This window comes from Fundulus heteroclitus, chromosome 10 (assembly GCF_011125445.2).
Source record: "Fundulus heteroclitus isolate FHET01 chromosome 10, MU-UCD_Fhet_4.1, whole genome shotgun sequence".
NCBI lineage: Eukaryota > Metazoa > Chordata > Actinopteri > Cyprinodontiformes > Fundulidae > Fundulus > Fundulus heteroclitus.
In genome coordinates, this window is record NC_046370.1 from 12,953,332 (window position 1) to 13,025,420 (window position 72,089).

The 72,089-nt window shown below is 38.8% G+C and overlaps 4 protein-coding genes across 11 annotated transcripts in view; 1 reads left to right on the forward strand and 3 right to left on the reverse strand.

Moving 5' to 3' along the window:
• Positions 1-17,985: 17,985 nt before the first annotated feature.
• Positions 17,986-21,023, forward strand: LOC105926434 (galanin receptor 2a). The gene is made up of 2 exons (XM_012862745.3): positions 17,986-18,326; positions 20,354-21,023. Exons 1-2 carry the CDS (start codon positions 17,986-17,988, stop codon positions 21,021-21,023), a joined length of 1,011 nt encoding a protein of 336 aa, XP_012718199.2.
• A 13,005-nt stretch (positions 21,024-34,028) lies between these two features.
• exoc7 (exocyst complex component 7) lies at positions 34,029-57,034 on the reverse strand. Of its 7 annotated transcripts, XM_012862789.3 has the most exons (22): positions 56,810-57,034; positions 56,586-56,651; positions 53,017-53,201; positions 52,832-52,937; positions 51,995-52,217; positions 49,533-49,700; positions 49,260-49,271; positions 46,189-46,281; positions 44,508-44,576; positions 43,151-43,296; positions 41,272-41,424; positions 41,084-41,182; positions 40,927-40,989; positions 40,582-40,648; positions 37,713-37,751; positions 37,505-37,567; positions 37,312-37,432; positions 37,082-37,177; positions 36,936-36,999; positions 35,350-35,391; positions 35,133-35,266; positions 34,029-34,301 (listed from the first exon to the last, which is right to left on the reverse strand). In XM_012862789.3, the coding sequence occupies exons 1-22, from the start codon at positions 56,885-56,887 to the stop codon at positions 34,199-34,201; spliced, it is 2,190 nt and encodes a 729-aa protein (XP_012718243.2). In that variant the 5' UTR covers positions 56,888-57,034; the 3' UTR covers positions 34,029-34,198. The 7 variants fall into 7 exon arrangements, with proteins under 7 accessions (XP_012718243.2, XP_035997935.1, XP_012718236.2 ...); XM_036142042.1 differs by lacking the exon at positions 49,260-49,271; XM_012862782.3 differs by lacking the exon at positions 44,508-44,576.
• Positions 57,035-59,169: 2,135 nt separating this feature from the next.
• On the reverse strand, positions 59,170-64,978 carry tvp23b (trans-golgi network vesicle protein 23 homolog B (S. cerevisiae)). The gene is made up of 7 exons (XM_012862835.3): positions 64,865-64,978; positions 63,560-63,633; positions 62,328-62,472; positions 61,133-61,222; positions 60,819-60,944; positions 59,739-59,867; positions 59,170-59,659 (listed from the first exon to the last, which is right to left on the reverse strand). The coding sequence occupies exons 1-7, from the start codon at positions 64,874-64,876 to the stop codon at positions 59,633-59,635; spliced, it is 603 nt and encodes a 200-aa protein (XP_012718289.2). The 5' UTR covers positions 64,877-64,978; the 3' UTR covers positions 59,170-59,632.
• A 4,405-nt stretch (positions 64,979-69,383) lies between these two features.
• Positions 69,384-72,089, reverse strand: part of trim16 (tripartite motif containing 16) — a 12,086-nt gene continuing 9,380 nt past the window's right edge. For both annotated transcript variants that reach the window (XM_036142043.1, XM_021316550.2), the window contains exons 6-7: positions 72,035-72,089; positions 69,384-70,203 (exon numbers count right to left, since the gene is read on the reverse strand). The exon at positions 72,035-72,089 is cut by the window's right edge and continues 41 nt beyond it. In XM_036142043.1, the coding sequence (XP_035997936.1) occupies positions 69,584-70,203; positions 72,035-72,089 (675 nt within the window). In that variant the 3' untranslated portion in view covers positions 69,384-69,583. The remainder of the gene's footprint in view (positions 70,204-72,034) is intronic.

The window sequence follows — 72,089 nt, forward strand, 5'->3', positions numbered from 1 at the left end:
ATTTATGCCATTTGAGTCAAATGACAACACTTCGTATCATTGAAAATGATGTAATTTGGTCTTCTAAGATTGAGGTGATTGGTTATAATGGCCATCGTTACATTTAGAAGGAAAAGGAAGAAAGCTTGCAAGCCTGAGAAAAACAATCCCAACTGTGAAAAGACTCACGAGTGGCCGCATCTTGATGTGAAGGTGTTTTGCTGCAGGGAGACATTGGTGCACTTTACTTAATAGATGACATCATCATTAGAACAGAACATGTGGAAATAGTGAAAATCAGGGCGTCCAAGTGAATATAAAGTAGCTTAAAGACAGAAAAGTCTGTATTTTGGAGTGGACATCAAAAAGCCCCGATCTGTATCCTATGGACATTTTTTGCGGCCAGTTCAGAAAGGGTAATAAAGAGGAAGGTCGACTCCAATCTGTCTCATTTACACCAGTTCTCATGGAAGGAATGGGTCAAAATTTTAGTAAACTATTATGAGAAATGTGTAAAAGATTTCCAACATTTCATTTAGGTTTTACATTTTAAAAGCTAAAACTAAGAAAAATATATGAACTTTTAAATCTGAAGAAAGGCCTTAAGAAATTAAGAATAATTTTGGTAATCCTAACCTACATAAAACAGTTTATGCAAATATCTTCTTTCTACTGTATTTGCTACTGTTGTCAAAATCAGAAATTGTTCACTGGGAAATAATGTAGATTATCTGCATTTTCTTTTTCTGGAACAAGTGGCACTGAGAGACGCAGCTACTCAAGTTACATTAAGCCATGCAAGCTAATTTTCTGCTTATTTAATGCAATGACACCCACCTCTAACCCAGACTGACCTAATTACTCCGATGTGGCTTTTTTCTGCTTCTATTTTTTTTTTTTTTAGCTTTTTTTGGTCTTTTTTTATGTTACTCTCTGACTTTCTGTGATTTCAAAGTGAATTTATCTGTATAATATGATTGAACTTGACTTTGTAAAGTGCCTTGAGATGACATGTTTCATGATTTGGCGCTATATAAATAAAATTGAATTGAATTGAATTGAATTGAATTCTAAAAAGGAAGAGACAAAAATGATAGACAAGATGAAAAAGAAATGCGCTCAGCTGCTCACATATGTTGTCTTTTGACACTGACATGCATGTTTAATCTTCAATGAGGGGAAACTGGCCACCTCACTTTAGGAATGTCATTCTGAAAAACAGGAAAAGGCAAAAGGACAGCACAGGGTCAGACTGAAACAGGTGTATTACTGAGTTGTTTGGTAAACAGCGTGATCCAATCTGGTCTCCCCTCCCGTCCCGCGCACTGTTTGAGGGTAAATACCACCATGTGGCTCTGCCGAATGGAGCAAGCACTACTGCTATAACAATCTAAAATAAGACGTCTGATTGGTCGATGGTCATCATACATCACACTAACTCTGTCATCACAGCTCATTGTGTAGAAATCCAAACAGTTGAGCTCCCAGTGTTTTGGTGTTTTTACACCACCAGTCCTGGACTTGCAGATGTGTGAGCTGTGAGCGCCGGCTTGCATGCAAAATGACATAACATTGACGACACACACTCTTATGTCCCACTCCAGTGTTTAGGAGTACTTTTCACTGAAGTAGATTACCCCCATTTTCCATGCTGCTCATCCTGTGATGTATTACCCTCCTAATTCAACTTGTTTAATGTATTTAATCACTGACTTAAGTCTGATTCCACTTTGCATTTTTTAGGGCAACTTGGGCTTGAAATCGGCTTTGAACTTGGGTTGTTTTTCTTTCCTGAAAGCACCTTGCAGAACTGGGACACATCGCAAAACAAATGATTTGCTGCACCCATTATTGTCATTTGGGTACAATTAGTCACTGCACTACTTTTAAATGAAGTCTGATTTGTGTTGATTTTGGTTTAAGATGCTGGATTTCCTTTTTTTTTTTTTCTTAAAGACCGACACAAAGTCTCTAGGAGGATAAAAATGAAGTCCACCATGATGTTCCTCCCTTTTGAAATAATTACTCTTGAAGAGGAATGTGTATAAACATGGAAAAATCTTGCATACAAACAGAAATATGTTTTCTCGATCAATTACTGTGTTTGGACTTTATTTAAAGGGAATTTTTGACTGACTTTCTTTAAATGCCAATGCTTCTGAAACATGCTTTTTTGAGATTCCCATGAAAAGCTCTTTGATTTATCCATCTGGAGAGCACTGAGTTCACCTCAACACCCGGTTTTCATCACTTCTGTGGTGTTGAAACATAAGAACACAACTTTGGTTCAACATCAACTTATCTCTTAAGCTAAAATCTGTATGGCTAGTTGGAAATAGTGTCAGTCACTGCCACCATATTGATTATAGGAAAAACATACACGCCCAATGGCAATCTCTGTGTTTTTTCCAACATCTTCAGGATGTTTTTCCAAAGGATTTAATTATTTGACCATTCTTTTTTTCCCTCAAATTTGGAGGTTTAGTATTTGGTACAATTGCCCTTTACCACATATGACTAGAGGGAAATATTTTAGATTGTGAGAGAGGAGAAAGATATGCAGCAAAGGTCCACCGAATCAAACCTGGGACTGACATGGGTCGCCTGCTCCACCCTTGCACCACCACCACACAGCCACCTTGCCCCATTTTGTAACTATTTTGGCTATAATATTTGAATTGTCCATTTGAAAGATCCATTTGTTGACAAGTTGAACTTCTTGGTTAATTTCTTAAGATGTTGGTTCAGTATATTAGCATATTGTGTTTAGTTAAGTCCACCAGTCTTTCCTGCAGTAAACTCTTCATGTTCTTCATCGTTTGAGAGTGTTTGACGTATCTACCAATACTATGGTCATTTTTTTTTACAGAGCAACCATAGAGTCTGTACCAATGTATGGCATCACCAGCTGATTTGCCAATTTGACTGTTAGAACAAAGATCCGGATTTTAAACTTAGTAAACAAAGCAGGCAAAATTGTGAAAATGGCTCCTTTTTTGTCTCCACAAAAACTTTTTGAGCAATCTATCCTCAAACAGACAGACATAATTTTATCCTACATGAATGTAGGTAGCTACATCCATTGTTCCTAGTGAACTACAGCAGTGAATTGCCAACAATAAAATATTGTATTATTATTACTGGTACATTTATTGCCAATTGAGATGTGGTATAGTGCAGCTGATCCTTGTATCCAAGGAAACTTTCTCCCTAGGGAGGCTAATAAAGATACCTTGCATTTAAATTTGACTTTGGAAACTGCACCCAAGGATGACCCAGACTTGTGGAGGTCCACGATTCTCTTCCTGATAACTTGGCTGTTTTGGTTAGATTTTTCCATGATGTCACATAACACAACGGCGTGCTTGGGGTGTTGTCTTGCAATGCACACACAACTGTGCTTCCTCTAAACTCAGTCGCTTACAAACCCATAACATCATAATTTTCTTTGACCGCACAGTCATCTTAACATTTTCATTTGCATGCTTCTGACTTTGACAGAAGTGAAAAAAGGTGTCTAAATAAAATCTCTCACTCATTACTCGGGCATTTTATAGAAATAATTTTGGTAATAGTAACTGGCCTAAAATAGGAAAGGTTTAATGTGATCTGATGTCAGACTGAAAAGAAAAGTGGCTACACAGTGTAGCTTCAACTGTATAAAAAAATTATACTAATGGGTTCTCATTGTCTAATTTTAATTTATAATTTATTTACCATTTTTCCTGTTTTTTATGTGAATCCATTGAGAAGATCAGGACAAGCGGCGGTAAGCAGCACACCGATAGACTAAGCACAATTAGGGGGCTTGCATTCCTTTCATTTTTCTATAAATACTCTGCACATTTCCGCTCTGCAATTCTCATTAAACCAGTGGAAAATCTGCCCACTTTGTGTGGAACTGAGGGCCCCTTGTCCCCACCCGGGCCTCTGCCAGGGCACAAACTGGGTGGTAGCATTGGTGGGACATTAAAAACAAAACAAAGATTAAAAAATAAATGCAGCTAATAAAGATTCAGGTAACTATGCCACTCTGATGAAAAAAAATTGTACTTCTGAAGAGTTTAATCTCTGAGTTTATGGGAATTTTAAATCATTGCTTTAAAATAAGATGCAACTACTACTACTGACAGGCATGTATTATGACCGGTATTTTTAACCTTTTTGTTGTTATTGTTTTTTAGACCCCCTTACATTTTCCCTTTTATTCCTTTTTCTTCTTGTTCTTTATGTACCAACAAATCTTTTCAGAACATTTTGTGTCCATAAAAAGAGTTGCCTTCGTCTCTCGTGTCTTTGAAAAGAAATGAGTTGTCAGGAAGTCCTTGGCATCAAGATGAATGTGTTTGTTTTTTTTTCCATTTTAAAGGGTTGCTGGACTCTCCAACTAATACAGTCACAGGAAAATAAATAAATAGGACACCCCAACAAATATTCAGTCCAGTATTAAGAAATGTTAGCAAATCTGACTGTTGTTTTGTTTTAGTCTGACTGTTGTTTTAGTGATTTAGTTTCACTTAAACATTAAGAATCAACCTTGTTTTATTCAATTAAGGGGTTTTTCAGGGAATCACACACATCATATTGCATCCTGGCAGAAAAATTTGGTCTCATCTGACTAGACTGCCTTCTTAAACATGTTTGCATGGTTTTCTTCTTACCACTCATATTAACTTCTACTCTTGATGGTTGCACCTTTTGCCAGTGAATGCTGAAATGTGAATCAAAAGGTTAAAATAATTGCATACTAATGCAACATTGTTGTTTAACCTGATTTTGTTTTGTTTTGTTCTGTTTTTTTAGTTGTTTTTTTTATTCTAAGAGATTGTTTTATTTATTGAATTATGTTTGCATTTAAAGTAAAATGTTTGAAGATTAACATAAAGTTGGAAAATGTTTTGAAGAGCATAATCATAGTTCTTTTTTTTTTTACGTTCAATCTGGCATTTAAACTTTTAGATGTAAACGCGTCTCGTTTCAACCACATGAAATGATGAATCTGCTTGTGTGTTAACAAGCTTCTGAAATCCTGGGTTGCAGAGTTCAACATCTTCAACCAATGCCCACCTGAGATCAACAAAAAGCATCCAATAAAGAAAATAAAGATGCTTTCAGCATGTATTCATACATATAGACTTACAATCATAATAACGATCAAATTTAATTGAAACAATAAAATTGTTCTCACTGGCTAACACATGATAGATCCCTTTGCTGTCGTGGGAGGAAGTTCAGATAATGTGAGTGTGAGAGAGTTCTGGTAAAACATTATGGTTTGTGTCATTTTTTTTTTTTCAACCAAAAGGTATTTGCAAGCTGGAAGTGTTTTTATGGTCCAGGCAGCAGAGAAGTTTGACTCTGGTCAGTCTGTTTCCTGAATCTGGAGCCATATGGACACAATAACAGATGCACACAACAAACAGCTGATAGCACATCATCAAGCCATCAAGCTAGAGAGCATGATGAACCCGTGGATATGAGATGGTAATAATGCGAAGAGGAGACTGATGGATCCGCCCCGGTGATGTGAAGTTCAGCGCATGCTTTTCTGACATCAATGTAGAACGGGCGCTGCTTCTCGGCAGGTCTTGTGGTTTCTGTGTTTGAGGGAGACGGTGCAGAGTCCACACGAAATCCTGTCTGAGGAAAACTCTTTCCCGCTTCCTCACTTCTGGCTGTCCTCTGTGTGGCTGTAGTGAACTTTCTTTAAACTTCATCCCATGAGAAGAGTTTTGTAACAGTTACATTCTCTCAGCTATGATGTGAACTGGTTGTTTATGATGATGATAAAGAAAAATAATGCTAAATATTGAATTTTAAAAAGCTGTTGAGGACTGGCAGAGATGCAGTGTAACAGTACTTTATGATGGGAACAAAAGGCTGTCTTTGAAGAGAAGTTTTACTTTTGATACATCTTGCAGAAGAATCTATACCATTGTTAAAGTTGAGGGAAATGGATCATGTTTTAAAGCAAATAAAACTCTAAAAAGGTTTGCCATGCATTTCCGTTCAACAGCCATGACTCTGATGCCTCTAAATAAAGTTTAGTGCAACAAATTCCCTTTAGAAGTCACCTATTTAATAAGTAGAGTCCGCCTGTGACAGGATTGTCTGGTACTGAGCTAAACTGGTTCAGATGTTATGTCCTGGGACTACTCAGTGTCATTTCGTAATCATGAATCAGGGCAAACAAAGGTTATATGTGGGGTACCTCAAGGCTCCATTCTTGGGCTGCTTTCATTTAACATCTATACAATCCTACTAGCTTAGATAATGGAGTACTAAAACATTTATGTTAATGACAAACAACGATACATTTCCGTGTCACCACTTGGCCACATCCCAAAGTCCGAAACAAGCATGGGTGGATGGGTCAGAATTACCTCAAGCTTAATGCAGAAAAGACAAAAGTCAATGTTTTGAACCCAAACATGCATCACCACTTATTTTGACACAAGACTAAAAGCCACTGAACAAAAATAAACTTAGGTGGTATCATGGACTCAGGCCTGAATTTTCACAACTAAGTAACGTATATCAGTAAATCAGCCTATTAGCACTTTTTAGAAGACTTGCCTATAACAGAACACATAAAAAACCGGTGGATGTTTTTATTTTCAGTAGGTTACATTATTGTAATATTCTCTACAGCTACAACTCATCCAAAATGCTGCTGCCAGAGATCTGACCAGCACCAGGAAAATACATTATATTTGGAGTGAAGAGGTCTCTGAAGGGTCCATTTTCCCAAAAGCAGAACTAAAAAAAACCTAAAAGCAAAATTTAGTTTATATGCTCCGAAGTTCTGGATCAAATTCAAACCAGAGATATATAGGAAATGTTGTTCTTGTTTTTTTTTTTTTTTAAACAGGACTTCAAACATGTTTATTGTAGTTTTCCCATAAAGGCCATAAATGTGTCATCATTGCTATTAAGTGTTAGCTTTTAAACTTTTAAGGTTTCTTCCATTTTATAGGAGGATGCCTCGTGCTTCTATGTGCTCTATGTATATATTTTGGGTTTTTTTATGTTGTTTTTTTTATTGACGTTCCTTTTTCCTGCAAAACACTTTGAATTATATCGGATATAAATGCCGCTATACAAGTTTACTTCACTATCCTTACCTGTGTTTATTTATTTTCTCAGTAGAAGTCCAGTTGTTTTATGATACCTTTAGAAATTTGTTTAGGATACATCAGTGGCCAAACATCATCATGAGGACCACAGAACACACCAGGTTGGTCAGAAAAAAAACATTTTGAAGAAATTTAAAGTAGGGATAGGTTATGAAACAATATCCCAAGCTTTGAAGATCTCACAGAGCATCATTCAGTCCATCCTCTGACAATAGCAAACCCAGCGAAACATGGCTGTCCACCTAAACAATTCAGGCGAGAGAATCTCTTCAGAAGACAACTATCTGTCATGAACCTCACCAAGCTGGCCTTTAAAAGATAAATATGAGTTATGAATTAATTTACAAACAAGTTAAATGCCTTCTCAATAATACATAATCCAGTTTATCCAGTTGTTTATACAATGGTGCAGGAGTTAGGGAGCTTGTAGTGCAATTGGTGGGTTGCTGGTTTGATCGTCTGCTCTGACCATCTAAGTGGTCGTGTCCTTGGGTAAGACACTTCTCCTAAGTTGCCTGCTGGTGGTGGTCAGAGGGCCTGGTGGCGCCAATGTATGGCAGCCTCTCTTCTCTCGTAGCATAGCTCACCACCGTCAGATTGCGAATGACTGATTGTAGAGTAAAGTACTTTGGGGTTGTCAGACTACTTAAAGTGCTATACAAGTAGAAGCCGTTTACCACTTAAAATTCTGTTTTACAATCCAAATCTACAGCTGGCAAATTTAGATTGGGATTCAGTCGCATGCAGTCCGATATAATATAATATAATACAGTACATTGACATTCATTAAATGATCAATTTGCAGTGAGTGAAAAGCTATCCAAAGGAAGCGTGGAAACTAGCTGCACACACTTCCTCTATGAGACGATCTTGGTCATTAGGCCTCAATTTGTGCTTAATCTATCCTCTGCTCGAGGATTTCAGTGAGGTCACAGTGTTTCATCAGCTTTGTTTTCACCTGTTCCCCTACTTACCAAACCATCCTGATTGGATGAAACTACATAACAAGTGATTCCTGAGTATGACAACACTGCTGACCCATTACACAATGTTCCAAAACAGTTTTAGTGTTCTTGTTTTTACTTAGAAAAAAATTACCCCATAGATGTACACGGGCCTTTAGACTTAACTAAAAGGTGTCTAATGTTGTAATTGCTCCAGAATAGAAGCAGTGTAATTACGTTCTGCCCTCAGGCTCTGTGGCTGTAGCAGGGGCGAAGAAAGAAGTGACATAATGTAGGGAAATGGGTGTGTGTTTCTTTTTTTTCTGGTTCTGAGGGAGAAATGCGTGTGAAGTAGCAGGGAGGCCCTGGGGTCTGCTGATTTAAGAAGCATTCCACATTACAGCACTGTGGGCTCACGTCTATACAGTTAATCCCAAAACTATTCAGAAATAGCTTCAAAGTAGTCTTTTGATTTTACCACAATGTTTCTTCTGACTGTAAATTGTGTAAATGTTTTTTGGAGTGGCCAATTTCAGCTCAAATCTGACAGAGAATCTATGGAGGGAGCCATTGATTAGGGTGATGGCAAAGGGGCCCTCCAACCTCAGATACTTGGAGCTCATGACCAAAGATCAAAATATGAGTGACAATAGGCAAAATAGTGGTCGTCTGTAAAGATTGCTGTAAGGCCAATAAAGATTGGACCAGTGGTATTTCAGAAGGCTATCAAAGGTTTTTGACAAGTTTTATTTTTTATTGATTTAAATAAAAAAACTTTTCAAAATTGCTTCTTCTCTGATATTGTTTTACAATGATTTAAGTCGTGTTAATTATTTAATGAAAGAAATAAACTTCTTGGCTGAATAAAAATAGCTTTGAATGTAAACTTTCCATGGTATGAATATTTTTTGAGCTTTACTGCACATTCACACTGATGCCCGTAAGGAAGGAAAGTAGTTGGAGACCTGGACAGAACCATTCACAAACATTTGTCCCTTCCAGCTCAATACTTCACATTTGGAAAAAGGTTTCCCCCGAACGCTTCTTTTGCTTTAATCGCAAACATGCCCCCTGTTTTCTGTCCAAATAATTAAGTTCTAGACTCCAGTGAACATTATTCCAGAAGTTGTTCTTTCTCACTAATGTTAGTCTGGCCTTAATATTTTTTTTCTTTGTTGTAGAGCAAAGAGCTCCTGATTGCACACCTTCTCTAAAAACTTGAAGTTGTGCATATTTTTTTTTTGATCCAGGAAGACACGTTCAGCTCAGCAGTAGAAGAGCCTTGATGGCATGATTACATTTTAGGGATTTTGGAGACTTCTTCTAACATCGTGCTCTTTGTTTTCAAGTTGAACTTATGTCAGCACTTTTTTAATGTCACGTGTAGACCGTTTTACATACTGTCAGTAGTTAAGTTTGCAAGTACAAAATTCCATGATCGGATTGAAATGCATTCGGATTGAAAAATGAAAAATAAACCAAATACATTGTTTATATGGGCACACAATCAATTAATCTGATTTATGTTTACATGCTCCAGACTTTATTAGTACAAGCACTGTGACATGAGCAGATTCCTCAAATTTCCCTAAAAAAACACAGAAAAAGTGTTATTTACATCTATGCCAAAGAAAAATCAATTTATTTATTTTTATCTTTGAAAACTTTATTGAACAAAGATATACAAACAAACACAGTAAACAAACAAAAAAAACACAAAAGTGTGTTCGTTCTGAGTCTTCTGAGTGCCCTGAATGAACCTGTGCCATGTTCTAAGAACGGTATCGATGTTATTGCATTCGTTATTAAAGCTACTGGCTTAGCAATACATGCTGTTGGTCTTACAGGATACCAGACATAGGGCACACATGGGCAGTCAGGTCAATTTGCTCCCATCCGAATGACATGATCCCGGTAAATGTTTGGATGAATACTGCAGCATTAATCATCAGTCTCAGTCAGAATACAATTTTATTCTGATTTAGCTTAATCAGATCACAGTAAACCAATTGATTGGCCCTATTTTCTGATGATTTATGTCCATGTAAACATAGTTAATCACCGATTTGAAATCCTTTCTGGAGTCTTTTGTTGTAAAAATCATCTTCATCTTTAGATGACAACATTGTGTTGACTCACTTCATCAGACGGAAGCGCCAAGCTAAATGTCAAGAGGCTTATAAAACTTGTTAAATTAAATGTTAATTCTGTTTTTAGCATGTGACACTGATGCGATGGATCAGTCTGTAATTCTAACCATTTTAGGTGGAAGTAAAGGTGGGGGTGTCCTCATTTATACCATTTTTTTAAACAGATTTTTTAGAAATTTTCGGAAGGTAGTTTTTTCATCTTTCATTGTATATTTATATAACATACATTTCTCAGTATGATTAAAGTTCACATTATATAGCCAAGTACACACCGGACGTCCTAATATGTCAGCATGACTCTAGGATATCAGAGTGGAAACTTGTAAGTATTTGGTGAAAGGTCAGCTTTCTGGTGGTTAACCATGAGGCCATCTGCATGTTCTCTTGCTAACTTACAATACAAACTACCTTTTTAAGCCGGTTTGACTTAGTCGTTCACACCAAATCCTAACAAGAAGCTGTGCGAACACTTCTGCAAAGACCTGTATATATTTATCATACTTCCAACCTGTTTCATCAGTTTTCAGTAGAGTTCCGTGTGAAATCTGAATTTTCAGTTCCTTTGTCTCCCTGCACTGATGTACGAGCTGTGACGGTGATGCAGATCGTGCCAGTTGTGTTTTCAGTCCAGCTGCTGAGCGCTGACACCAGACTGCCCGTCCAGACGGAGTCGGCTGGCGGCCGAGGCAGCTACCGCTTGTTTTTATGAGACTGCTGCTGTTCAGCTCCAGTCTGCTAGAATCATTTGGGTGTATCGTTACCAATAGTGTGCATGTGCTGTGCATGTCTCGGCTGTTACGTTCAAGTAGCAAAAAAAAAGAAAAGGAAAGGTCTCCAAGGCCTTTTAGATTACAGTTTGTAATGGGATGACATCTGGCTGACTCCGAGTGCTGCGGGACTCGGAAGTTTGAATCGTTGAAATCATATCTGAATGATTTCTTCATTAAGTATGGCACCGTGATTGATTTTGGTTATTTTCCACCGAGGTTGTTTGTGATCAGTTCAGTTGATGTGATCTGTGTTTGTGATCCCAGAGACGTTCGAAATGAGAGGAAAATGTGACATCATGAGGCACACCATAACTCAGTTTGCGGTGGGACTTGTTTTGCAGTGGTCACAGAAGCCGAAGTCGCGTGCGCCGGCCTCCTTCGTGAATCATCGGTGTCCGTTTTCGGGTTTGACGGTTTCCGTTATCGTAGATGAATTTTTAGCTTCTTCTGTTCTTTTTTTCTTGTGTTCTGTCTTGTTTCTGCTCGCGCCAAATTCTGTGGTTGTCTCGTGACAAACGTCCACACCGTGCGGCCTTTTCCGGAACGGGGGCGAACCCACTTGGCCACCGCCGTGTCCTTGAGTTTCCACCGCATAACAACAATGTTTCAATTTGTCTAATCGCAGGTATTTAGGCTAAGTAAACTATCACTCTTCAGGATTTCATCTGCAGCCACAGCCCAGTCATGCAGACCTCTTATTCAAACCATTTGTGTGCGGTCGAGAGTGGGAGTGGGGAGATGACAGGGGGATTGGATAACTCAGGGAGAAAGTCTGGGATGCAGAGAGTGAGAGGTCGTGGCAAGAAGCTGCAAACCACACACAGCTTGCGTGATTGTGTGTTTTTTCTTTTCTGCCTTTCCCTCCTAATGTCCTCTCCCAGATCAGTGAAGCACCTGCAGGTTTTGCCTTTCTGACCTCAGAGCTCTGCCGCAGACACTCTCATCTTCTGATGTGATTTTATCTGAGCAGACAAGTTTGACCTGTGAGCAGCTGTGTGGAGATAGCCATTTTTTCCCCCCAAGATCTTAATGAAAAAGTTAAGGAGTTTAGACTTTAAGGCTCCTTAATAGTTCCCAACACATTGTTGTCTAAATGTTATGTTTTTTGCAGATTTCTTTCCCAGTTTTTTGGCCCATTTTTAATGTGTAAACATAACAATTCACTGTCAACTGTGAAGATGTTTCTACAGTGAGATTAAAAAAACAGAGATAGGAATGGATGGATGGATGGATGGATGGATGGATGGATGGATGGATGGATGGATGGATGGATGGATGGATGGATGGATGGATGGATGGATGGATGGATGGATGGATGGATGGATGGATGGATGGATGTTTTTCTTATAGAAATCAATACTGTGTTGGAACCTCATTGACAACTGTAGTTATTCTGGTGAAAATAAAAAAAAAACCACCAAGGCTTCAGTTCTGCCGATATTTAAACATTTTTAGATGTTCTACTGGAATAGCCAGACAATGGTGCAGATTTTGTGGGAATAAAAGATTTATAGTTTGCCATTTTTGTTCATGGTTTCCTAAATTTCCTAAATTTTATGCTTCCATTTCTCTTTGCTGTCTTTTACCCTTTTAATCCAACAGATTTTTTTTCCCCCTTATTTTTTAAGTATTAAAACATTACTGCGATGTCATCTCTCATTCAGTGTAACAAAATCAGCTCCATCCCCGGCAGTACATTTTTTTATTCCTGGGGTCATGGCAAGGCTCACCAAGCCCAAATTCTCCACCTCGGTTTCCTGCATCGATTTAGGATCATAGCCGGCCTCATTAAAGTTTGAGAGGGAACGCGAGAGCCAACAGCCGGTCTCAGCCAGCAAGTTTTAATGGTACGAGTTCATAATGAAACACTCCTCTCCCAAAGCGCTGACGTTATGCAGTAGACACACACTCATTTTAAAAGCTATTTATAAAGTGCGTGTGTCAGCGAGATGAGGCAGTATGTGTGTGAGAGAGATCACAGGAGGTTTATCAGCAGTTTTTGCACTCTGAATTTTTATTTTTATTTTTTTTAGCCACTCAGGCCCCAGATGATTTGAGGTCACAACATCTCGACCCGCCTCCTTGGAAGCATCTTTACTTGTGGTTTGGAGTTGTCCTTGATAAGGGAGTCATGAAGTGTGAGCTGTAGGAAACACACACCAAACACCGTCACTGTTCATGTCCTCATGCTTTGATGATTATTTCTCAGCTCCCTTGCAAGTAAGCCTTTGTCTTTTTTTTCTGCTGCGCAGTGGTGGCAATTTCCACGTCCCAGGAGAAGCTGCAGGTAATGGTGCATTCAGTCCGTCCGTGATGTTAATTCCTGGTCAGAGCCCATTGCCTCCACCTGCTGCTCCATGCACGCTAATGATTTGTTCAGATGAAGGTTCAAATACTCCCACATGTGGTCATTTCCAGTCGGCAGCGTCTGCACCACAGTCTCACCCAGCAGGCTGCTTTCAGCATTCCTAAACTGCCGGGCCAATCAGCACGCAGCGATGATGTAATTTCCTTCTCTGAGGGGTCCTTCTGGTAGTAGTCACGGGAGGTAACATGACTCAGGTTAGATCTCATTCCCCTGCAGGGATTTTACATCCTGCAGGAGCAGAAGAATAAAGAAAGCCTTTTAGTGGTTCTAAAAATCACACAAATTATGCAATTCACGCATGTTTTGCAACATCTACGAACCGGCCCAGGTTTTTATCCGGTATAATTTCTTTGCGTTCCCTCGACCCCAACTGAACACAGTAACTTTATTTACGCTGCAGGCCGGACACATTAACTTACCCAACGACTTAATGCGTCTCAGATGGCTGCTGATGCTGGGGATGTTGTGTGGTCTGAGGATGCTGAGATCGGAGCGAGCTTGGAGCAGCATCCTCTCCGATGACGCGCACCCAAACACCTGGCCGAAGGAGCAGCTGGGGCCTCGCAGTCCGAGCTGCTGCTGTCACCTGCTGGTCACCAGCGGAATAACAGTTAAGCTCTTTAGGATTGAATCATTTGCTGTTTTTTTTTTTTTGTTTTTTTTTTTTTTTTGTTTTGTTTTTTTTATATATGGACAGGTCGGATGTTCAGGGAACAAAAACGTGCAGGCTTTTGCTTTTAATGCATCATTAATTATTTTATCCCTCACTGAGTCAGAAGTCAATCTAATGACGCTAATTTAATAATAATAAAAAAACTTACATCAAGAATGCTATAAAAGGGTGTTTGCCCCCCTCCTCAAGGATTTCCTAATACATATTAAAAGAGGTAGTATATGCTACCTGGTAGAGACCAACTTCTGTGTTGACTGTTTCATGTTTTTCAGTGGCTTTAGAAGCTCTGTGTAGGTTCAGGTTACAGAACGATTCCTAATAGGCTGGAAGTACAGTTGGTGTGATTTGTTAAAAACTAAAAAATCAGTCAGAATCATACATAAATCCAGGCAGATGAATTAAGTCATGAATTTACCAATACTAACAGTCTTCACTCATTGTTGGTTTCCGAAGCTTTAGTCCAATATTGACATCATTTTCAAAGCTCCTTACATCATGAAATCACTGCCTTAATCTTATTTTCTCTATTGCTCACTTAAATGTGAATTTAATTGTATTATTTCCATCCATCCATTTTCCAAACCACTTAATCCCTCATGGGGTCGCGAGGTTGCTGGTGCCTATCTCCAGGATTCACTGGGCGAGAGGCGGGGTACACCCTGAACAGGTTAATTGTATTATTTATTAATTAAATTTTTAAAAATGGGGAAAAAAAACAGTTAAAGATTGACAGATGAGTTGATCTGATTGTCAACAGTTCGCTGTTCTGTCATCAGTAGCCACTCCTCGGCAGCTGGGTGGTTGTTTCCACCCAAATAAACTCACTGTGACCCATTTTTATTAAAAAACACACACACACACACCAACAGATGAGGACATGATAACCCAAACAGCTGCAGAAATGGAAACAACCTGGTCTAAAATTATCCGGTCGCTATTTTTTTTTTTTTTTTTTTTTTTACACATCCAGGAGGAAGCATCTGCCTCAATCCCTCTGTTTCCTCCTCTGGGAGTCTGAATTAGTCTGATGGAACATCCTGGAAGTCCCATTAAAGAGCCAGGATGATGTTAGCAAATTAAAACTCTGCTCAACAACATTAGAAGCTCTTCACAATTCACTAATCACATTTTTATTTCACAGGAAAATGGTTCACTATTTTTACAACTATGAAAAACATGCAAAGTTAAGCAGAAAAACAGAATCTGGGTTGCTTGTAATGCTTCAGCTCTGATATGATCATCAATTAATTCAGTTTGTATTATTAATCTGACCAAATTAGAACTAAATTTCAGGTTAGGTCAATTTATAAAAAAATAAAGGACATAATAGAAATATGTCCAATCAACCAGATCATCCATAGCCATTCAAATAACAAATAGCAAATATCGTTTATGTTTTATTTTGTTTTGGGTTATTATGTTTTCCTCATTTCACTGCTTCTGGGTGTTTTAAAGCATTAATTAAAATTAATAATTAGTCTGACAGCTTTACTGAATGCTTTCTGCTTCAATATACGACATTCAGACAGCTCCATTAGGTTCCCTGACATAAAAACATTAAAATAATAATAATAATAATAATAATAATAATAATAATAATAATAATAATAATAATAATAATAATAATAATAATAATAATAATACCGAATTTCTACAAAGAATGTTAACCTCAGTTAATGAAGCATTTGGCTAAATTGCTGATTGCTGAGGTCAGATGAATTATGTTACCCTAAGGAGATTTTGCAATAAAGAAATAATGATATTATTATTATTATTTGTATTATTATTATTATTAGCATAAACCTTGGGGACCTTTAAAACATGCAAATCTCCTTTTAATGAGACATGTCAACCTGTTTGTTCATCCAAAAGATGAGAAGGATTTAAAACATCTACATAAGTGTTTTTGAAAAGTCTGGTGATTTACAGTAAATAGGTATTGTTTTATGCGAGGGACTGACGTGGAGTGCGGTAAAAAGTATTTGTCCATTTCCAAATAGTTTCTGTTTTTGCTTTTCTTCTGCCACAGATGTCAACTGTTTCACGTTGCCAAACAGATGTTAATTTTAAAGTTAACATGAGTAATAACTGAATCCAGAATTCAAAAGAAAGAAAGGCTACCCAAAACACCCTGGCCTTTAGAGGAAAAAGTAATAATGATAATGATACATTTGTGACGCACTTTACATGATCAGAATCTCAAAGTGCTTACAGGATTTTAAACAGTGATTAGAATAGAAAAACAAGTTAAAATAGTAACCAACTGCAAAAGACTGAAATGCTTTATTAAAAATAAATAAACTAGCGCCATCTAATGGTTACAATTCCAACCATTAGGTGACAGTGAGGGATGTGTGGAATATGCATCAACAGACATTGGCACGAACAGTATTCATCAACGCTGTCTGTTATCATATCTGTCAATGTTTACATTAGAAGCCCTACTGCCATCTAGTGGTCAGAGTTGGGACCACATAAGCCGGATTTTTCTAATTTTGCAATCTGAACGTCTACATTATATTCACTGCATACATGCACTGTATTCCAATGAGCAATGTCTAAAACACAAATCATCTGTTTTTATATTTGGATATGAATTGAGACAGTAAGAGGTTAATTAAAAAGGAAGCTGTTTCAGCAGGTCCATTTACACCGCCCCCCCCCCCCCCCCCCCCCAATTTCTAACAATTTAAGCATGAAATTGTTACTGTAACTGTATCAAAATTTTAAATATAAAATTCAAAAGCATTGCATGTACAGCATATTCATTTAAAGGTATGGCATAATGAGTACTGATATTCGAATTTACTTAAAATACTTCGAGAAATGTATTAAAATCTTGGGTCTCATTTTGAAACCTGGCTAAAAGCGGTTGGTGTGTACGGTAGGGAACATCTGGGCAGCAGCCTAATCAGAAACTCAAGGCCTCAGTTCTGCACACTGGATGGTGACCCTAAAACTCTTTAACCTTGAATACTAAAGATGACCACCTGTGTCGCTTGAGGAGAACATAAAAAGGTTAAAAATAACACACGTTTAAGAGTAACATGCATTAAAACTGTAATTTTGTCATCCATTCTTAGGGTCCTTAAATATTCTCTTTATCATGGATCACTGATCTGATGTTTCAGAAGTTTTTTTTTTTTTAACTCAGCAAAATGTGAACACTATTAAGTTATTAATAACTTTTCTCCTTTTCTAATTCAAAGTTTGTGCATTTCAGTTTATGTTTCCCATGCTTTACATAACTGCTTTGTTTTGCATTTTTGTAAAGAAACCCCCCTTAAAGAACATGTTCTCTGCTCCCGTCTTCCATCTCATTGTTTGTTTTATTATGTCACTTATTTGTAGATCATTTTATTTTCCTTCTTTTGAATTGTTTGGATTTTAGTTACTTGTCGTTCTGCCATTCCTCCAATTGGCTGTATTCACGACTCAGAACGTTTGAAGAGATTTAAAGCTTTTATCACTTTACCAAACAACGTCTCTGCGATGATTCTGTCTGGCCTCAAGGGGGCGGACTGATGCTGATCAAATTTCTTCACTGCCGCTAATTTACCAGTTTTCTTGCATCAACCGCCCATTGTAGGTAGTTCCTTTGATGAACTAATCTACAATATCCCTAGTTGTATCTTATTCTGTGTGTTTTCGTAATATTTTAGGCGGGTTTGTGTTTTGAAAAAAACAAAACAAAAAAAAAAAACAGATTTTTAATACATAAAACTTCCCAGGTTTTGCGTTGACATGTTCTAAGTAGCTAAACGTGACTTTATTAATTAGCTGTAACTGTTCAAACAACCTGTGACCTTCAGCTAATGAGAGCCTCTCTCTCTGCAGCATATGGTGTATCGCGGTCCGGATCTGCGGTGTGGGCGCAGTGCGTAATGAGCTGTGCGTCTCCAGGAGCCGCGCATTATCGCCGCTGCGCGCAAATCAAACCACCAAAACCAAACTCATAGATAACCATGAACTTGTCCTGTACGAACTCCTCTGCGTGGAAAGCAGAGTCCGTGCTGATTTCCGTGGGCTTTTCCCTCATCTTTCTGCTCGGCATCGCGGGGAACTCTCTGGTCCTGGCAGTTCTGTGTCGCAACGGCCAGATGAGCACCAAGACCACCAACATGTTCATCTTCAGCCTGGGGGTGGCCGATCTCTGCTTCATTGTGTTCTGCGTGCCGTTCCAAGCGACCATCTACACCCTGGATCAGTGGGTGTTTGGTCCGGTGCTCTGCAGAGCCGTGCACTTCATCATCTTCCTCACCATGTACGCCAGCATCTTCACACTGACCGCCGTTTCCCTGGACAGGTGCGCAACTCTTAAAAACAAAAAAACGAGCATTTATTACACTTATTTGTTGAGTTTTCAGGAGCTGGTGCAGTGTTTGAGTTAACACAAGTCAGATACGTTTAAATCAGATTGAGAAACTAAGTGGTATGCATGACATTGCTGCAAAGTTAAATAACAGGTGAAATTGAAGTAAAATGCAATGAAAATGTGATTTTGAACGTGCTGCTGCCAACACAAACCCCGTCATGCTCCGTTTGCATGCCGGTATTCAGCTCAGCACACCCACAATATCAGATAACCTTCACTTCCTGCCTGGAAGCAGGCATCAAAGAGGAAAATGTTCAAAGTCTCCTTCAGGTCAGATAGAACTGGGCTGGAGAAGCAGGGCATCAGAGGAGCCGCCTGCAAAATCACAAGCACTAAATGCAGTCTTCCGAAATTAAGAAATTAAACTTTACTGTTGTTAATTAATTGTAAAATCGCGATTTACAACGAGTGAAACATTAGAGTTAATTAACAAAAATTCCCATAGCCTTGAGGGAGCCTGCCGCTTGGTGCTTAGCCAATACCAGCTCAGGTTAAAAAAATCAAATGAGTGCTCAACTGCATCCAAAGGCAATCTGTGTTGTTCTTCTGAGCCATGGCTAGTTTTCAAACAACTTTGGCTTTACAAAGCCAAACTTTTCAAAAGCTTATCTGTGAGCAGTATTTTTGAAAGCCCAACACAATTCATTTTTCATCAGTTTTTCAGATTAATTGGAGTCACAGTCCACTGTTTGGATCATAAAACTAGTAAAATGTAAAAGGCAGCCCATCCATAAAGTTTTCGCCCATGCAAATGTCCGGTCTGGTATTATAGGTAATGTGGAATTTCTGTTATAAATAATATTTTCTCTTAAGGTTTTTTTTATTTTGAAATGCCTTAATCCCTGTTTTATTACTGCTTGACTTCTATTATCAATGTGGAACCTCCCTTTGCAAAAGCTTACTCTAGAAAATTGAAAAGAATGGGTTTAGGCTTTAGTTTTAAAGACCAGCAAAAGCGCTTTTTTATTTATTCAATCAGAAATTAGGAATATATTTTAGCAATAATCTTTCATGTAAAACATTGGGGATTTCATAAGGCATAAGCAATTTATTACATTTTATTTTGAAAGACCAACATTATATATTTTGTATGACATTCACAGGCGTAATCTACTTAAGAAATTATTTGTTCTATAAGTTTTTCTATTTACTGTTTTCAGATGATATTTATAGTGAATTACTCAAACTGAACAAATTTGGATTAAAGTCTATTTTGAGAGTCCTAATCAACTTTCTTAAAATGTGGAACTGGCTCATTAGGACTTGTAAAAATCTAACATTTATAAAACCGAGTCTCTTATGTTGATGCCCGTTTGTTACATTTGGTCTTACAGTTGAAATTATTATTTTATCCGATTAAACCTGTGAATTTTAATCGTTGTAATATCTTTAAAATGACAGAACTCTTATCTTGATGAGTACCTTGGAGTTTTACAGTGAAAGTCGCCTTTTAATCTTCTCCTTTCCTTCTGTACATTTAGGGACCATAATAATTTCCACCTCTTTTGGGCAACAGTGAGACAGCAGGTCATAATTTCCAAAATCACACAAGTCTGAACAAATCAATGCCGTTTGAAAACCACAAAAAATAGCAACAAGGTCTGGTGCTCATTCATGGTGATTTTTCATATTTCTACTTTTTTTTTTTTTTTTTTGTAGTTGCTGTTTTTTTTGTGTGTGGAACGTTCGACCATGTATATAAACCTTTTAAATCCAGGTTTCTGAACAACATAGTCTTCATCAAATCAACTTTTATGTCTCTTAATGAGACACACTTCAGTTTCACAAGAAATATTGTGCCATTCTAATATTTCCCCCCATAACTGGTCTCATTCCAGCAGCTTGTTTTCTTTTCACCAGGCTTCATGGTTTCTCAGAACAACACTAACTTTCTCCTCTGAAATCTTACAGACCTCTGATCGTTCCTCAGTTTGAACAGTTTCATTCTGTTTCTACAGGTATTTTGCCATTTGTTACCCGCTCCGCTCCAGGCAGATGAGGACTCCAAAGAACGCCCTTATCTCCATCGGCTTGGTTTGGTCTTTGGCTTTGGTTTTCTCTGTACCGTACCTCAGCTACTTCTCTCAGATGGACATTGATGGCATTGTGCTGTGCATCCCGACATGGGAGCCCAGAGCTCGGTTCATAATGGACCTGTGCACCTTCATCTTTGGTTACCTAGTCCCGGTACTGGTGCTCAGCCTCACATACGCTCGCACTATCCGCTACCTGTGGACCAGCGTGGACCCCATTAAAGACAAGTCAGAGTCAAGGCGTTCCAAGCGCAAAGTCACCAAAATGATCCTGATTGTGGCTGCACTCTTCTGTCTCTGCTGGCTCCCTCACCACCTCATCATCCTCTGCATGTGGTTTGGACGTTTCCAGCTCAACCACACAACCTACGCTCTGCGGATCCTCTCCCACTTGGTAGCATACGCCAACTCCTGCCTCAATCCCATTGTCTACGCACTCGTCTCCAAGCATTTCCGCAAAGGTTTCCAAAAGGTTTTCAGCTGCTCAGGGAACAGGAGGGAGGAGAACAGGGTGCACGCCATTCAGGCAGTGAACACAGTCAGCAACCTTGAGACAAGACCCTCAGATGAAGAAGCAGCTTCCACTGCAACCTGACAGAAAAACTAAAAGGTCTGAGAACCATCTTTCAAAGTGATAAATTCTGTAAACATTACTGATGTTGCTGCTATTAACATCTGATAAAAAAAGAAGTCAAGATAAAAGATGACATCAGATTTATGTTATGTTTGTGATTGCCTCGAACTGACTTTATTTATTATTATTATTATTGTCATATTTATTTACTGTGTTGGAAAACTTTAGGTGTTTATAGTTCACTGAAGACAAATGTATTTAATTTGACTGCAATTTTGTCATGTTTAAAATTTCTTAAACATTTCTTAAGTCAGGGGTCACCAACATGGTGCCCGCAGGCACCAAGTAGCCACCCTGAGGACCACATGTGGTGCCCATGAGCCTGTTCTAAAAAAAAAAAAAGCACAATCCGCCAGTGAGCTGCATCTAAAACTTTATTTTATTCTGTTGCTTTTTGTTTAATCACACTTGCATTTATATGAATTTAAAAATGACAATATATATAACGAAGAATGGAAATTCTATTATTTTGCATAAAGTTAAGGTGAACTCTTCTAGTTCAAAGGGCAGTACTGGTAGCCCTTGGTATGACACAACACCAATGAAGTAGCTCTCAGTTTCAAAAAGGTTGGTGACCCCTGATCTAAGTGCTTCTGTAGAAGGTAAGTGAACTTCCTTTCTTGCTTCTCGAATGGTAAATGGACTGAATTTATATAGCACTTTTCTAGTCATATTGACCACTCAAAGCACTTTACACTAGAGCCAAATTCACCCAAACACACTCACTAACTTGTACACATTCATACGCCCATACGCAGATCAGTGGGCAAGTTAAAGTTAAGTGCCTTGTCCAGGGGCATATTGACATGTGACAGGAAAAAGTTGGAATCAAACTCACAACCTTAGGATTTTAAGGCAACTCTTCCCACTGAGCTACGGTCACCCTCTCATCCAGCTTCAGAACTGACAAAGTCTTTAGGTGATATATCTTCAAGAAAAAAGAAAAGAGTCCATTTGCTTTCTGCTTAAGCACTTGGGATTAGCATGTCCTGGTGACTGAGAATTTACACCAGTGTGAGCCTGGTTTATGTTTTAATAGATTTTTTTGGTAAAAATTAATTTTTTGTCTTATGTTAAATTTTTGAAACCGTGAAGGATGAATTGGCACAACATTAGAAAAAGATAAGTTGGTTGTTAACGAGCTGTGGTGGTGTGTTGGTGCACTTTAATGTTTCACTTTGGGTCCTTTGTATTTAGACTTTTCCAATGTTTTAAACCAAATGTAGCATGTCCAATGATATGCTGATGATACTGTTATATGTCTGTAAACAAGCAGCTGGTTGCAGAAAAGCTTTAAGAGCCAGGATCTCGGATTGGTTCTGTAACTTGTGTTTACAACATAAATTTTGTAAACCTGCATGAATGTCCTTTTCACAATTTGTAAATACAGGTGTGATGTAAGGTGTACAACCCATTGAGAATAGCTGTTAATATAATTTAAGTGAACCTGGTTAAATTTTAGCCGTGCAAGAAACATATTTCTGTTTAGGCTTCACAGCTGTAAATGAATGCCTCATTTATCTCACATTTAAGTTACTGTCCAACCAGTTCTCAGTTATTAGTTATCACCTTATTCTTAAGTCATGGCGACAGCAAACAGGTTTAAACCGGAGGCAACTGGACTTTCTCTCAGTATTTCTGAAAATGTTTCAACACCTACCCAGGAGTCTGTGTCAGCTCTGGCAGCTCCCACTTGAACAACCTGTAGACGGACCAACGCTGTTTTTAAGCATCTGGAGGCCCATCCTCCTAGGCCCATCCTAAATCAGATACAAATCAGTGCCCACCCGTCACTGTCCTGGGTCGTTAGAAGCTATTGCTTGGTGTGAGTGGAGTACTTGGTTACCTGAATCATGACGAGATGCTGATGTAATCTCTTTGGAATAAGTTGGAGGACTGAGCTGTACACATGGGGGAGTTGGAGGCGCAATCCTCCCCTTCTGTTCAGTGTTGGCTTTTCTCTTTTGACAAAGATGGCTTCTTCCACCCCTCTTTCAAACCATCTGTGCTCTCTGTCCAAAATCATTGTTGTCAAAAGTGTGTCCTTTGTTCTTGAAGTGCAAGTGGACTGCTGAATCTGGACCCCAGCTGACAGACTCCTAGATAGGTGTTGTTCAGAAAAACTGAGAGAAAACCTGGTGTCGTCCGATTTAAGCCTGTTTGCCGTAATCAGTTGGATATAAACATGAATAAGAAGATTATATAAACAAATCTTTAGAAATGAATAAAAACTCAAATTCTCGAGATATTGGAGAATTTAGCTCAAATATTCAGTAACTTCATTTGTTTGTAGGATTTTTGTATAATTCCAATAACAAAATCAACAGACAAGCAACTGCAGTGGAACCTGTAGAGATTGTGAAATGACAGGCAGAAAAAGTGCCTAAACTCACAGAATTGTGACATGTCACAAACAATTCTCCAAATCTGTAAATTCATGGTTCCTTCCTAAAAATTATTTCTCATCATACTAAGATTAGTGGCTTTTCCATTGTTGTTTTTTATCATGAGATTTGTATTAAATTGTGTGTTGTTCTGTTTTTAATCTATGTATCAGTGGCAGCTCTACTTAGTGCAGAGTGTTTTACTTCATTTACATCCCAACAAGAGCCTGACATATTCTACCAAACAGGATTTGATGCATTCAGTGTCCTCCACACTTGTTTGCACTTAAAAATGTGTAAAAAATCCTCAGAATTTAACATTTACAAACATTTTAACTTTAATTTGACTATGAATAAAAATGTTGAAATAAATGCAACTGAAGGATTTTAAAGTGTTTTATTGTACTTTGATTGATCAGAGCTTCTGGGAACTTCTTATTTTTATTATGGAACTACTTGTCTCCCTAGGGTATAATTATGCTGAGACCCATTTCGTTTGGCCACTCATCACTACACTGGTGAAGGACCCATATTGATCTTTTCACAGTAAGGAAAATGGTTAAGGGAGGTAATTAGGTAATTAATATATATATATATATATATATATATATATATATATATATATATATATATATATATATGTTGGTGCAGACCTTTTCAGCTCTACCCAGAATGGTTTTAAATGGGAATGAGATTAGGGTAAATTCAAAATATTAACTTTGTTGTCCTTTACCTACTTTGTAACTAATAAGTATAAATAATCCATGGTCCATTTAGAAGACTAACCTTCAACTTCCCCAGTAAAATCCCGAAGCAGCTTTAAAATTTGCTCATTATATTTTTTCTTCATAATCTATTTCGTAAGGCACACCTTTCCTTTTTGCAGCAAAAAGACTACTGCTTTACATTTGGAAAGATGATCCCAGTTTTACAAGATGGTCCCTTCTTCCTTTAAATGTAACAATGGTCATTCTGGCTTCTTCCTCTCTGAGTGGCCTTTTAGTCCATGTCGGTGCAGAACTTGCTTCACTGTGGATAATGTCACTTCTTCTTACCAGCTTCAGCCAGCATCTTAAGGCCTTTTGCTTTCATGTTGTTTTACTATGGTTCTATGCACATTAGGACATAGAACCCATGTGTTCTCAAATTTGAACAAATGAACGTGGTACGCATGATGGTCCACAATGCTCTTCCTGATATCTTGGCTAATTTCTGTAGATTTTTTTCACACACGGGGAAGCAGCATGTCTGATGTATAGCCGTAAAATAGGCCAACAGGCATAGTGACCATAGTGTATGTACATTTCTGAATTTGAAAATAGTAACAAAAGATATTTTTTTGATCATTCTTAAATTTAGCAAATGAAGGTTAGTGTTATTGCCCCAACTGATCTAAAACTGGAACATCTTGGCATGAATAATACAACTTTTAATATAATTCAGTACAATCCAGTGTATTTATATAGCCCCAACTGACAACTTATGTCATTTCAAGGCACTTTACAAAGATTTTGGACAATTTTTATATAAAAAAGGGTACTAAAAGTGGCACAAGGCATTGTATAATATACAGTTGAAATAAGCAGCCACATTTTCAGACCTCTTTGGTGTGCAACCAGGGGTCACCCCCTGCTGGCAGTGGAGTGCAGATTTAATGGTAATTTGTTTTGTGACATCATTTTCTCAGACCCTGAAATATCTGTAAAATACTTTAGTTAAAAGAAAAAAGTGATTATGGTGACACATTTCACTGTGACATAAATATAGAAAATTACATCTCTTGAATCACGTTATGAGTCATGACTGTGCGGAAAAACAAAACTCTACAGGGCTGGGATTGAAAATTAGAGTGCACATCAGCCTTTAGATATTATTTCCTTCACATACAGTTGGGATCTGAATGGCTGTGATCCCAGCGTTCAAGCTCAGTCTCACTGTGAGTCATGTGTTCAGTTGGTCAATGCCACAAGCAGGATACCCAGAAGGCTGGGAGTAAGTAACTGTTGTGAAGTATCAGCTTTTAACATGCAATTTTTAAAAAACATGAAAAAAACGAATAATTGATCAAATCCATGGTTCCGTTATCTTTTGAGAGACACCTGTCTCAATTCCAAACAGAAACCAGTTTCTCAAATGAACTAAATCAATTTTAAGTTGAAATTTTAATAATTTTTTTATGTGTACTCTTTAACAAATTAATAAATTTAATTTAACAATGTTGGGCTTAACTGTAAGTGAATGAGAAATTTCAGACTGAGACAGGATCAAACAAAATGACATGGGTTTTGAGGTTTTGGGACTTCAAGTACTCAAATATGTTTCTTCTAGCATTAAAAATGTGCTATTTACTGAATATTATTTCCAAATATTTTCTATTGATGGCACTTTGTTTTACATACCCTTTTCTTTTATTTTGCATTTAGGTTTTTTTTTTACAGAGAATGATCTGCTTTTCTTGATGTATCAGCAGAGAACTCAGATGAGTTTGACACCAGGAGGGTCGACGGAGGACGCGCAGCATGGGACTGTTACCAGAATGTCATGTAATGAACAGATTTCTTCGCATCTTCAAATCTGAACGTCTGCTATGATCCGTCTGTTGTACCGACTCGACAAGTTGTCTGATTTTAAAATGTCTATATGAGAGTTTATTGCTGTTGTCTGGGTTCTTATGCAGAATAAATGCTCTGGCACAGTATTTGAAACTTAACAAAATATCAGCAAAGTAATTTCAAAGGAAGAAATACTTCTTTAATGGGTTGATCATCTACTTAATGCCAGGTTTTTGGCTAACACTTATTTAGGAATCACCTTCTTGAAGCTAAAATTGTATTTCGGGTTTGTTAACCGGTGCTATCATTCTAATTTTTCAATGTTTCAGCTGAATGAATAGGAAAGATCCTAAAAATCTACATAGAGTTTAAATCATGAAAGCCTGACTAATACAGTAAATGTTCACTCTAAAACAATAAAACGCCACAAAGGACGAGAAACTGTAATCTTGAGCAGCGGTGGGTTCACTAGAGAGCACCAATGGATAAAATGAGAATCAAATTACGTTATGTGAAAATGCGTTTTCATTTCAGACTTGTGCCCATTAATTAGTTCCTGTTTGGAGGAGAAGAGACTCAGAATGAGATTTCATTGCTGCTTAGATGTTTAACTTCCAGTTTAGCTTGGGGTCACTCCAAACTTGTCATGTTTTTTCCAAGAAAACCCACATTTTACTAAACAAATGAGCTGCAAAATGAATATAAAATATAGTCAAGACATTGACAAGGTTAGAAAAGAGGATTTTTTTTAAATTGAAATAATAATTCTGTCCTCACATTAAAGGTCTGCAAGGCTGTAATTGCTGAAAATGGAGAATTCTTTAATGTAAGACTTAGACTTTATTGAACTCAGTACATACAAAAAGACAATAAAGTTTGTCTAACTCTAAGCCTAAAGTTTAAGTCTTACATTAAAGAATTCTCCATTTTCAGCGATTACAGCCTTGTAGACCTTTACATTTCTAGCTGTCAGCTGGTTGAGATAATCTTAGGAAGTTTTCCCCTCGCTTACTGAAGCTTGGGTTGACTTGATGGGCACTTCTTACATACAGCTGCCCCCACTACAACTCCATTGGGTTGAAATATAGTGTCTGAGCTGGCCACTCGACTATAGACAGAATACATCATTGAAAATGTCTGGACTGCATATCTAAGTTTATTTAATGTTATTTTATTTGAAGAAAATTTGTATTTTCCATTGAAAATATAATCTAAGTGACCCCAAACTTTTTAGCAGTAGTGTATTCTTCAACTTGTTGAACTACAAATCGAAATCATACAGCTGGGATCAGTACAACAGTGTGGGTTATATTCCTCTGCATGGAAGGTACACCTGGTCCAGTGTTTCTGTGTTTACCTGTGAAACCTTCCTGGAGTGGTCCATAAATCGTAAATCTGGGCCTACCTTTCTTGTCAATAAAGCAATTGAATGAACTACTGCTGCCACTAACTGTGTTCTTTTTTTATATTCTGTGGATAGTAATACTGGGTCAGAGCTAATTTTATTCAATTCAATTCAATTCAATTTTATTTATATAGCGCCAAATCATGAAACATGTCATCTCAAGGCACTTTACAAAGTCAAGTTCAATCATATTATACAGATTGGGTCAGATTATACAGATTGGTCAAAAATGTCCTATATAAGGAAACCAGTTGATTGCATCAAAGTCCCGACAAGCAGCATTCACTCCTGGGGAACCGTAGAGCCACAGGGAGAGTCGTCTGCATTGTACATGGCTTTGCTGCAATCCCTCATACTGAGCAAGCATGAAGCGACAGTGGGAAGAAAAACCACCCATTAACGGGAAGGAAAAACCTCCGGCAGAACCGGGCTCAGTATGAACGGTCATCTGCCTCGACCGACTGGGGTTACAGAAGACAGAACAGAGACACAACAAGACAGACAAACAAGCACAGAAGCACACATTGATCTAGTAATCTGTTCTACATTAGATGGTAGTAGCGGGTGAGCCGTCTTCTCTGGATGATGTCACAGTTAACAGAACGCCAGACCAGGTGTACCTACTATGAAGAAAAAGAGAGAGAGCAAAAAGTTAAAAGCTGAAATGACGACAGTCATTTCAATGTAATACAATGCAAAACTGGAGAACAGTAGACTGAAGAACAGTAGAAATCAGTAGAGTGAGAAAATTAGACCCTGATGTCCTCCAGCAGCCTAGGCCTATCACAGCACAACTATAGAGATAGCTCAGGGTATGAGCCACTCTAACTATAAGCTTTGTCAAAAAGGAAAGTTTTAACATTAGTCTTAAAAATAGATAGGGTGTCTGCCTCACGGACCAAAACTGGGAGTTGGTTCCACAGGAGAGGAGCCTGATAGCTAAAGGATCTGCCTCCCATTCTACTTTTAGAGACTCTAGGAACCAGCAGCAGACCTGCAGTCTGAGAGCGAAGTGCTCTGTTAGGAACATACGGGGTAATCAGAGCTCTGATATATGGTGGAGCTTGATTATTAAGGGCTTTATACGTTAGAAGGAGAATTTTAAATTCTATTCTTTTCTATTCTTCTATTTTATATTTTATTTAACCGTTACAGATATTCTCAATGGGATCCAATATCTCCTTTTCAATAGAGACATGTTAAACAGCTAAACCTAATTGATTAAGTGTTATTTTCTTCTGGATGAAACCACCAACAGAGCTACTTCTGTTATTAAGTTTGTTTGTTTTTTTTTTTAGAAAGAAAGTACTCCTGGATGCAGCGCTTCCTGTCTTCTCACATCCCAGAGGACTGCTCCTGTCCATAGTTGCCACAAGCCTGCTCATTATGACAGATTGCTGAGACGTGAATGACTCAATGCAGTTAGCTGGACTTCCTTAGAGAGATACCCTAATGACCAGTTGGCAAAATGAACCAAACTTGAATGCATTTTGTTGCCTTGGATTTAAATGAATGTGCTGGAATCTGTCTGCACAACCATATTGATTGGATTATGCCTTTTTGTACATAAATTTGTCTCGTAAAAAAAAAAAAAAAAAAAAAAAAAAAAAAAAAGGCTTTGAGATGAAGGCCTTGTCTCTGGTTGCGCTATAAGAAGAAACTGAAATAACCTGTTTACAAAAAGGAGTGAGGCTAAAATAAAATCCTAAATTTTTCATTTCCATACATGCAAATCTGTTGGGAATTGCGTAAATTTTGTATTGTGTTCAGTCCAGATCAACCTATATTATTCCACTTTTCAGAGGAATACCCTATAACCAGCATCCACAACACCTGTTATTCTATATAAGGGAATCAATGATCTCACTCATCGAACTGTATTCTATTATTAATTTGAAAACACACACTATAATCATTGGTCTGAATATATATGACAGTTTATAAGTCATAATAACTACTAAAAGGACACTAGACCCCTGGGTAAGCAAGAGTTTGGTGCCTTTTCCTAGAGGTATATATTCATGGTGGAAGGGAATTGAACCAACACAATTCTGTTTGCAAGCCAGCTACTCTTCCCATTGAGTCTGTTTATCCAAACGATTCAGTTACACAGAATCAGCAGCATGCACCCCATGCCTGTTAAGTCTGCTGTTTTTCAATCACTGTTCTACACCTATTACTGAATTATTTACCATTTTGAATATAGAGTTTCCACCCAGAAACAGTGACTTATCTGATTATAGAGGTTAGTCTGCTATTATTTCAAACCCAACTGCAATCTTTGGGTATTTTTTTTTTATCTGTTTGATTTTCTGCCTTTCAGTTTTTCTTCAAGGTTAACAAAACTTCAAAGGGGTAGTTTAGTTTAGTGTGGTTCTACTGGGAGCTTATGATTAGTTGGGATTTTTAACTGTAGCTTATCCAATTTTTAATGTCCTAGTTTTGAATAATCAGATTCATTTAGTCAGAGCACGGCTGAGACAAAGGTCAATTTGAATCTTAAAATTAATGGCAATCTAAAAAAAAATTTCAACAGTTCACACAAGAACAATTTCTAAGCCTTTAAAGAGTTGTTTAAAACCATGATTGTTGAAAGTACTGATTATTTTCCTCTGCAATCTGTATTAGAAACTTTCCTTATATAAGTTTTGTAAAAGAGAATGTCTCTGACACAAAAATAATGCGGTTTAGGAAACAAAATTTGTATTGATAGTTCAGGTGAATGCTATTTGATTGATATTTATGATATGCTTAGTCTTTCGTGTGATAACTGTCCAGCATAAACGTGTTGGCCTTTTGAAGTCTTTTGAAAGAATAAGCATTCAAATATGTCTGTGACATGTTTGTGGTTGGAGTTGTTTCAAAATGACAGAAATCTTCTTTATAGCTTAAAGCTAATCAATTTCTCCAGTGCAAGGTTGTTTAGAAACTGGCTGCTCATGATCTGTTATGTAAACCTTGTCTTAAAAAGAAATAAAATAGCATTTCTAAACTACCCACTGCCTTTTTAAAACAACTCATCTTGAGAAATGTACAACAATGAAACAACAAAAACTCTCCAACTAGTCAAAAGTTCTGACCCATTCCTGATAGTTTTTTTCTGTTTTCCTTCTAAACTTCCAGACTTTGTAAAATTTCTAAGCAATATTGATCTAAATTGTTTGATGTATTCTGCAGGGTATTATTTAAAGTTCTACTTTACACTTTGGTCCCATTCCCTCTGTAGACTGCTTTAAAACATTAGAAGAAACTTTGACTGCTTAGATGTAAAGTGTGTAGAAAGAAACGGGGGCTAAATCAGGAAAGAAGGGTCTGGCAGCTCAAAGACAGATCTGCTGCAGTCATCTGTTGTGTCCTCCTGTTCTGAGAACGTTCTGATCTGCTTAAACTGCTTTTGTTGCACAGGGCAGTGTACGTGTAAGACAGACCTTTGTGTTATTTTCATCCAGACTCAGCAGGGGTTTTCACCTAGGAACTCTCCCATTAATGCCAGTTTTCCACAGTATCTTTCTCATTGTTACACCTTGGGCACTATCCTTAACTAAAGTAAGGTCTGTAGGACTTTAGCTGTTCTGGGGTCTTTTGTGACCTCAATCCAGGATGGTTCTTTTACGCACTCCTGGAGTGGTTTTGATTGACCAGCCACTCCTGGGAAGGTTCATCAGTTCTATGTTTTCTCCGTTTGTGGATGTGGGATCTGTTGGCCTTCTTCATTCCTCTGTATGTTTTCTTTTCTTATGTTCTGTTCATTTACGACATTTTGAATTGTCTTCTTACTAAAAGGTACTATACAAATAAACTTGCCTTTTCTTACTTCATGTAATCAGACCTCGGTGCAGCTAATGAAACTGGAAAAATAAAAGTGTTAATCAGAGTTTATTTATGACTTAATGACACATAGGGCCAAGTAGGCTTGGGCATGTTTTTTATTGTAGCTAACAATGTAAAATCATTTGAAAACTGCTGTTTGTATTTTCTCAGATTATCTTCATCTTTGAATAAAATTTGTTTGATAATCTAAAATAGTTCGGTGTGACAAAAAAATCAAAACGAAGAAGCACGTAAGGGGACAATTACTTTTTCACAGCACCGTATTTAATGGTATAATGGCAGAAGGTCAGTAAAGTGTGTCCATACTGACTGTAGCCCATTACTGTTTCCCAGCTGAAGGCAACAAAGGGACATTCAGACAAACTGATGTCATTTAGAGAAAAGAAAAAAAAAAACCCTGATCTTTTGTTCCATCGTCCTTCCCTTTAAAAAAAGACCCTGGCAGAAAACAACCAAACATCCAGGATCGATCAGCATCGCTTTGTCACCATGGAAACCGGAAGATTCAGAGGTGGTTTGGTTGTCGTGGCAATAAAAGGCAACATCTTCACCTCTGCACTGTGACTCACAAGACGATTTAAGCACAAGAGAAAGACGCAAACACAGAAGAGTTCAGCTGGTTTTTAAAGCTCCAGGGCTGCTTCTGTGTCTTCCTCATCTGGAGGAAATATTCAGCAAACAGCTCACCTCATTATTAAGTGATGATCATTAGGAGCCAAATGTGTGACGCTTCATTTATAGCCTCATATTACTCCAAGCTTTGAGCATTTTTTTTGTCTTCCATTTTTTAAGCTTGAAACCATCTAATTATTTTCAAATTACTGTAAAGAAAATTATGTTCAGGAAAAGAAATTTAAAAACTGGACTGCCCTGAAAATGTGGACAGCATTTGAAAATTATCCATGAACAGCTGCTTCCTTTTTAGAAGAATTTCAGAACCATTGTATACCTTTGATGTTAACGTAAGTTATAACAAAAGGTCTACTAGGGTGGGAAAAACTCAAAATATTTTTTTCCATCCATCCATTTTCTAACACGTCTATCCTTTGTGGGGTCATGAGGGGTGCTAGTGCCGATCTACAGCTGTGAACTCAAAATTTAATAAAGTTATTCATGCACAAAGAAGACTTTTCCTTATATCAAAACATAATCTATTCAACCAATCTTTCATTCACACTTTTTTTGCTAACAGTAATGCATGTAGCAGGACATTTTAAACCTTTTGGATTAATGAAATTAGTCAAAAATTTAATTATCTATAAAACTTAAAAAAGAGATTCCAATTTTCATTTAAAATATAAAAGCATAAAAAACAGCTAAAGTATTGGGTTTAAACACCAAAAAAGTAACAGCTTACACTCAGTGGTGTCCAGATTTCAACCAAATAGCCATTGATTTACGGGGTAGATGAGTGTTGACATAGTTGTCCTTTCTAACTCCATCAACTTAGTGCTGTGCTCTAGCACCGCTGGTGATGACACTCACCCTCAGCATGATGCTGCCACCACAATGCTTCAGTTGGTAGTCTACTTGTGCTTGAAAAGCCCCACCAAGCGTACATTCTGTCACTGAGGCCAAACACCGTCTCCGTCTGGTCATAAAACCTTTCAACAGACGTCTTTAGGCTCGTCCATGTAGTCCGCTGGAAATGACAGGTGAACCTGAAGGTGTCGATATTCGAGAAGGTGGTTGTTGGTCAGCACCTTCTAAATTCAGGGCAATGCAGGAAGCCTTAGGCTACTGTCTTTCATCTACTGGGGACAGTTTGGTTCTGATGCCTGAAAATTGGATAAAACTGTGTTCCAACCGGACAGTGACCCATAAAGCCAGCTGACATCAACCTTCTAAAAAGGCGCCGCACTCAGTTACTGACAACATTTACTAACTTAAATTAACTAACATTTCTGATAGGAGTAGTGGTCAAATATCCAGTCAGAATTACTTTAGAGCTTTAATGACGGCTGCAAAAAAAAGAGTGGCTCATCTTCCGATAAGGGAGGAAGAGGAAGACCACAGAGAAGGTCCATGGATGAAGAAGAGAGTATGCGGAGACGACTTACTCTGGCACCCCCTAAAGGAAGCAGGTAAGAGATAAAAAATAATAATAAAATAAATCGGATTAAAGTCTTTTCGTCTAAACCATTGACAGCTGCCAAAATCTGCTAGGCTTAAACGCTGGTGGTCATGATTCAACATGTGGTGGTGACAGAAAGGCAGAATCTGAATTGTGTCTTAAAAATGTGTGGGTCTTCTTTTAGAATAGTCTGTTAAAATATTTTGAGTTGAAAAGGAACCAAAACATCAAAACGTCGCAGGCGGCGGCTCAGAAAGCCCATAGATGACTGGCTACAGCTTTATAATTAATGAAGAGGGTGTAAGAAACTTTTTTTCATTTGATGTAATTTAAAAGGTATTTTAACCTTTAATCTTATTATTAAAACTGTATTTAATTCCCTTATTTGATGCCTGTTAAGTTAAATCAGAGCTTTACATATAATTTATTGGTGCAACGGGCCTCTGGACTGGATTTAAGTCTTCAAGATCTTTGTGTTCAGTGTAAAACACAAAGCCGTGTCTGTTAGCGCCACACCGCCAGTTAGCTGGGGAACTGAACTGTCTGACTGCCTTCCTGTCTGCAGCCTCTTCACCTCATTTAGGGGCGATCTCTCTCTGTGGGGTTTCTCTAATTGCTGAATGTTCACTAAGGGACACAACATCTGGATGTTTTCCATCGTCTGTCTCCTTTGTTGTTTGTTTTAATTATCTGTAACGAGCATAATGAGCCAAACTAATAAACCAGGATGATTTAGTGTTTATTAATCAGAAACTTGACATTAGAGAGGCAAAGTTGGATAAATACGTGATAGAAAACATTCAGGTGCGGAGAGGGAGGAGGTGGTGGGCGGAGGGGCAGAAGGCGGGCGTGTTTCTGTGCAGGTTGAGGATGACGGGTCGCGATGTACATCAGGCCGACGTGTCGAAAAGCTTCTCGATCATCTCCTCCACTTCCTCCGGGCGATACTTGTGATACTTCTCAGGGTTCTTAGTGAAGGAGATGTTTGCACATCTGCAGGAGAAACGAAAGGAGTGAAACTGTAGAAGTACATCCGCTAACCATATCTCGAGGCAGAAAGACTTCAGGAATGTTTAAAGTGCATAATTCTGCGGCGAGAACGATTATTTAGCTAACAGCTGCAGATCTTCCAGGAGTTGAAAACCCAGTGAATTCACCAGACTCAGAACATGCAAGTGTCCCGAGAAATCCAGACAAATCCTAAAAACTCAGAAGCTCTATCTGAGACTCTTTAAGCCACGAACCAGAGCACCGGTTTAGGTGGAAACCAAACCTAACTGGATTGGTTTAAGCAGCTCATACCAATGGTCTGAAGGTCCTGAAATAGCCCAGGGGTCTAAGTTCAGACCTCAATCTGACTGCAATATGGTGCTGAGACATGAAAAGATGTAGCCTGGTTGCTGTGCACAAACAAATGCCTGCAAAGCTAAAATAAAATAAAATAAAAACTGAGGCAATGTTGCAAAGAAGAGTGGGACAAAACTCCTTAACAAGAATGTGAGCAAACGGTAAACTCAGAGAAAAAATGGCTCCAGAGAGCCAGTGGGGCTGAAGCTGGCTCTACAAGCAGATGGATAATGGGGTGTACGGTTATCCCGACTCAGCTTTTTAATTTTGGAAAATGACAGCTTGGTGCCTGTTGTGTTTTGTGTACACTTGAGGTCAGATCCTTTAAGAACCTGGTAAAGGGCAGATCACTATAATTGGGTCCTGATAACTAAACACCTTGATCTAAAAGACAGTGTTCTTTCCTTGTATGATACAACCAGAGTTTTCTGGGTTCAAATGGTTCACGTTCCCCCGATAAAGATAAAGATGTCTCACCTCTGGAGGAAAGCTCTATAGGCATCCGAGACGATTTTCTTCTGGGACTGCCGGATGGAGTCTCGCTGCTCCTTATCTGGGATGGCCCAGCCTTTCTGGATCTTGCACAGCTCCTCCAAACCGTCATTGAAGCCCTGCGAGAGACGTGGGTAACAGCTGCAGCTATAAATCTGCTTTAATATGTTCAGACATTTATTCCTTTCTTTTTGTGGCTCACCTTGAATTTGTCTTTAATCACCTGCCGCTCTTTGTCTTTCAGCTGAAAGAAAACAACATTAATTTCAAACAATAAGTTACATGCAAAACTACAGTTTTCAGCTCGGCTGAAAACTCCAAATGGGTTTCTCTGTTTTTCTTAACTTGCCATCATAGCACAGGTATCACATCTGTACTAAGATACTTCTTTGACCTTTGATCCATGAAGTTCCTTTCAGTATATACATAGCCAGGTATGGGGGTTTCAGTATTTCTACAATCAGGTTTTTCTGTAGGACGAACACCAGCAGGGTGCAGGAGAGTCAAAGCTCCTCTTCCTCCATTCTCTTCATAGCTAACAACAATGCTTAATCTTACGGTATCATGAACAGCCTAAATGTTATGTTTTGTGTGCGTAAACTCCAGCCTTAAAAATACACGGCTTCCTTTAGTGTCCCAGCAACCAGCGCAACCAAGCCTGGGTGCAATCCGGGGATGTGTGCGCTCTCCTTCTAAGCTGCTATCCCTATTCCAGCAGGGATCACAGCTTATGCCGATTTCGATTCACAAGTTGCCTGAACGTGTCGTTGCATTTACTGATTTGGAGAGCATTGATTATTAGTTGCAGCTGGGGCTCCTTGGCATGACCCCAGGATGAGAGTCCACCTTAAAATCCTCAAAACAAGGGAACATGCAGGTGTAATCAGGGGAACTGTAAGTTTTGGTAATTGGTAACTTTCTCATCAGAAACTAACAAAACACAAGCGGTAGTATGTTTTCATTTTGATAAAATATATTAAACTCTGATGTGCTTTTGTATTTTCAACAGATGAGCAGAAATGTAAGGTTGACGTTTCTTTTCAAACTTAAAAGAATAAAACCTAAAATAAACAGAAAAGAGAAACAATATTCTAATAATTTTTCTTGTCCAAACTTGTCCATATTTCATACATGTACTGTATATATCATTTTGCTCCTCTAAATTTATTTTGTCGTGAAAAGACAAAAGAATAAATTGCGCCTCCTAGAATAATGGTATCTATGGGTTGCCTCACCCGGAATACTAATGAAATTCTCTTTGCGTGTGATTTTGTTTCCATAATTTTTTTTTTTACAAATTCAAAGAGACTCAAACCAAAGTTTGGTTTCTTTGACCCGAAAACAGAAAACAATGTCAGTAATATTTCAACTTATTTAGTATTTTAAAATGCTAATTAAGTAACCACTTGTTTTTTTTATTTTTATTTTATTTTACTGGTTTCTGAGAAACAAATGTAAAAACCAAAACATAATGAACCCACTGTGACAGAACACCTCCAGAAGAAAAGAGCCATAAAGAGTCTCCACATTCTGGCTGCTTTTTTTATTGTCATAGTGCAGTTTTAATCTGGCAACTGTCGAAACACTAAGAAACGAGAACCAAATCAGGATTGTGGATTGCACTGACGTTGTCATTAAAGGAGCGTCATAGAGGAAGATTATTTCAGGTAAATAGTAAATCCCATAAGGTCAATGAGGCTGCGGGGTGGTTCTGTCACATCCCGTCAATGTGCTATTTTATCAAATGTTTTAAACTGTTTGCAGAGCAACACACTATGAAGTCCTGACCTTGGCACCGGGTTGGAAAACAGGCATGTTCCTGTCCGTCAGGTGCTCCAGGACCTTCAGCCAGCTGCAGCAGAGAGAGCCGACTTCAGCAGGATGTCAAAACGTGTGAAGATTCGCCACGCTTGAAATGTTCAACCGGCATTTACCTGCGCTGATACATATCGATCTGCTGCCTGATCAGCTCCCTGTACGAAGTCTCGGCCTTCCTCTGGGTCACCGTGACCAGTTGGATCAGCTCGGACCTGCAGCCGTACAAAATGGAGAAAAAAAAAAAAAGGGGGGGGGGGGACAAATATTCACATCTCAGCGAACAAATCAAGTGAGAAATGTGGACAAACAACTGAGGCTGTGGAAGAGAGACGAGATGGATGCTGACTTCTCCAGCGACTTGAGGATGTAGTTGTAGTTGTTGTGCAGGAAAATGGCGCTCAGAGCAGAGTCCTCGTAAACTTTGGATTTACTGAGCAGGTTCAACTGCAGGTTTCCTAAAACTTTACCTGAAGAAGAGGATAGTCATCAGTCGGCAGGAAAAGGGGCTGTCACAGTAAACAGGGGAACTGTGGCCTTACAGATATATGAGCTCAGGAGCCGTTTGTTGAAGTCTGACGTGGAGCTGCTCGTTGAACTCGTCTCTGGAAAAACAGCAGAAGAATTTTACCAACAGTTTTGGGGCTCAGTTACTCCCAAACAAATTACTGCAGTAAGAGGAATCAGCATGAAGACAGAAAAAAACAACAACAACAGGCCTGTGAACACACGCACAGTTTTCCGGCTTACCTCGGGGGTCTAAAGGGATATTGTAAGTGTCCCCCAGAACTAAAAAGGCCGAGGCAAGGCAAACGAGAAGAGACAGAAAAAAAAGAGGCAGGAGCAACAAGGTTAGAAGAGATTTGTTAGGGCAGAGAAAGCAAACAGCGGTCAGCCAGGCAGCGAGGGAGGAAAGAGAAACATTTCCACCGTTTTCGGAGAAATTTAGGAGGCGGCAGCACAGAGCAGCAGAAAAAAAAAAAACAAGCAGAAACCGGGAAAATCAGACTGTCGAAGGGGCGTTCAAGTGGTTTCACATTTCATAACTGAACAGGTGTTTGGAGAGTGATGTTGCACTTCGGCTGTCTGTTTGGTTTCCGAGAAACTTTTATTGTTTGTGAATCTGGCTCGGAAAAAACATTCAAAAGGTCATCTGTAAACCTTTAAAGTAGTTAATATGTTGAATGGATGTGAGAAATAAAACATCCCGCTGTCAGTGAGGACTATTCACTTATTTTTAAGTCAATTTTCAAAAAGGTTAGTTGGCATTAAAATATTTAATTTAGTGTAAAACGAGTGGTTATTATGACCAGAAAAACCCAATTTAAAAATGTTATCCAGTTTGATGCTGCGCAACACCTAGGAAATACATAAAAGGACAAATAAGAAAGATTTTAAACAACTGAAAATAAATTATAAAATGCTAGAAAACAAAAAAAATCTTAAAAACAAAAGAATGAAAAAATAAAGATGCAAATAAATAAATAAATTAGTGGGTATTCAAGAATTTTAATTGCCGTGTGAGATGCCTTCAAGGTATTCATGTGAGGTAAAAAATAAAATGTACAAAAAAAATATTATTAACAATAAAATGTATACGATAAATATTTTTAACAATAAATAAAATAGAAACTAGGACTGAGCAATATAGTAACAAACTATATCGGTAAAATAGAAATCATATTGATCGATATGGATAATTATCAACAAAGTCAAAACCTATACTTTAAATGCAGCCCTGGCCATTTTATGCTGTTGCTTACCGACCTATTTTTAGATAAAGAACACACAAATACTGAATTTAAACTCAACTTTTTACCAAAACTGCTAATTTTTAAAAAAGAAAAAAGAAAGTGTGCTCTCTGAACTCTTTGAAGGGGGCGGACAGAGCGTTCCTGGGTCTGCGTTGTGATTGGTTGGGAGGATGTAATGACTGTAATATTAACCTACATGGCTAGAATACAAAAGTAACTAACTTTTATTCTATTGAACTTTTTATCTTTTTTCCTGTCATTGATATACATCTATCGATCGATATATATCGTTATTGAATTATCGTTCAGCCCTAATAAAAACTACACAATTGTACACATAAAACCTTTAACTTACTGTTTAGGCTCCATTTAAGGGAGTTACATGAAGTACATTTCTAAAATAAATGAAATAAATAGGGAAAAAAAATAATATTTAAAGCATTTTGAATCGTCTCGTTAGGTTAGACCTGCATTTTCGAGGCCCCTCTGGGATAAATAAAGTATTTTGTAATTGAATTCAACTGAATTCAATTACTGAGAAGTGATTTATAAAAACAAACTTGCCTTACCAAAAGATTGAAAAAATAGCTGTAAGATTCATGATGGTGTAGAAGATGTCCCGGGGAGATCCAGGTGAGGGAAACAGAAATCTGATGGTGTTTTTTTTTTACTTTTCAGAACCCAGCAGGCGACAGATGGATGGAAAGCAATATTTGAGTCCTGACCGCTAACAAATTTACGCTGATTAAACTAAACTGAAGTAATAATATTTGGACCAATAGAGGAAAGATCAAAAGTTAGCACACAGCTTCAGTCGCTTCAGCTAAAAACCACTAATCAGGCCCGAAATCTGGGAGTAGTGATGGACTCAGACCTGAACCTCCAAAAGCATCTAAAGACAGTTACAAGGTCGGCTTTCTATCACCTGAAGAACATTTCTAGGATTAAAGGACTAATGTCTCAGCAGGATCTGGAAAAACTAATCCATGCGTTTATATTTAGTAGAATTGATTACTGCAACGGTGTTTTCACAGGTCTGCCTAAAAAGTGGATCAGACAGCTGCAGCTGATCCAGAACGCTGCTGCCCGCGTCCTCACTAAGACTAAGAAAGTAGAGCACATAACCCCAGTTCTAAAGTCCTTACACTGGCTCCCTATATCTCAGAGAATAGACTTTAAAATACTTCTGTTAGTCTATAAATCCTTAAATGGCTTAGCTCCTAAATACATCACAGACTTGTTATCAGCGTATAAACCCTCCAGACCACTCAGGTCTTCTGACTCCAGCCTGCTCTGCATACCTAGAACCAGAACCAAACATGGAGAAGCAGCATTTAGTTTCTATGCTCCAATTATCTGGAACAAACTTCCAGAAAACTGTAAAAGTGCGGAAAGCCTGAGTTCTTTTAAATCAAGATTAAAAACACATTTGTTTAAAATTGCCTTCAACTGTCCTAGTTAACTGAATCACCACTTTTTTGTTCTATTTTCTATCTATATTTTATTCCTACTTGCTTTTATTCTGTTTTATTTTGCTATATTTTAATCATGTAAAGCACTTTGCATTGTCTTTGTACTGAATTGTGCTATATAAATAAATTTGCCTTGCCTTGCCTTGCCTAAAGTCCAACGTGTTTTCTAAAGAAACTTAATGAACATTTGTGACCCGTTGAAGAATTTGTCCCGTTCCCTCGGCTCAGTTTTTAAATCTTATTGGCCGCCTTTACAAGAGGTCGTTTGCTTTGATGTATGAAAACAGCGAAACACATCACCGTCCAAGCACCTTCTGGCAGCGCCGTCAGGGGTTTCAGCAAAGCAGCAAGATGAAAGACAGTTAGCCGCCAGTGTCGTCATGGTGACAGTACCTTGGGAGGCCAACATGGCTCCGGCCGTCTCGTGAAAGTCGAGCAGCTGCTGCAGGAACAGGATGGCCTGTAGAGGAGAAGAGGCGCACCGGTACAGCTTCATGAACCACCGATCAGATGTTTGTCGGCAAACTAACATCTGGAGTCACTTTGCTGCAGAAGGCAACAACGGTTTCTAAACTACAACTTTTATGGAATCTCATTCTGACCCCCTGTCTACGTAGCACTGGGACAACTCTTTGCTGGGGTTGAAGTATTTTAACATAAATGTGTTACCAAACAAGTCAAAATGAGCAGGACGGCATACAGCAACTGGGTCTAGGCTGGAAAACAAACTCTACTCACGTTGCTGGTCAGTTCGTGGACTGTTCCATCTTTGGGCATGTTGTACTCCTTATCAGGGTCATTCTGTCATTAGGGAACAGAGACGACAGCGCGTAAAGATTGACTGATCAATCAATCAGGGGTTACTGAATATCTAGATGAAAACTGACGGTCGTGCCTTGATGCTGTCTGCAAACTCCTCCAGAGCTTTGGCTCCAATTGTCTCCATGGAGGTGATGAGAGTGGGCAGCTTGTTCTTTGTGCTCGCAGCTGTTCCCTGCACACAGGGTGGCATACGGTTGTTCAAACGCAAGCAGCACATTACTTTCCTGCTGCGTGGGAACAACAAGGCCGCACCGCTCCCACCTGCAGCGTTGAGTCGAAGTCGGACTTGTTCATTTTCAGGTGTCTGAGGATGGGGAAAATTGTGAGGACGGCCGAGTAGTCGTGACGCATGATGGCCCGGCGAGCCGCTGACACGATGTTGTCTCCCTCCAGCATCAGGTTATCCAGCGCCTCCTGTGGACAGATGAGAGAAGAACAGGGGTGGGGGGGTGTTACTGATCGCCGTCAACTTCTTTGAGCTTAAACAGCGATAAAAGGCTAAAAGTGCAACTATCCAATATATGTTTTTAAAAAAAAAAATTTATTTATATATATATATATATATATATATATATATATATATATATATATATATATATATATATATATATATGATCATTCAAATAAAAAAATTATAACAATCTATAATTCTTTAAGTGTGTCATTATTTCATATTTCCTGTCAAGTAGTCCATTATGAATTATTTAAACAGTCACTATAGCTTATTATTAGACCCTAGCATCTGATTGGTTCACCTTCATCTCAGTTTAACTGCAGACCAATCATGTTTTTATATAGCAGTGTTTGCACCGCCCACAGCCTTGGCAAGTAAGAAATTCAATAAAAAAAAATAAAAAATAAAAAAAATGAAAAAAAATCATGAAATGTTACAACACAGAACAAGGAACTAATCAAATAGATACTTTACATGCTTTCAAAATCTAATGAGAACAAATCTAAGATCAAATTTTTTTAAATGATTGAAGATGTAAATCATTTTCAGTAAATTTATATGTCCGTTAAATATAGGTACCAGCTGTAAGTCGCTCTGGAATATAAGTCGCATCAGTCAAAGAATGTGTCATAAAGAGGAAAAAACATATGTCACACCGGCCTATATGCATTTATTTCACACAAACAAGACTAAAAACTGACATTTATTATGGTAAACTAACTTATTCAATTACACAGTTGCATCCACAACCGGCTGAATAACATAAAAAAGACATAGGAGGATGAATGGGCAACTCCAACCGGCACGGTTCTTGCCAGCGCATTTCAGCTTAACGGCCCGTTACGGTGAAAGTGATCAAACTTACGCAGAAATTAGACCGTTAGCGTAACGTAAGCTAACAGTACGACACGGATGTTTCAGAGCAACATAAAGCTCACGTGCATCAGCAAAGTTGTAACCCTCCCAGACAACAGAGCTGTAAGCTAGCGCTAGCCGTTATTAGCTTCACGGACAGCCCAATAATGGAGTTCTGTCGCGGTCCGTTTCCTTTGAGCTGCATCACACAATGCTCCGCTGCGTGAATCCATACTGAAACATTGAAACAACGTACAAACATGCTCTGTCTATAAGTTTATCTTTCAATTATTTTTTTTAAGTGGTACAGGAGCAGGATATAGTTTTCACAGTCCTAGTGAGCCCTCTTGTGGCTATAGACAGTAATGTTTAAGCCTTGGTTCATGCTGGTCAGTATGAATTACCATTTAAATTTGATATACAAGTCGCACCGGACCATAAGTTGCAGAATCGGCCAAACAATGAAAAAAGTGCAATTTATAGTCTTAAAAATACGGTATATACGGAATTATACACATGAATACTTATTTATCAACAACACCTGCTTGATAAGACTGAAGTCATAAGTATTAGATTTAAAACTAAATCTGACTTTATTGTGTTGAATTGTATTACAATATATTGTATTCCATAACTTGGCCCAGTTTCTCTTGACAAATTACTCTTGTGATGAATTGTCATAGAAATACACAAAATTGAATAAACATATTTTATTGCTTCTTTCATTCCCTGAAATTTCATTTCAGAACTCGGATTTAACTTGGAGCAATGCACTGCTTCCCGACAGAGGCCCGACCTGCAATAAAAACATCAGATTTCAGTGTTTCTGACCTGAATCAGGGAGTCGAAGGTCTTCTTCTGGTGATGCTCGGGGATGATTTCTGTCAGGAGGGCGTACTCACTCTGCGCCAGCTTAACGAAGGCACTGATACAGTGGATGTACGAGTCGATCTCGATGTCGAGGACATCGTCTTTCCCTGAGAGGTGAACGAGATCAGTTCCAGTAAGATTTCTAGTTCACAGTACAGAGCAAACATTTTAGCTGCCCCCTTTTTTACTTATGCTTTTCTTCCAAACATTAACGGTTAAGATTTCTGAAGGTTTTTCATTGTTTTTTGTTTAACTTTGGTTGATTTTTTTTAATGATTTTAAGCCAAGAACCCTTCACCATTTCCAAATCAATGGTGCTTTTGTTGGTTTATAAGCCACTTACCCTGAACTATTATTGGATATAGGGCTCCTAAAATCCAGGAAAGAACAAGAGTTGTGCTTACACACAACGGAAATCTTGGCAAAGACTCAAATCTAAGGAAACACTAAAGATAACACCGCCTTAAAGACAGAAGTCAGGATTTTAACTCCAGCAAGGCAATAAGTGAGCCTGGAAAATAACTCCCGAAAACACCCTCAGAAAAAAATTCACATTTGGTTTATCAGTTATGATGAAAAGATGTTTATGAAGACACAACAAAGAAAATAATTTCAGTGTTTTTATTATGAACACTTGTGTTGCTATTTATTTTATTACTACAATACAATACATATGTTTTGTTTCTTATAGTTTTATCAATATTTCTTATTTTGAGAGTTGTTATAATTATCATTATCATATCATGTCTTAAAACCTGACATTTTTATAACAAACTGTCTCCCTTTACCTAAAAGACAACACAAAGTTAATCAAAAGTATATAATTGGACTGAATCTGAATATATAAATGAAGTGGACTGCTTTGAACTTAATTTGGACTTGAGTGGATTCCCAGTTCTAGTTACCATTATTATTATTGCACACTCAACATGTTTTTTATGAAATATATATTTAAATATTCCAATATTTATATACATATTTGTATTATTTATTTTTTTATCAGTATACACAATAATTCCCTGTATATTACCCAGTGCATCAAATAAGTAATACAAATTCAAAAGCACCTTCAGAAACCCTAGAAAATGATTGCTTCAGATTGGGGCATCTCTGAATCTTTGGAAGAAAAATATAAGGAAATAAGGTAGGGATCAGGATTTATACAGCTCTGTGAAGCAGTGTGTGTGGAGGGGTAGTAAAACTATGTGTTGTATCTGCAGGCTGAAACTATCCCCCATATTTAAAAACCAAAAACAGACATATTTAATCCGAGGACCAGCTGTTTTCTCCCTTTTCCCCCCATTTTCCCGGCACTCACCTGTGGCGGCCCCGTGCTTCTCGTTCAGGGCGTCAGAGTGGAGTTTGACCCGAAGGTCATTATCGTAACCTGGTGGGTGGGGACGGGATAGCAGGAAGACTAGTCAAAACCACCTGGGCTACGACCAGGCAGGGGTGGGGGGGGGGGGAAGGGGGGTACAAACCTGACCCTGGCTCAGCTGTTCTGACCGCCACCAAGCACCAGCACAGGGACCAGAAAAGAAGCAGGGGACACCCGTGGAAGGCTAGGGAGGGGTTGGGGACCCATATGTTTATGTTGTCTAAATCAGTGAGTGTGTTAAAACTAAGTGACAGAGCCAGGCTTCAAGTTTCACAACAGCTTTAGATTGATCTCACTATTTTTAAAAATCACATCCAGACACACATTTCCACTGCTGGTTTATCGCTATCCTGGAAAAACTTCAATGAGTAACATTAACATAAAATGTTAAAGATTTGTTTCATTTTTTCATGCCGCATAGTTTACGTTTAGTTTTACATTTATGAAAAATGTATAATTTTATAAAGAATTTAAAACATTTAAATATTTTATTTATTTTAGATAGAATTATTGATTGTTTTATATTGAAATCTAAGACATAAAGGATTAATGAAAACAACATTAGCTAATATTTAAAAAAGTACAATTTCTAGTGTCAAATAAAACTGAAATAAAAATATAAATATATTGGTAATACAAATAAAAACAACTGCTGCAGATTTTTCTTCAACAGAAAGGATTTGTCAATCCATTTCTATGTGAAAGGCCCTCTGGTACCAGGGGTCCTAGCGATCACCGTGAACTATTTTACAAAGAAAGTTGTATGGGCTGGGCTTCATGCTACAGAGGTGGACACACACCTCCAAATTGCACCCAAGATCAACTTCTCGGGAGACTGAGGGTGGCTGTGAGTTACAATGTGAGCTATGAAATCTAAAGATGCAAACAATGTAACGTCAGGATGTTAAAGAAAAGCCCAAAGATTGTATTTAATCCGTCTTTGTATAAAGCTCTGAGCTGCACCAACTTCCACTGCACCAAGTTCTGTTTTCCTAGCCTTCCTGCTATAAATAGTTATTAATTATTTGTATTAGGAGCAAATATTTTTTTTCATACGAGCTGAGTGACAAAGAGTTGCTGTTAGACAGGGTGTAACTTAGTTCTTTAATAATAGTTTTATTTTAGCATGGTCCGGATGGTTGGGAAAGCGGAGCGAACAAAGAGAGCAGCAATTTATGACTGCCTCCTCAGTAAAGAAGGATATGGAAATTTGCAGCAATTTCTGAATGACATAACGGTTTGTGCAGGTCATGGAGATCATAGGAAACTATTAATTCTGTATAAAAAGGGACCTAGAAATACAACACTTTGATAAACCACTTCAGGTCATTTAGTCTATAGATTCATTCATCAGAATTTCCTGAAAACATGTGAACATTAGATTGTGACGGAGCTGATAGGCTTCTTAGCAGTGGAGACGTGATTCCGGGTGGAATCTATTTATTCTTTAATAAAACAAGACTAATTACTTGACCTTATTCCAGATTCATCAGAAGTCATGTTTGATTTTTAGGCTCTTCTGGCTATCAGAGCTGTTGTGACAGACCAGTTTTTCTGTGTGACTGAAACAGCTGCAGGGGGAAAAAAAACAGAGAGCGAAGAGAAGACCGAGGTGCTTTACCTTCCAAAGGAGTGAGGTTAGAGCCCCCCTTTTTCCCATCCAGCCCATGCTGTGAGTACTGTTTCAGAAGGTTCTGAGCCTTGCGAATGGTCCCTGGTCCCATAAACAGAGAGACAGAGTCCAGAGGAGAGGAGGGGGGGAGGCAGCGAGGTCCAGACAGCCAAGTAACACGAGAAGGGAGAAGAAGAAAAGATAGGAGAGCTAGGAAGTGAGTGTTGAGAAGCAGACAGCACGTCCCTCCACCATAAGGCAGCCAGCAGATCTCTATGAAGGCGTGGGAGAGCAGCCCACCGCCACAGCTACACAACAGGGTAAACTGGGTGAAAGACAAACTAAAAGCACCGACAGGACAGCTGTGCTGAAACACACAGCGCCAGGGTCATGGAAGAGAATACACAGGTTAGGTACACAGCCGTCAATATTAATACAGTCAGCATCATTATCATCCCTGATATCTGAAGGTACACAGACGAAAACATGTTCAACAGGTTAAGAACTAAAAACATGATGTGTTGGCTTGGGTTAGTGAGCGTGTGGCACATTTAGACTCTGACAACAAAAAACGCACAGAGCTGGAGCTGAAACGGTTAGAACATCAGCAGCGGCACACGTGCAACAAACACGGGGACATGATCGCAGCGCCGCAGCCATGTCCAACAACATGCCAATTTCAGCGGCGGCTGACTCCGCATCGCTGCTGACAGAGGACACACTCGGGGGTCTCCTCACAGACCCGACACTCTTGCTTGTAGGGAAGAGCGCTTGAACTGATGTTTAAGTCTTAGGGTGGACCGGCCATGGCAAAATCATCAGGGTGGTAAGAAAACAGCAGGCGTTTAGCAATAAGAAGATGGTGGACATCAGCAGAACATTGTTGTCCTAAATGTTTGATGGTTCCAGCCAAACACTGTTCATATTCGGAACCAAAAGAAAACAAAGTAAAATGCTTTATGGTTTCTCGTGGGGCAGAACTGTAAGGTGCAGTGGGCAAAAATGCAGAAAACCTATAAAAAATAAAATAAAAACAAAATGAAAGATGTGAATGTCTGCTGTTCTAGATTAGAATTAAAGTCAACCAGGAGAGATTCAAAAAATGCTTTGGTTTGTGTCACAAAGGAGGAGTCAAAGTTTTGATGCCTCCATCATGAAGGTGTTGCTCTAATGTTTAAAACCACTGATCCAAGTGATCTAGAAAGCCATCAGTAAACACATTTTCAAAGGAATACCCCCGAAAAATGTAAAAAAAAAAAGAAAAGAAAAAGAAAATAGCTTTATACTGTAACTCCTGGTCAAGTTTAGCAAAAGACACAATTTAACTACATCTCATTTAAAGGTTCCCTATAGATATATTAATAAAACCCTTTTTTTTCTTCTTCAAATTTTACCCCCAATAACAGTCATTCAGTCAGAGATTAGACACTAAATTTCTGCAGGGTTTTGGAAAGACGTTTTATAAATGAATGACAACCACCTTGTGGTAGATCTGTTAGCGTCACACTCAGAGCAAAGCAGAGCTGAGTGGTACATCAAATTTAATGTTAGCAATGTCGCTCTTTCAAAAGCAGTGCTTCAACGAAAGATTAAGTAGCCTTTTATAATTCAAGTAGCATGCATTCATGCTTTGATTGTCAATATTGTCTTTTGCCATCTGGATGGATTCTTAATGCCCTTTGTACCGACGCTTTACACTGACTTTAGTGACCAACATGCTACAGCTCAAGGGGAGTTGTATAGAAATTGTGGAACAACTGGTTACCTCCACCTTGTACAATTATGTACTTGTTCAAGCATTTCTGATGGAAGGCTGAAATAGTTAATAAATGTTTTCTTAATATCTCATGTGTTATTGTTTCCCTAGTATTAAGCGGGGGGAGGGGATGGGTGCCTAACAGTCACATTCCAGAGTGAATGAATCCCCTAAAAAGCATGGTTCTTCCTGTGATCTGCACACAAATTGTGTGAAGAATTAATTAACAAGCTGTTGGTCAGCGACAAGCTGCCATAATTACTAATCACACAAACCACCACGGCCTAACTAAATCTACACCGCCTTCAGTTTCAGGGCGTCAGCAGAGATCATTTCATAAAAGTTCCTTTTTCATTTATAGACAAGTGTTTCTGTCTCAAAATAGAACATTTAAAAAAGGACTTGCTGAAGGTATATGAGCTGGGATGGAGCTTAAATGAGGACATCATTGTGTGGAACAGCAACAACCCGGCAGCCCAGCGCTTATTAATTTTAATCAGTTCCACCTTTGCAGCGGCTGACTCACGCCATCAGCGCCGCTTCCTGCTGAACCGCGCCGTGAAACCGAAGGCCGACATGCGGAAACGGACCGACTGAATCTGATCAAACAACCTGAACTTGAAAGACAAAAACCTAACGATATACAGTTTCTTGCAAAAGTATTCACCTTATTTGGTCACATTCCAACCTGCAATTTAAACGTCTTTCAATCCCATTTCACGTGATGGATCTGAACAAAATAGTTTAAGTTGGAGAAGTAAAATCAGAAAATTGTGGATGAAAAAAAAAATTAAAAACTGAAAATTGGCATGTGCATATGTGCTATGAAGACCCTAAAAGGTTCTGGTGCCGGTTACGTTCAAGGGTTCCATGATCGGTAAAATGAAGTCCAGCTGTGTGCATCTAAGGCTACGTTCACACTGCTTTATTGAACACTTCTAGAAACAATTACATCCACCATTACTTCCGTAAACGGTGCGCTGCTGTCTGATGCACGTCTGATGGCAGCTGCATTCAATAGTAATATGAACGGCCACCTCAAACAGATCAGGTTTCAGCAAAAAATGGGAATTGAGCATCAAGACCTGGTGCTAAATATAGGGTCAATGTGGAGCCGAATCTGTCAGTCTGCCTGTGATTTGAGACTGGGACTGCGAATTCTTAAATAATCAATTTTAATTGCAGGTTGAGAGGCAACACACCATAAAAAATACCGAGCGAGGGTGTGAATACTTTTGCAGGCCACTGTATCTCCTCTGTTCTGAAACGTGGCATCAAATGGACAGAAGCAAGCACAACGCACACACGGAAGCTTTGTCTTTACCTGGGATGTAGACTGTCATCACAACACAGGGATTATGGAGGAGGAAAGGATGCAGGATGGTTAGAGCATTTAAAAAATGTGGAGAGGAATCATTTCAAAGAGACGGAGAATAATGTGGCTGGATGGAAACGGACAAACAGACTGAATGCAGGCGTCATACTTGACAGATTCAGACGTGTTTGTCACATTCATCTGCGAATGAGAGGCCGGGACTGCAGAATGAAGGGGAACGTTAACAGGTTATGTTTGGAAGGAGGTCCGTCGGCTGCTGACCTGGTCTCTTGGGCGCCTTTTTGGTGGGCGTGTCCTTGCGTTTGGTTTGGACGGCCGGCGAGTACAGGACACCAGAGGAGGCGCTGTTCTTGCGGAAATGTTCTTTCAGGCCTTTGATGGAGCGATCCAGCTGGCTGGACCGGATCTGAAAGTAGACGTTCATGAAATCTGTGCAGGACAGAAGGAGAAGAATACATGATGAGTTACAAGAGTCTGCAAATTCTTGCATTGCATTGATGAAAAATGCTCTTAACGTTACACAAGCTCATTTTACTGTAGCTCCTCTCTCTTATTTGCAGTGTAACATCCCTTAAATAATTAATGATAAGTCATGGCAAGAAGGTCAGGAGAAACAATTTGATATTTAATATATCAAAATAGAATAGAATAGAAAGCGCAATGGGTTATTATCTATGTAGGCAAGTCAGAAACGATGCACTCTGACGAGTGGAACTCTAACTCAAAACTACTGCCTCTGTCGGGGAACCTGCAGCACATTTCTTCCTCTATGGTTCCCGTTTGTGTCAAAGCTTACACAAATGCGGTTGTGTGCTTTATCATGCGATCAGCAGGTCAGACCTAAAAAGAAACTGTTGTGTTTTTGTTGTGTTTTTTTTTTTTGTTAGATGATGCCACGAATGAAGGTGTTCTACCAGTTTCATTTTGTTTCCGCCACAAAACAATTCTAAACGTCAGGAACAAGTGAAAATTTGGATGAGTTTGGACAAAGAAGTCCTTCCAAAAACACTTTTTTTTTAATGTTGTTTTGAGCCGGACGGTGAAATCGCACATCATTACCATAAATGGAAAATAATGCGGGAGGATAAAACCTATGTTGTTTGATGTGAGATGTATGGAGAGTTTCAGATTTTTTCCCCCAAGCTAACTAGCCATAAAATACATGTTTTTTTTTGTTTGTTTTGTTGAAAAGATGCCCAACTGTTTTGCTACCGAGTTTTGTGTAAACATTAAATACCAGCGTAAACAAACTGATCAGTATCCGTCATGTCTCCAGGGGCGGAAGCAACACCCCTCCACTTCCAGTGTTGAGGCCAGTTTTAGCTCAGAGATGAGCTGCAATTCCATGTTGGGCAGACAAACTTGCAGAAAGTATACTTGTAAACGTAAATTAACAAGAGCGGTTGAGCCAACAGCCGAACCAACACAAACATGGCAGCGCAGGAGTGGTTTTGCGTAGCTGCTGCCATCACATGTGATTTGTAAGATTTCATCTTTGATAGTAGAACAGCAAAAAAAGCCTTGACTAGGTTACCTTCTCGTGGTTTCTCGTGATGTGTGCTGCTTATGTTTTAATTTGATACCATGATTGGCAAAAAACAACCTTTGGTAGGCGGGCACTAGGTGTCACTTCGCCCAATCAGCTCAGAGAGCTCTGCTGAAATTCCCTCCTTTCCCCAAACGGATTCAAATGAGGCAGTCCCAGATGGATAATGTGCAGAACCAGAGTGCTACACATTATCAGTCTGGTTGGCCAGGTTAATACGGAGCCACGTTAGCAGGAAACAAAACGGTGCTTTAGTCCAAACTAGCTGGATAACTGCTGTTATTCAGTAAAATTACTCACAAGAGAGTGAGTGGGCTGCTCGGTCAGCTTAAGAACCCCACATTATTCCAGGTAACAACATTACCATCCTCTTAATCTGACTGCAGTTCTCCTTACAGCTAAACTTTTAGCAGGAAACTATTATACTGCTGTATTTATAGCTGAGTTCTCTTCCCAATGCTACGCTGCCCCCTGGTGGCAACCTTAGGTGGGCTTTCAGCTACTTCTGTTTTCCCCTGTCCCTGATTTGTTCATTGTCCTTCAATCCAGAGATTGACACCAGTAGCTGTTTAACTAGTGCCAATCTGTTGTTTTTAGGTCAAAAATACACAAAGCATAGAGAGAAGTTTACAGCGATGAGAGAAGTCCTGTAAAGTAGCGAAAGTTGGGAATAAATACAACAAGACTTGCTGAATAAAGACATCAGATCAACGAATGTAAATCCCTAACCTTAAATAAGTTTACTTTCCAATCATGTATAGAGATTGTAATGTTACATCATACGAACAGGAACACGTTTTGTAATGTTATGACGCATATTTTGATGGATGCTGTGATGAAACACAGGAGCTAAATATAGTTTGATCCCGAACCGCTTCCCTGCTGACCATCAGTCAGGGAAATTAAACTTCTCCCGAGGTACGCTACAAAGACCTGAAGTGGCTCTAATTCGTTTGTATTAGAGCCCCGCAGTCAATGAAAGATGTTTAGTTACAGCAGCTCATAAAACACATTTATATTACGTCAAGAAAACATGTTATCTCAGCTGCATTATGTTAGAGTGAAGAACAACTCAACAGATCCTATAACGGAGTAAATCTAATTTAAAAAAAAGACTGGGAGACCCGGCGGGGGAAGTGATAAAGGAAAGCAGACAAACTAACACGGACAGCCGTACCCTGGTTGCGTCCGTATTCCACCAGCCAGCCGGAAATACAGATGATGTCCTGCAGCACGGCTTCGGGCAGGTGTTCCAGAACCACCTCCTCCTGCAGCTCTAAGTCTTCGTCCACAGTGATGGCGTCCAAGATCAGAATAGGGGGGACGGGTTTACTGTAGCGGGTCAAGAGGCTCCGGAACTCTGCCTCCAGCAGCTCTTTCCCTTTCTCAAAGCGAGCTTTCTGAAGAGAAAACAAACAAACAAACCGGACTAATCAGGGCAGAACTATTTGCCTTTGTTTAATCCATGATAAATAAAACAATTTTTTTAAACCAGGCTTAAGCTGAGATGGACAGGGAGGGCACAGGGCTTCTACAGATTTATATTTTGTTTTTCTTTTTATACTTTCCTAAACTAAATTTTACACAATTCATTTTCAAATTCCATAAATTTTCACAGAGACACAAGATTTCCCCCTTTGTAATTTAAATGATGGATGGATGGATGGATGGATGGATGGATGGATGGATGGATGGATGGATGGATGGATGGATGGATGGATGGATGGATGGATGGATGGATGGATGGACGGACGGATGGATGGATGGATAAACAGGCGATCGGAGGGATTGATGCACGGAAACGTTTTTTTTTTTTTATTTCTAAAGTATGAACTCAAAATCTAAACAGTTAAGATTTAACATGGTTAACAGGCAGCAGTTTATTTTATCATAAAAAACGCTTCATTTGACGACTATGTAGCAACCCTGAAATGGATATAATGCAGCGCGTCGGACTGATTTCTGTCTGCGCAGAAGAAGATTATTCTAGCACAGACATCAGAAGATACGTTACCACGGTGTTGAGTTCGGGGCTGTCAGGGTTGTTGTCCTGAAAGTATTCCACAGCTTTCTGGATCCTTGCAATGCAGGCGAGGTACTCATCCAGTCGGCCTGAAGGTCTGGTGAGAGCAACAGGTGCATCATGTCACAGTAACCGCTCACAGCACAATTTAAAAAAAAGGTGGAGCTAATCCTCACCCCTCTCTGATTATCCTGTCGGTGTCTTTGGCCACGTGGTAGTAGCTGATGACGTGGTCCAAGCAGGACAGAGTTTTGTCCACGTTCTCCTGCAGCCTCTGCAGGTTCTCCGTCTGCTTGTGGACCGGGATGATGGAGTTCTCCAGCTGCATCAGGCGGCTCTCGAACGAGGACAGGATGGAAACCTTCCAGAACGGGAACAAGAGAACAGGTTGAAAACAGACCGGGGAACCCAACGGGGTTTATGTGTGCACGCAAACGGAGTTCATTTACATATAGCACGCACCCAGGCACCCGTGGTACCATGCCTTTTATTGCAGCAGCATAATCTCAAAGTAAAATATAGAAAAATTTAATTTCAGTACTTTTGTTGTTGCTGTTGGGAGAGCACTTCTGCTGTAATACTTTATAAAGGTTGGAGCAAACAAAGAAGAGGAATCTTTGACCAGACCTCTTTGCACGCCTTGGTCCTCAGCTCGCCCCATATCCTACTTTCCATGTTGGAAAGATAAAATCGGGTCCTTGTGTAGCATTGTTTGTCACAGTCCCAGTTTTTTAAACTTTGTAATTACTGCATTACAGTACACGTGTCGACATTTAGCCAAGAAGCTGTTTTCTTGAAACCACCTCCTGACTTGGATCAAATGCCTTAATTGAATGACATGCATTATTGTCTTTTCAATTTTGAAGAGTAGACAAAAGTAAATGGCCTCTATTCAACATCTCAGGTATGTATTACCTAAGAAAACATCATGGATACTTTAAACAACCTGCAAAAACTATGAATTTGAAGCAGCTCCTTTACAGATGCATCTCACTGACATAGAAGGTTGGTGAAGACTCATCCAGGTCATAATCTATTCAAAATAAGGTTGAAAAAAGAAAACAACTGGGCTTTAGCTTCAGAATAGAAGTCCAGTTATTTTATTTTTTAACCTTTTTCTGGATTCAATTAGAACATCATAAAAAAATTACCCTCACAGAGTTACTGTGAATATTTCAACCGTTTATTTATATTTAACTCTGATAACTGTAGCTCAGAGCTAAAAATAAAAACAGCCCCAGATACAGTTTCTAAGAAAAATTGAATACTGGGTAAGACCACTAAGGTTTAATAAAAAGTATATCCCTGAACTGTACAGTATTCAATGCTTGGTCAGGGACCTTACATGCATTATTGTATCAATGCAGCGTGGCATGGAGCATATCAGCCTCTGGCTCTTCTGAGATGTTAAGGAAGCTCTGATGTCTCTCAACTTTCTCTAACAATACTCCACAGATATTCTCTGTAGGGTCTAGGTTAAGGTAGTCTGTTGGCCAAACAAGCAGTGACACCATAGTAATTAAAGTAGGTACTGGCATCTTTGCGCAGGTACTGAATCTTGCATAGAGCTTGTCAACAGAAGCATGAGGGGCTCTAAAATTTACCAGGAGACAGCTGCACTGCTTCTGGACGTAAAAAATAAAAAAGAAAAGAAAAATAGTGGACCAACACCAACAGATGACAGGGCATCCCAAATCATCACTGACTGTGCAAACTTTACACCGGGCTTCAAGGCAAGGCAGGTTTAGTTATAAAGCACTTTACTGTAACAAGATGAATCAAAGTGCCTTACATAGAAAAAAAACATTACAGAGGAAAGCACATTGCAGTGGAATAGTAGAAGCAGGTCAAGATAAAAGGCAAGTTGGACCACAAACTTAAACATTAACATTCAAAGGCAATTCTAAACGAATCAGAGAGAAACTCAAGGATTCAGCACTTTTACAGTCTCTTGGGATTCATTTCCAGATAAGTGGAGCATAGGAACTAAATGCTGCTTCTCTGTGTTTGGTTCTGGTTCTAGGTATGCAGAGTAGACTAGAACAGAAGTATTTTAAAGTCTATTCTCTGAGATACAGGGAGCCAGTGTAAGGACTTTAGAACTGGGGTGATGTGCTCTACTTTCTTAGTCTTAACGAGGATGCGAGCAGCAGCGTTCTGGATTAGCTGCAGCTATCTCATCGACTATTTTTTTTGGCAAACCTGTGAAAACACCGTTGAGGTAATCAATTCTACTAAAGATAAACGCATGGATTTGTTTTTTCCAGATACTACTGAGACATTAGTCCTTTAATCCTGGAAATGTTCTTCAGGTAATAGAAAGCCGACCTTGTAATTCTGTTTAGATACCTTTGAAGATTCAGCTCTGAGTCCATCACTGCACCCAGATTGCAGGCCTTATTGGCGTTTACTAGCTGAAGCAGCTGAAGCGGTGTGCTAACTTTTGATCGCTCCTCTATCAGTCCAAAAATTATTACTTCAGTTTTGATTTTATTCAGTTAAAGAAATTTTTGGCTCTTCCATGCATCGATTTCTCCTAGGCATTTACTCAGTGTTTGAATGGATTCATAGTCACCTGGTGACATGGTGATGTAGAGCAGTGTGTCGTCTGCATAGTTATGGTAGCTGATGTTTTTTATGATCTGAGCTGGAGGGAGCATGTAGATATTTAATAGGAGGGGACCCAGGATGGACCCTTAAGGAACCCTGCATGTGATTTTTGTGGTATCTGATGTAAAGTTACCTATTGACACAAAAAAGTCCCTTTCTTTTAAGTAGGATTTAAACCAGTCTAGTGCTGTACCAAAAAGGCCGACTCTGTGCCTCTCTACTCTTCTTTCTACTTTCCTCTGAAAAGGTGACCTTGGACCAACTGAGCAACAGTTTTCCCCTTAATTTAAGTAAGATAATTCTGATTTTCCAATGGCCTAACACAAGGCATGTGAGAGTTTTAGCCCATGTCCTGGTGGATCTTGAAGCACTGACTTCAGCCTCCGGTCACACCGTCTGAATCTCCTTCAAACTCTTGAAAAGATTATGCTTTACATCCTTTTAAGATCGTCCCTGTTGCTTGTCAACAATTTTCTTTCACTGTTTTCTTCTTTCACTCAACTTTTCATTAATATGCTTAGATATAACACCATGAGAAGACGATTCATGCTATTTTTTTCCTCTTTCTTTATTCATACAAGTCCTATTTTACTGTTTTAAATAGGTTTCTTTGAGTTTTGAAGATTGTAAAAGTCTAAATTAGGACTAGGCCTGCAAATTAGATTTTGGTTAGAGGGACTTATTTTAAATGTAACACTGCTTTCTGTCTTATTCCTGCTCAATTTTTTTTTTTTAATAAGTAAGAGCCAGCTTTTTCAGCATTGACTTGTCATGGCTTAACCTCTGTGTATACTGTATCAATGTAAAGTCAGCAGTGTTTCCCATGATCATGCAGGTCGTTACATGGACATGTATATACAAGGTAATGTTGAATAAAAACATTCTTGAGAGAATGAAATGTAGTTTTTTGTAGCATAATCAACAAAATAAATGTATGAAATGAGTACATATGTGTATAATAATTCACATTTTCAATAAAATCACTGAATTACTGCATAGACTATAATCAGAAAATTCTAATAAAGCAATTACTCCAGATCGGTAAGAAAGGAAATGATCGAGGTATTTTTAATAATAATAATAATAATAATGCTGGTTTGCTTTGGACAGCAGTACAAACAGGTCTTCTTCTCACCATGCCTTTGGTCAGCTGATCGCTCTTCTCCAGGTTCTCCCGGATGAATGACAGCGTCTCCTGTTCCTGTAAATAAAAGCCCCACAGTAACTGATCCCCTCATCACACCTTATCTGACACCACCTTCAACAGTTTACAAGACTGCGGGCATTTAAGACACTCTGCCGGTTAAGTTAAACCGTGCATTTAGCACAGGGAGCCTCTTCCTGTCCAGCCAAACTGACCTGGTTCAGTTTCTCCTCGATCTCTCGCTTCCTGGCGGACGCATCCTCGGTAGGAATCATCCTGGAGGTAATTCCCATCGAAGGACGGCCTCCAGGGCAAGAACTAAATGTATATCGGGACTGTTTCAAAGCACAAAAACAACAAACCAAAGCTGTTGTTTCACGCAGCTAAAGGAAGCTGTTCTAAGCTAGGTTGGCAAGCCGTTATAGGAAACTAACTTCCGGTTTACTTTCAGAATAAAACGATGAGTTTTAGTCAAAAGAAAAAAAATTATACCAGCGTTAAAAATAAATGTAACTGTAAATGTAAGATTATCCAAATTTGAAATTCTTTTATCACAAACTATGTTTTACAATTTAAGTGTTTGCATTTTCTTCTTTGCATATTTTCAGAATTTATTGCTGTCCTGCAACGATGACATTTTGGCTTTTATTCTGAAAGAAGATCCACTGACTTCCTGTTGAGGCGTTTTCGTCTCGTCTCTTCCTTACCCCAATATCTCCTCATAGAAACGACACTTTTGAGCAAAACCAGACTTCTTCTAGTCCCGAATACAATATATATATATATATATATATATATATATATATATATATATATATATATATATATATATATATATATATATATATATATATATATATATATATTATACACACACACACGTATATTAAATATATTTTTTGTGCTGCGTACACCTGTAATATACACAAATAGACACCTGAGGGCGCCATTGTATTCAATATAAAAGCAATGAATTGCTTTTTTTATGGCTTCGACCACAGACATATATACGTAGACGCGTCATAGGGCGCAGGTTCGCACGTCAACGTCACCGCCATATTGTATGTGGCAGAAAAAAGTTGAGTTCTGTTATTGTGAACGTGGATCAGAGAAGATGCCTCATTCCTGTGCTGCAATAAATACACACACACACGCATATATATATATATATATATATATATATATATATGTGTATATATATATACACATATATATATATATATGTGTATATGTGCATATGTGTGTGTGTTTATGTGTTATGAATTTAAGGATCAATTTGTTAAATCTAAACATTGTGGTCTTCATTATTTCATAAAACCGTGTCACATGTGAACCTTTAGGAACAGACTTTTTTGGTGAGTATTAAAGAGGTAAAATTAATAATATGAGAAAAAAAAGTCCTAAAGTAAAAATAAACTAACAAACACAAAAGTGATAATGTTATGATAAAAACATCATATTATGAGAATTAAGGGGGAACATTTCCAGAATAATCACAGTTTGCAGAATTATTTCACTCCTGGAGTAATAGGGCCAGGTTAGATTATTTTAATTATTTTTATTCTTTAGGACAATAAATTCAGGAGAATGAAGCTAAAGGGATACGAAAATAAACTTGTAATATTACAAAAAAGAAATACTACGAATACAAAGTATATTCAGAGATTAAAGTCCCTCTGATACTGTTTAAGTGACTGAGTAACTGCAGATTTGCCACATTAAAGATGGCGGACGCTCTGACGCATCGCAGCATAGGCAGAACCAGCCCAATGACGCGTCTACTCTTATATTATGTCTATGGCTTCGACCATACTAATCGAAAATATGTTAAAAAAATAGCTAAAACTTAAAATTGTTTCACAACGGAAGTCGTTAAAGACAAATGTGTATTTTAATACAACATAGCTTTTAGCTATGACAAAAAGTTTTATTGGAAACGGAACAAAATTAATGTAGTCTCTTTATATTTCAGATTTTTACATACCAGGACGCTATAAAAACAATCTGATCTTTGGTTTACTGAAATCTAGCCTAAAGTGTACAAAAGCACCACTAGGTTTCTACATCATTATGAAATTAGAGAGTAAAAAAAAAAAAACATCCACCTTGTTTTGCAGCTTCCATAGGAAATGCACTACAATAATTGATCAGCAGCAACTGTGACTGCCTCTATAGAAACAGGAGTTTCTGAAATTTGCAGAGAAAAAATATCTAAAAATTAAAAACATGGAACTAAACCGAGGGTCTTCACAGCAATGGATGTCCAAGGAAGATTTCCCAGGGTCGGAACATGTGATGCTCTGAAGAACGACAGACAAAAACAAACAGGAATCCTTAAAAGAACTGAGGAGAAAACTGAGCTGAATTTTTTGTTTTATTTTTTGTAAATGTTTATAAAATGAAGTAGAGCTCAAAACCGTGTGTGATTTTATACTGCTAAGATTTGATTCAAATTGTTTTAGAAAATTAAATGACCTGATAATCTTTATTCAGTCCTGTCATGTAACGCCTTGGGCTGAAAGCTGATGAACTTTCTTATTGTGACAATAAATTAAAACAAAAATCAGCAAACAAGTCAGAGAAAAGTCCCAAATGTATTTGCACACAAGATATTCCACAATGTTGCTTACTTACATATTTACAAGGAATACTTTACAGTCTGCTGTGCAAGAAAAAAAAAAAAACTTTATACAAACCATCTGAAAAGCTGTTTAAAGTTACATTAAATTATTAAAAGAAAATGAAAACACAAACTAAAGATTTGCATTAATGAGACTACAACACCAACTAGAGTTAGGTTAACATTTCAGGCTTTTCTCGCCCATGGCTGAGGTGTTAGTAAAGACTGTATTGCTCGGGTTCAGTTTCTGAAAAGCAGCAACCAAACCTCTAACCTCTGAATAAAACCAGAAAATTGTTCTGAAGATGCAAAAATAAATCGAAAAAACAGAACAAAGATCTTGAGTCCATGTCGGAAAGATTTCTGTCCCCACTTGTACGATAATATAGCATTGGGAATAATGTGGGTGCGTGAAACTCTACGACTGCTCTTCTTTAGACAGCGCCTGCGGACGACAAACACTACTTTAGAAAAACAACAGATGAACCGAATCTTTTCTGCATCTTGCTCTGAAATCACCTCACCTGTTTCAGGAACTGCTGGCCAAAATAATTTGTGGCCATGTTTTTTAGGCTGGTCTTTCCTCCCACTTTACACCGCACATATCCATACAGATTGGCTCCTTGCAACGTCAAACCCATGATCACGACAGGCTGAAAAGGAACAGAACTCTGTCACACGTGGTCTCAGTGGTAAAATTCACAAAAAAAAAGAAAAAAGTCTTAAAGAAAAAGAAATGTAATTAGTACAACTTGATATTCTGCAAATCGTACGTTTACATACACTCAACATGGACAGTAGTCAATTCTGGGCTTGTAATGATTTATGTGAACTGGGCTTTTTCTGATTGGAAGGACAATACGACTTCGATGAGTTTAAAAAGCTAGACTGTTGTACGCAAGTATCAACTCCATGCTTTTCCTGCAAGCTACACAGGTTTGATTGAGGCCATGGATGTATAAAATCTAGCACCAGGCAAGCAGACTGTTTCTACGAACGTTTGTGAAAGAATGGGACGCTCTCAGGAGCTCAGTGAATTCCAGCACTGTTCTGTGATAGGATGCCACCTGTGCGACAAGTCCAGTCGTGAAATTTCCCCGCTCCTAAATATTTCACAGTCAACTGTCAGTGGTTTGATAAGGTATAAACTCTGATTAAAAAGTGTGATCCGTAGTACAAAACCGACTAATTCAAATTAGCTCTACCACTTTATAAAAGTAGGAGCGCTGGTCAAATATCCAGCCAGAAGAATTTCAGGACCCATTTCATGGTTGAGCTGCAACTTGCTAAGGGATATTTATCCAAAAATTACTGGGAGATGTATGTACAAATACATCTCTGAAAACGCAAACACTGTGCAAAAGTTCTCTTTTTTTTAAGTCATTGTTTCAGAAAGTGAAACTAACATAATATAGATTGATTACACATGTAGTGAAATACTTGTAATTTTGAAGAGCATAACTTACAAAAAATCTAAAATCCACTCAGAATTTTGAGTTTTCTGTTTTTGAAATTGCAGTCGTATAATAAAAAAAAAACAAAAAAAACATTTGCAGATGATGAATAAATGTGAACTTCTGTATCTGCTCCGTAAAGCATCTTACCATCCATTTAATCCGGAATGAGAACAGTGTGCTAAAGGCGAAGATGCCCCAGACAACGGGGCAAGCTATCAGTCCGAGCCAGAAGATTCGGGACTCCGAGTCCGATGTTTGCTGCTTCCCAGTACCCTGAAGGAAACAGGATATTCTCACAGTTACAACATCTGTGAATAGCATAAGGGTCGCTGACAGTAAACAGATGCATTTATTAAACTCATACAGCCCCAGAGGTCAGCATCGGGTGACGTTCAAGGCCAGCATGTGATCTAGATAAATGATGGCGACCAGAAACAGCAGGAAGCAGAGAAACCTCCTACCTTCCGCGACTCAAACACCCAGCGGCTCTGTCCGTCGTCGTCCACCTGGTTCCACCACCGCAGACCAACCAACAACCTCCCCGTGATGTTCTGGAAACCAACATTTCGCACACAAACACTTTAACACAGTGGAAGAGAAAATCCAGTGCTCTGTTGGTGCGCCCTGACAGCTGTATTCATTTTAAAGCCAATACTCTTCACGTAAATTCGCTCTTTCTTGGAAATCTCCAGAAAAGCAAACCTATCACAATGGCCTTGTATCATGATCCAACTGATTACTGAGATGTAATCAACCACAAACGTTGAGGATTTATCCACCTTATTCCTCATATTTTAGTTCTACCATTGGGAATAGAAGAAATTAAATTATCCCAGCTGACGTTTTGGGTTGAAATAGGACAAATTCTGGTGTAATTATGAGAACACGTCACCCGACTTGCCTGCTGGCGGTGGTCAGAGGGCCCGGTGGTGCCGATGTGTGGCAGCCTCGTCTCTGTCAGCCTGCCCCTGGGCAGCTGTGGCTCCTAACATAGCTCACCACCGTCAGGGTGTGAATGTGAGCGCGAATGGGTGGATGACTGACTGTAGTGTGAAGTGCTTTGGTGCTGTCTGACTTTATAAAGCGCTATACAAGCACAAGCCATTTACCGTTTTAAGGAGGTTCAGCTTTTGTGAATGTTTTACAGATAAGCTGCATGCGTGGCTGTAACAGTGGAATGCAGACGTTATTAAAACTGTGCTAATCCTACTAGTTCAAGTCAAAACACCTGCTGGGAGACAGACCTGTGATATTGGAGAGAATTAGAAACCTTAACCCATCTTAGGCATGTCCTGCTTTATTCTGCTTAAGAGAACATCCATAAACGCCACAAGTCTGAACTGCTAATTTTATTTCCTGTTGGGATTTAACAAAGTACTAATGAATTGAAGAGAAGCCGTCAGATTGATGGACGGCGGCAAAACTGCTTTTGTTCGGTTCTACAGAGAAATCAACCGAGACTTCACAAATTACTGTGGTTTGACCACAGCTCTTCCTTCACAGCCTCTGAGCAAAGTGAACAAAAATCAGTTTGGAGGTTCAGCTTCTGCTCCTGACGTCCAGTCCATACAGAGGCGAGTTTTGTCACAGTAACAGAGACTTTTATTTAGCAACTCCGGACAAAGGCACAACCCTGATAGGGTAGAAAATGCCCACCTTTACAGTCCAGAAGTCACATGAGAGCAGCAGGATGATTGTGACCATGGAGGCGATGAAACTGCCGCTGATGAACTCACAGAGCAGATAGACGATCGTGGCGCTGACTCGGAAGAAGAGGTGGAAGAAGGACGCCACTGGATGCCTGCCGCAGAATTACACCAGTTAGTGCCTCATAGTGTCGACTCACTGCGGCCATCATTACTGCTAGTTACAGCGGCGGGTCATTGGGCTGCTTTGCTTGGAAATATTTGAACATCAATTTAAGAGATGGTTTAAAACTATTTTATTTCCCAGCTCAATAATGTTACATTAAAGATCAAATCATCAAAAACAGATCGAAATTAGTGGTATTTAAACCTTTTTTGATCAGAAGTTATAATTTTCCCTTTTAAAACATTTGCCTGTCTCATAGACTGCATCATATGGGGGCGAAGTTCTGTTTCAACACATATTCTACTAAACAAACAAACAAAGATATGGAAACTACAGCTCATGAGCTCCCTACTCCATTAAATTGAAATATCTGCTGTGAAACCAGCAGCAGGTCCTTACTGGAGCTGCACAAAATGCTGAATGGCGGCTATAATAGGAACATCAGTTTGTGCAAAGTCGCAGCAGAAAAGGGAACGCTGGAATGTAAGATCTGGTTGCTCTTGATATTCTGCAAGCAAATTACTAATTGGGCCGACAGGATGAACTTTCACTGCCTTGGGTGTCTACAGCTGATGCATCGCAATGAAGGGTAGAACATGTTGGTTTACCTGCAACTGAAGTTAAATATTTTTTTGTCTAATTTCTGGCAGCTCTAATGCGATCAATGCAAATGACTCAAATGTTTTGCTGCAGACATTACCGAGCTGCTGCAGCAAGAGCCTCAGACTTACTACACATTTAAAAGCCTATTTAAGAACCATGTTTCCTTCTCCAAGTCAAATATGTATAAAACTTGAAAGCGCAAACCAGATGTACAGGTTTAAAAAAACCTGTACGGTTATCTGTCTTCTCTTAGTCGAGGCAGATAACCGTTCACATTGAGCCTGGTTCTGTTGGAGGTTTTCCTCTCCACTGTCGCTTCATGCATGCTCAGTATGCTGCAAAGCCATCAACAATGCAGACGACTGTCCACTGTGGCTCTACACTTTTTCAAACAAGTCACATCAGAAAAGTATTTGCTTAGTACACACAGACTCGAACAGAAAGCTAATCCCGCCAGGACTCTGTAAACTTACTTGACAACCTTCTTTGATATTTTCCCTGCATCCTCCTCGGCATCAAACAGAGACACTTCTTCATCATGTGTATCCTGGGGGATCAACAAAGGAAGAGGCTTTACCCTCAGAGACACAGAGTAACCCCCACCCCACAAAGAAAAACATACTAGATCTGTCCACACGGACCGATCAGAGGTCAACAAGAGTTTGAGTGAAAGTCTCTTGAAGCTGTATCTTTAACAGATTCATAGACTATTAGCTTGAACATTCTGCTGTCTTTTACAGCTTCTAAAAACTGGGCTTTGTGTGGAAACGGAGCCCAGCAACCAATAGATATGTGTGTCATCTAATTCAATGCAAAGAGCTTAAGAGTTATTTTCTGTAACTAAAACAAGCAGAGATGCAACATATTTTATATTTTAGAATGTTATATCATCGTGTCTTTTAATGAGGCAAAAAAAAAAAAAAAACACACCACTTAAGTCTTTCCAAAATATTAAAAACATACATACTGGAAATTGGTACAAGCAAATCCCATATTTTTTAGATCCTGTATAATAGTCAATAAAATAGCTTTAATTAGCTCAAGACAGAACTGTACAGAGAGTGGCTGAAAAGTAGCTAAAGCCCAAAAGAGATCCGGAAAACTACCGATCAAAACCACTTTTAAAGATCACAGGATGTTGGACAGTTTGAAAGATGGAAGCTGGAGGTGACCCAAGATGTATACAAGGACTGCCTCAATGTTCTAAACTGGCCCTACGAAGCATTTTAATAAAAGCACGACGTGTCCGTTTCTTGACGTAACTTTCTATTTTTGGATCAATGTTTATAATGTTACGGCGTTTAAATGCAGTCAACACTTTGATTAAACCTAATAAAATCAGAGAACAAAGACACCTTAGTGCACACGTTGTTGTCCGTGCAGTACAGAAGATTGTTTTTGTTTTTCTGTAGGCAGAAAATTGTGGTGGAGCTAACGTTAGCCACCCTTAGCTGAGATCCAAACACTATTAGTTTTAAGGCGACGTCATCAAATATAAACTTCAAAAATATTATAAAGCATGTAGACAGCAATTCAAGGATTTAAGGCAAAATACAAGCACCTTTTGGTTTCAGGTAAAATCTGTCGTAACCTCATCTAACATTTAGCAACTAGATTTAGAATGCTAACAGCATTAGCACGACAGCTATTCGCCTTCATTGGAAATAATAATTAAAAAAAGGTTTTCATGATTCGTTTTCTTTACAACACAATAGAAGCAGCATTAACTGTGTCAATCGTCTTCTTTTTAACAAAACAACTGAATATCTGCGACTTACTCCTGTTAGCATGGTGAAGATATAGCAGGCTCTTCCTGGTTACATGCTCTGTGACACGTCAAATTACGTTGCACCTTGATCACGTGACCAACGCCATCTACGTCAGCATGGTGGCTTTGTTTTTTTTTTTTGTTTGTTTGTTTGTTTGTTTTTTGTAATATATTCAAGATTCAAGATTATTTATGGTTACCACATGTTACTGTGGTGGAAATTCTTTTCTGGACATACTCCAGCTTAGAGTGCACGCTAAAATCAACAAACAATAAACAAGTGTACAGCTTTTTTTTTCCACATTAGAGAGTGCAAAGATAGATATAAGATGAAAAGTTTGTGTCAGAGTCTGAGGGATTTGATACCAGTCCCTTCACAAGTGATATGAGCCAAGTTACATAGATTAGTCCGTCCTTCATGAATCACAAGTAATGAGGTAATAAGATGCTTTTGTGCAATGCTTTTGAGGCTACATTTACAGAAATGTGCATTTCCTGTGTGCACATACACTCACAGGCCACTTTATTAGGTACACTTTGCTTGTACCAGGTTGGACCCCGTTTTGCCTGTAGAACTGCCTTAATCCTTTGTGGCACAGATTCAACAAGGCACTGGAAACTTTCCTCAGAGAGTTTGGTGGTTTACAAATGCCATTAAATGTATTAGAGTTCCTTGATCTAAACCGCCCACAATTGTCTAAATTATACAGGACATTGTCTAAACTAGATCATTCAATATTTCTTCCTATTATGAAATGGGAAGAAGATTTATCAGTCAACTTTGAACAAAACTCCTAGTCTCAGATATGTTTAAGAATTTAAAATTTACAACTGATACAATACAAAATCCTTCATAGCATGCACTATGCAGGTCAAAGATTATTCAGGATGGGTTTTGCACTATCTAATCTAATATCTGCTTACGGTGCATAGGCAATACTCCTGACAATTATATTCATGCACTGTGGTTATGTACGCCTGTTCAGAGGTTCTGGGGCCAGATATGGAGACTTGTGCCAAGTGTCTGCTGTAATATTTCACCTTCCCCCTCAGTTTGCTGGAACCGTGTCCGGCTCCAGCTCCTTGTCTCGGTCCTAGGGTGTGGCCAAACAAATCATCCGGCGCATGTTTACCTGATATTGTACAAGCCTGGTTTGTTCCAAAGATCTCCTCTGGTTCTGGTGTTCAAAAAATCCATGTGAATGGACTAAACTTATATAGCACTTTTCCAGTCATGCTGACCACCCAAAGCGCTGCACACTATAGCCACAGTCACCCAGTCGCTCTCACAAACGCACACACATTTATACACCAGGGGCACATCAACATGTGGCAACGGGAAGCTGGAATCAAACCAACAACCTTCTGATTACCAGACAACTACTCAACCCATTAAGCCACAGTTGTCGGATGTCTGACCCATCTGTCCAAAGAACATTGTGGTAGTTGTCCAGGTCTTTGGCTACATCTCTCTGGTAAACTTTAGTCCAGCAAGATTCCATCCTTGCACATCTATCATAAAATTTTGATTTCAAACTTTTCAGGTTTTCATTTTGATATTAACAGTAGCAAAAACTGGTTGTAGGTCATGTGATGGCATTTTAGGTTTTTTGGAGACTTCTTTCAGCATCTTGTGGTCTGCCTCTAGGGGGAATTTGCTTGAACACGCAGACCAGGACACATTGGCAGTTGTGTAAAAATGTGTCTTCGATTTGTAGAAGAAAATAAATAAATCTGAACAGAGGAATGGCTGATTTCAAATTATTTGAGACTTGTTTAAATCCTTTACCAGACCCAAAAGCTGCTACTGTCCCATTTATTTAGGCCTCAGACAGCTCTTGCAGCTCACTTTTGCATTTTACCAGTCAAAATCACACCAAACAAAATGCCTGAAGTTTAAACAGGGCAAGCCTCCTTCAAAATGCTCCATTTTAAGTAGACAATGACGTGTGAGTGTCCTACTTTATTATTTTTAGACAGGACATAAGAGGTGCTTTGACAGGCTGCTCTTTGGCTCTAATCACGCTGTAGGAGTTTATGGTATTTAGTAGTACTGCAGTTGATATGCTTTGGATGATGCAGCTGTAGAAGTTAATGAGAGGGTTTTCATGAACATCCTCTGTTTCTTCAGAAAGATCAGACGCTGCTGGGCTTTGATAACCAGCTACGTGATGTTGTATGACCAGGTGAGCTTCTCGTGTGAACAGAGTAATATGAAGCTGTTGGTCCTCCCCATATATACCCCTCTGGTGGTTAGTGTGCTTGGTCATGTCCTACACCATCTCTTTGGTTTCGTCCACCACATCAACAGACTTACTGCACAACATTGATTAATCCAGTCATTTTTATCGTGTATATATTTTTGGTCGATCTCTGCAAATATGTTGCAGAAGTTAGTAGTTGAAAATTGTGTAGAGGATAGGGACGAGGACTGCACTTTGAGAGTTCTCCTTGCAGGTGAGAAATAAATATTTTCTCCTCAAGAAAGAAAGGCATTGGTCACATAACATTGTCAACGTACTGTGGCTTTCAAGTTTATTCAAATGTACCTGTATTTTTAAACGTTAATTGTATCCTACAACCGCGCTGTGCCCTTTCCGAAGACTAAATCACACTCTAGGTCCACTAAAAAGTTGGCAACCCTGAAAATCTGAGACAGTAACAATATCTAGGAGAGAGTACAGAGGTCGAATTCCTACCCACTCTCGAACACAGTCCTCAAAAGTGAGAGGATTTCTGATTGAGTGAGTGACAATCAGGATTCATGTCAATCACGAGCTTTACTAACATCAATAGATTTCATATTTGCAATGAGATCGTTGAAAAAGACACAGAGGAGGAATGAAATGACAGATGGGGTGACTTACTTAGGATTAAATCAGGCATCAGCTCTGCGCACGCTCTTTTTTGTTGTGGTGATGAGGATGTAAACAGATTTGGTCAAACAGCAGTCCCAACTAAATATAATATTTCACAGATGACACTGTGGCCTGTAGTGTAATTAGAGAGCAGGGGTCCGTTCTTTGTACGTTGCTTAAAACATCCGAGATCAAATGAGACATCCAAGATGATTTCATCCGGCTAATCATGATCCGGCTAATTGGGTTCTTTGAACACACCTGTTGTTTATGATTAGTATGGCAGGATTGAGTTATCTGAGATAACTGCGCGTTCATGCGTTTGTTTAAAAGGGGAAATGTATCGATAGTAGAAACAATGATCAGCAACGCTGCTATTGGCTGTTCAGCATGGCCAAAGAACGCCCACAGTTTTTCTCCCAAGCAGAACACGAGCTTTTAATGGAAGGTTATGCTGAATTTGAGTCATTAATTAAAACGACAGGGAACACCTCAAAGTCTGCTAAAGCCAGGAGAGAGGGCTGGCAAAAAGTAGCAGACAAATTAAATTGTAAATACTGTCCATGGTAGATGTTTCTATCACTTTCTACAGTATGTATTTTTGCATTTTAATAATTTCATATTTATTTTGTTCTTTTATGCCAGAGCCTCCACGGGAGCCACTAGAACATGGGGAAAAAAGTACAAGAATATTCTACAAAATGGTAGCCTTTAATTAGTATACTGTATTTTAAAAAGCAACTTCTTCCTCTTTTTTAAAAGCCACTGTTGAATGATGTGTTTGTCTGTTTATAACAGCCACCAATAAGAAGGTTGGAAAAAAAAACGGGTTATTTTTACTTTTGTTGCATGAGGCATGTTTCACCCTTTTCTTTTTTTTTTTTTATACAAAATGACACATAGTGCCATCCGTTCCCTATATAAACGGCTTCTTCAACAAAAAATTTGTATTTTGACCTGAAAAAAAACACAAATTAAGTAGAGAAATTGAACTCCACAACGTGAAAAACAGAAACATTGCACTAGAGATCAAGTTGCTTCAAAAGGACCTTCAGAGTAAGTTCTAATAAACCATTTGACAGTAGTATTGCTGACTTTACATAACTATCTCTTATTGCAGACAAAAGATGACTTGCTGGCTTTTTTTTTTTATAAATAATTGTTTAAATAAAATGACAGGAACTAAGCATTATTTGTTTCGTCTTTTATTAAACATTAAAAAATGGTGTTCCACAATTTTGTTCCGTCCTCTGCCACTAGGTGGTCCAAGTGCACTGGTTGGACAGACTTGCCTATCTCCTCTGCTTATAAAGCTGTGATCTAATCCTGTTTACATTAAATAAGCCTGCTAGCGAGCAGGTTTAAGCTTGCGCACATGTTGCTATGACTAAAAATGTAGGATGAGTTTCGAAGAACCAAATGATCCAAGATCATGCCAAATCGTCAACAATCAAATCCAGCTAACTGAGTTAGCGACGTACGAAGAACGGACCCCAGGGGTAAGAGAGTCTAGGTGTTGAGGAAAACTCTGGGCAGAATAAGGATGAGAGCCATTATATATGTGCGTGAAAGAGAAGGAAACGGGTAGGAAAGCAAAGCTGCAAGAAGTAGATGTACTGAAGATGAATAAGTTTATGTACCTGGAGTCAACAAAAGAGGGGATGAAAAGAGTGCAGACAAACAATATTTTTATTTCCATACAGAACACTGACAGAGCATTTCCAGTAACAGTAGCCCCACAGCCACACATATAATTCATTAAACAGACAAAAAAAAATTGATTTTCAAACTAAATATGTAAACAGGTTGAACATGTCACAAATTTTCACACGGCTCACTTTTTGCAGATGTTATCGCGTAACAGTTCAGTTTTAAGCACTTTTTGTTTCGGTTTGAGGAACAATAACTCCATCTGCTGGTGAGGTGGGAGGAGATGGGCTTTTCAGCGGTAATGGTTCTCCAGGAGCCACCAGAACTACAACATTCTCCTTCTTGGGCAAGAAAAATGCGGGATACAGAGGCTCCAGAAACTGGGCCTTGTACTGGTGAAGGAGCTTCATCGTCTCATCCACCCCATAGAACGAAAGAAGGCCTTGCGAATAGTCGACGTAAATGCCAATGCGCAGGCACCTCTCCACGGTCAGCGGTGTCTCCTCGTTGTTGTGCCATGCCGAGAAGGTTCGCCCGTTCCACTGGAGACACCAAGAGAAGCTGTTCCCGGTGATGGAGCCGCTGCTCTCGTCGCCCTTGCGGTCGATGCTCTTGTACGTGAGGCCGACGTGCGTACCCTCGCCGCTGATGTCAGCTTCAAAGTAGTGGCGACCGACGTAGAAGCTTTCAGCAGCCAGGACCTGACGGCAGTTCTCAAAGCGTTCGGGAACGTCAGGATAAGGATGCTGCCAGGGCGTGGTGTTGGTCACCTTCCTGTTCTCCTCGGTCAGCCGGAGGAACTTGTGAGCCGTGTTAGCATCGAAACTTACTTGAGCGGCATCTGGAAGGAATGATTCAGAAAGTCAGTTTTGTTGCAAAACAATCAGAGGTCTGTAAGATTTCAGAGGAGAAAGTTAGTGTTGTTCTGAGAAACCATGAAGTCTGGTGAAAAGAAAACAAGCTGCTGGAATGAGACCAGTTATGGGGGGGGAAATATTGGATTGACACAACATTTCTTGTGACAAACATGCACACATTCCTGCATGACACCCAGATGGGCAAGCAACTGGAATCACACCCAAAACGTTCAGACTGCAAGACGACAACTCTCCCCTCTGGGTGGCTACGGTGCCACAAGTTCTTTCTCAAAGCTGTTTATCCTCAGTGCTATGACAAACACAGAGATGCGTAATAATTACCACAATCTATGGGGAACAAGTAAGTCAGCCACAACCATGTGTTGGCATTTTGAGGCTTCCTCTAGGGGTAATACAATAGTAGGAAATGAATCAACCAAGAATAAAACAGAACGAAACACAACCCTGTAATCAGACGTTTTCAGATACATGCATAAACAAACTATTAAAATGCTTGCAGAGGAGGCGTGACCCAGCAACAGTCTTTAAGGATCAGTGTCCTGCATGTTTTAGATGTGTCCCTGCTCTAACACAGCTAGATTAATGGGTGAATTACATCCTTAGTGCGTCCTCTAGGTCAATCATTTGATTCAGATGTGTCGGAGGGAAACGACTACAACATGTAGGACATTGGCCCTTGAGAACTAACATTGAATACAAGCATTCCAGACTGACAGACAATCCAGCCAATCAGAGGCTTCCATGTTGGTGCACTGACCAATGGAAAAATAAAATATGTGCACACAACCGTGTGTGCATCATCACAATTGAAATTGAATTTGGCACATGGTTAGGTTTATGAGCAGCTTTTAGTCTTTTTTGCTTGCATTTACAAATTATAAAAGGATAACTTATTAAAATAAGGGCCTAACTGGTCCACCATAAACAGTTGGTTATAAAGCTTGAATGACTAATTAAGAGGTATATTTAGGTATTTGTAGTCGATTCTGAATTAAGACTCAAAAATTTCATACATGCTGAATATGACCGTAAACGAGAAGTAAGTGGGAATAAAGTGACTATACAGCTTTACAAAGTTAATGCAGACTTCTTGGGTAAGATTAGAATGACAATATGGAGCATTTCAAAACTCTAGAAAATCATGGATAAACTCACAGAAAGGGAGAATAAAAAGAATACAGTTACACAAATTAAAATAAAAAGGTGCTCCTTATTCTAATGGTTTGGTGATAGCAAGTGGTTTTATTAATCGTTTTATTAAATCTGTTGATGAATTGAGTCAGAACTTTATGCTAACGTATCCTCAATCTGTGACAAATTGTGAATTTATTTAATTTTAAATTTTAAGCCTTCAAATGAGATGAAATTAAATAAAATCATTTCACTGCCTGTCGAGTTCCAAAGCTAAAGGCATTTATGGATTAGACATAAAAAAGATCAATTAACAGGTTCAATCCTCCCGCACTTTTAAAATTGCCATCATAACTCTCGTACATAAAACAAACGACAAAGGGGAAATCAGCAAAATCTGACCAATTAGTATACTTCCTGTTTTGCCTTGAGGTCTTGAACAGGGGGTGCCTCTTACATGGTGTGTTCCAGATCATCCCAGGAACCCACGGGAAAGACAACCATGCACCCACACATTCACACTGATAAGCAATTTGGATTAGTCAGTCATTGTAAAAATGGATGTTATTGGACGACTGGAAGGAGGTTGGACTTTTGAGAAAGTGAATTTCTTAATGCTCATGTGGTGTGTAAAATCATATGTACTCTGGCTAGATAGCTTACATTGGAGAAAGTCAGCACGTGTCTTTGGGTCGGGTTTGGATTGGTCATGTTTGGC

Coding starts and splice junctions, on each gene's coding strand:
- exoc7 (XM_012862789.3), bottom strand. CDS start 56,887: ATGGGAATTACCTCCAGGATGATTCCTACCGAGGATGCGTCCGCCAGG. Junction 53,202..56,585: donor ATCAGCTGACCAAAGGCATG/GTGAGAAGAAGA, acceptor CCGTTCTGGAAG/GTTTCCATCCTGTCCTCGTT. Junction 37,568..37,712: donor TATCCCTTTAGACCCCCGAG/GTAAGCCGGAAA, acceptor CTGTTTTTCCAG/AGACGAGTTCAACGAGCAGC.
- tvp23b (XM_012862835.3), bottom strand. Junction 61,223..62,327: donor GTGACTTCTGGACTGTAAAG/GTGGGCATTTTC, acceptor GTTGGTTTCCAG/AACATCACGGGGAGGTTGTT. Junction 60,945..61,132: donor GGGTGTTTGAGTCGCGGAAG/GTAGGAGGTTTC, acceptor TGTTTCCTTCAG/GGTACTGGGAAGCAGCAAAC.
- LOC105926434 (XM_012862745.3), top strand. CDS start 17,986: ATGAACTTGTCCTGTACGAACTCCTCTGCGTGGAAAGCAGAGTCCGTG. Junction 18,327..20,353: donor ACCGCCGTTTCCCTGGACAG/GTGCGCAACTCT, acceptor CTGTTTCTACAG/GTATTTTGCCATTTGTTACC.